The sequence below is a fragment of the Aythya ferina genome (assembly GCF_964211825.1).
Source record: "Aythya ferina genome assembly, contig: HAP1_SCAFFOLD_85, whole genome shotgun sequence".
Lineage (NCBI taxonomy): Eukaryota > Metazoa > Chordata > Aves > Anseriformes > Anatidae > Aythya > Aythya ferina.
The window spans coordinates 1-65,000 of NW_028181430.1; the positions used below are offsets into that span (position 1 = coordinate 1).

General features: G+C 50.2%; 2 protein-coding genes and 2 pseudogenes across 4 annotated transcripts; 2 read left to right on the forward strand and 2 right to left on the reverse strand.

The window, feature by feature from the left end:
• Positions 1 to 11,602: 11,602 nt before the first annotated feature.
• Positions 11,603 to 12,560, reverse strand: LOC311428475 (olfactory receptor 14C36-like; annotated as a pseudogene). Its single transcript has one exon. The product of its transcript is annotated as an olfactory receptor 14C36-like (transcript).
• Positions 12,561 to 24,165: 11,605 nt separating this feature from the next.
• LOC311428471 (olfactory receptor 14A16-like) lies at positions 24,166 to 25,149 on the reverse strand (the record flags this gene model as incomplete). Its single annotated transcript, XM_084539905.1, has 1 exon — positions 24,166 to 25,149. The coding sequence occupies one exon, from the start codon at positions 25,147 to 25,149 to the stop codon at positions 24,166 to 24,168; it is 984 nt and encodes a 327-aa protein (XP_084396031.1).
• Positions 25,150 to 33,003: 7,854 nt separating this feature from the next.
• LOC311428472 (olfactory receptor 14J1-like) lies at positions 33,004 to 33,918 on the forward strand (the record flags this gene model as incomplete). The annotated part of the gene is made up of 1 exon (XM_084539906.1): positions 33,004 to 33,918. One exon carries the CDS (start codon positions 33,004 to 33,006, stop codon positions 33,916 to 33,918), a length of 915 nt encoding a protein of 304 aa, XP_084396032.1.
• Positions 33,919 to 34,756: 838 nt separating this feature from the next.
• LOC311428474 (olfactory receptor 14A16-like) lies at positions 34,757 to 49,568 on the forward strand (annotated as a pseudogene). Its single transcript has 3 exons — positions 34,757 to 34,889; positions 40,546 to 40,669; positions 48,750 to 49,568. The product of its transcript is annotated as an olfactory receptor 14A16-like (transcript).
• Positions 49,569 to 65,000: the final 15,432 nt, after the last annotated feature.

Consider the following 65,000-nt stretch of genomic DNA (forward strand, 5'->3'; position numbering starts at 1 on the left):
GCTTCCCTGGAGCCATGACCATGGCCAGCAGCAGGAAGTGGGTGCTCTCTTTTGGCTTCCACATTGTGCTTCCTTTTTTCTGGGTAAGCCCTGATATCTCATGTACCTTGGTGACAGTCCTGTTGTCTCTACAGTGGCATCCCTATGGCTGCAGGCAGCAGCAGGCACTGTGCAGCCCTGGGTCACAGCTGCCTCCCTGCTAGCACCACAGTAACAAAAGCGGCTGCTGAAGGCAAACCCAGGAGCCTAGAAACCAAGGGGCTGTTCCCTGCTCTGGGGGTTCTTCATGGAGTGAAGGACACAGGCTGAAAGTTCCAGGGTGGTTCCTGAGCAACCAAGGGCAGGACCAAGAGCTTCCATTATGGCAGAACTTGCCTAAGGAGATGACAACTGATCTTAAATTTATCTGCATGGGACTGCACCCCCTGCAGTGGGGCAGATGGCAGATTGCAGCCTGGAGAGGAATCTGGAGCTTCCAGGAGATGTCAGGGGATCTGCAGGGACAGGGTGCTCAGTGGGTAGTGATTAGAACCTCATAAAATGAGTGACCATCCAAAGAAGGGTCTGTTAAAGGAGAAGGGGAATCTGAGGAGTCCATAGGCTAAAGGAAGGCTGTGCAATGCCAGCAGAGGTGTTGAAGACCCAGCAGGCAAAGGCCCATAAGACTGAAGAGTAATTGAGGATAAGCATTTTGAAGTGCTCTGGGTGAGGTCTGGTGCAGCACTTGCCTGCCCTTTGTGCCCTTAGACACACCCCATGGCCCTGCCCAGCACTGCCCTGTGCTGCTGAGCCATCAGGGCAGATGGAAAGGCGCTCAGCAGCAGAGATCCCCATGGACGTAGGTCTGGTGCCCACCCTGAGCAGCATGGGCAGGGGGGGAGACCCCCAGGGATCCCATGGCACCACAGCCCCTGGCTCTCGCAGCAGCACTGCCAGCTTGGGGCCCTGAAGAGAGCACAGGGAGGGAAGCAGCAATGGCCGGCCAGGCCAACACAGACACAGTGCCCTGGATAAGGCTCTCTGGGAGCAGGGATGGCCCTGGGGAAGAGCAGGGCAGCATTGCTGGGCCTGCACTGATGGGGAAAGGGAAAGGGAAAGCTCTTTGTGCAGGCCCCTGCTCGGGGCAGGCTGCTCTGTGGCTGGGCCAGGCCTCTTGTGCTGGCCTGAGGAGCAGGGCTGGCCCTGCGGGGCACAGGCACTGTGTGCTGGGGATCTGCCAGGCAAGAGAGCAGGGCTCCTGCAGCTTCACGGACCTCCATCACCTTGCAGCATACCCAGCCTCCTCCTTGCTCACCTCAACCAGAAACTACACATGCATGAGCTGCCTGCTTCCTCCTCCTCTGAAGGGAGAGGAGGAAACACATCTACAGGGAGAGAAGAAAGGACATAAAAACTCACAGAGAGATAGACACATGAGGAAGGGAAAGGAAAAGAAAAATGAAAGAAAAAGAAATAACAACCCCAAACATAAAGAATATTTAGTAACTCATCAATTCCCACAAGCAGACCGCAGTGCTGTCAGTCTCTGAGAAACTGATACTTTGTCTTAGAAAGATGACCCAAATATTTAGTGCTGAGCACCATGTTCTGTCCCATGTAGACTGTCTAGAGCTCAAGTGCTCAATCTGGTGTGAGCAGGCAGAGGAGAGCTCTGCCTGCTGTGCCACAGGCACCACATCCCCCTCGCTCTGCAGAGCAGCACCGCCAGGTGGGGTTCAGGCTGCGGCTGGGGCTGGGGCTTGGAGGGTGCTTCCCCTGAGTGTCTGCTAGGCCAGTTTCAGGCTTCTGGATGTAAGCATGATCTTCACTGTGCACAAGGAGCTGAGACACTGCCAACAGGCACAGAGCTGGAACATTGCCTGCAAGGTCCCTCCCGCCCTAGCACCTCACAGGACTGGGACAGAACTGGCTCCTGAGTGTCAGAGAGGCTGGGAGCCCAGCAGGTGTGCCATGAGCTGTGAGGATCACAACCAGATCACTTCCACCTGGGCAGGTCCTGGCCCAAAAAGGGGGTGTTTTGTAGGTGTGGCATTATAAGCTCAGTGGTGCATCAGAAACACTAAGTCCAGCAGGAAGCGAATGGCTGTTAAATGGCCTGTGAGGTGACTGCTTTCTGAAGTAGCTGACAGGTCAACCCTTGACTTCTGGTTGGGATCTGTGCCTTTAGGCTCACATCTGCCAGTGTCCATGGTAGGGCAGCAGAAGGCACTTGCTGTGCATGTAGTTTCTGAGATCGGCTCTTTCTAACTACCTGGTAGGCCCCATAGAGGAAGAGGTCTTGGGTAAGAGTTGTCATGTCAGAGGTGTCAGCTTTTGCCTGAAGTCATCCTTTAGGACTGCTTTCAGTTTTCTACACAGAGAGGGCCACTGCCTCCAAGGCGCTTGGGGCAAACTGAACCATGCATGAGGGTTTGGAAAAAGATAGCCTGGGTGCACAGAAGCCATTCCGTATCCAGAAGTTGGAGGCAGGAAACCAAATTTTGGGGTGGTACAAGAGCTGCTGGGCACATTGTGCAGGGTTCACCTACAGCCTTTGTGTTCTTTTCCATCCTGACTTGGGTGCCATGTCAGTCTCAAGAAAGGAGTAGCGAACAGATATGAGACAGATACTCTGAGATCATGAAAGCCATCTGAAAGCTGCCCCTAAGAAAATGACTGATATGGGGAAGCCTGGACAGGAGAGATGCGAGATTTGAGGGAGGGAAGAGGTCAACAGAAATTAATGATTTCTGTGAGGTTAGAACGTTCAGGCAATGTTGATTCTGCTGTAACACTGACTTCAAACAGTCATGTAAAGCCTTTCCCTAATTTTAACGAGTGATATTAATCCCTAAACCTCAATGCTACTCCACACCCTGACAGGAATCCACTACTCTTATGCCTGACCTCAAAGTATCCCTTCAAGCCAAAATGCAGCCCATAGCTCCTTTCCCTTACCTTTACTCTCTTGCTTACACTGATCTGATCAGCTTGTGGGCCAAAAGAAGGAGAAGGGTGGGAATGCTGTGATGAGCTCAGCTCTGCCTCAGCATCTCCTGCCCCAGCAGCAGGAATGTGACTGTGGAAGTGACTGTGAGGTCACTTCTGTCTCTGCACATGACAGGGCAGCAGCAGGAACGTGTCACAGAAAGGGACTGTGAGGTCACTTGTGTCTGGAGGTGGCAGGTCAGCCTCGCCTTCTCCCTGGGAGCTGCACTTTTGGGCTGACATCTGGCAGTGGCCCTGCTAGGCCAGCAGAAGGCACCTGCTTGGCATGCTGACTGTTGGCATTGCTTCCTTGCAACAATGTCCAGGGCTGAGGAAGTGTCAAAATGAAGTTCTTCTAATAGCATCACACTACCCACCACATCCCACAGACCCCAAGACTAGCCCTGAGCCAGACACGGGTGTGCAGGGTCTCCTCTCCCAGTGGCCGTGGTCAGGCCTTGGCCCTTCTGCTTCACTAAAACCAACCAAGACTTTTCTCAGCACAGTGCTTTGCCTGTCTGTAACCATGGCCTCCAATTATCTGCCCTAACAAGGCCCTGGGGAGGCTTTGTTAGTAACAGCCCTCAGTGGGACCATTAATACTCCAAGTCATTTCAAGTTTTCCTTCTGACTTGAGCAAGTAAAGCGTTTACATCACTCTCCTCTCAGTACCTGAGCCAAGTACAGGGGGACAATCACTTCCCTGGACCTGCTGGCCACACTGCTTCTTATGCAAGCCAGGATGCCGTTGGCCTTCTTGGCAACCTGAGCACACTGCTGGCCCATATCAACCAGTACTCTCAGGTCCATCTCTGCCAGGCAGCTCTCCAACCACTCCTTTCCCAGCCTGTAGCTCTGTTTGGGGTTGTTGTGCCCCAGGTAAGGAACCCCACGCAAAGAACCCCAGAAAACAGAAGAGCAGGGAGCAACCTCTTGGCAGCAGCTTTGGAGAGATGTCCAGGCTTCTGGGTTTGCCCAGAGCAAGACCCTCCTGTTACTGTGGTGCTAGCAGGGAGGCAGCTGTGACCCAGGGTTGCACAGTGCCTGCTGCTGCCTGCAGCCACAGGGATGCCACTGAAGAGAAAACAGGTCTGTCACCAAGGTACATGAGATCTGAAAGCTTGTCCAAATAAAAGAGCACAGGAAAAAACACTGGTAGCCAGAAGAGAGCAGCAGTGAAAAGGCCACGTCCTGCTGCTGGCCATGGCCATGGCTCCAGAAAAGCAGCAGTCCCAACCCAAACTCCATGTAGCAGCAGGGCTCTTGGCCCTGGGCCTCTCCTGTGTGCTGGGGCTGCTCCCCCAGCTCCAGAGGGTATGGGAAGAGATGGCAGCTGCTAACAGTGTAGTTCTGATGTGTTGTTTTATTATTATTATTTTTTAATTGTTTTTCTCTACATAACCTGCTTCTTTCAGTAATTAGATGACTGCGTATGATGACTGAGTAGATGACTGTAAATGGAGAAGTAAAAATAAGAAAATCAGGTAGCAGGTTAAGGATAACATAATTTAAATCAGAACAAATAATTTATAGAAAATATTTATAGAGAAATACAGTAACAAAATTTTTCCTCAAATTTCCTGAAATAATCAGGGAACTCACAGACACTGATTGCAAAGAAACACGTACCCAAAGAGTTTCCTTACTGCATCCTTGAACTCCTGGTTCCTCATGGGGTAGATGAGGGGGTTCACTGCTGGAGGCACCACTGAGTACAGAAATGACACCACCAGGTCCAGGGATGGAGAGGAAAAGGAGGGGGGCTTCAGGTACTCAAATATGCCAGTACTGACAAACAGGGAGACCACGGCCAGGTGAGGGAGGCACATGGAAAAGGCTTTGTGCTGGCCCTGCTCAGAGGGCATCCTCAGCACTGCCCTGAGGATCTGCACATAGGATAACATGATGAAAACAAAGCAACAAAAGGCTAAAGAAACACTAAACACAAGTGCCCCAACTTCCCTGAGGTAGGCATGTGAGCAGGAGAGCTTGAGAATTTGGGGGATTTCACAGAAGAACTGGTCCACATCATTGCCTCGACAAAGGGGCAGGGAAAATGTAGTGGCCGTGTGCAGGACAGCATTGAGAAATCCACTGCACCAGGCAGCTGAGATTTGAGGGAGGGAAAAGGAGTTTGGCCAGCAGAAATTAATGATTTCTGTTAGGTTAGAACATTCAGGCATTGTTGATTCTGCTGTAACAGTGACTTAAAATAGTACATGTAAAGCCCTTCCCCTATTTTAACCAGTGATTTTAATCCCCAAACTTAAATGCTACTCCACACCCTGACAAGAATCCACTACTCTTAATCCCGATCTCAAAGTATCTCTTCAAGCCAAAAGTCAGACCATAGCCCCTTTCCCTTACCTTTACTCTCTTGCTACCCTGATCTGATCAGCTTGTGGGCCAAAAGAAGGAGAAGGGTGGGAATGCTCCGATGAGCTCAGCTCTGCCTCAGGATCTCCTGCCCCAGCAGCAGGAATGTGACTGTGGCAGGGACTGTGAGGTCACTTCTGTCTCTGCAGCTGATAGGGCAGCAGCAGGAACGTGTCAGGAAAGGGATTGTGAGCTCACTTGTGTCTGGAGGTGGCAGGTCATCCTTGACATAGATCTGGGATCTGCAATTTTGGGCTGACATCTGGCAGTGGCCCTGCTAGGCCAGCACAAGGCACCTGCTTGGCATGCTGACTGGGGGATCCCCTCTGCCTCCAGACCCAGGAGGACCCAGGCAGAAAGAAGGCCCCCAGATGGGTTGTCCTGTCCCTTCTGCTTGAGTCCATGAGTGGGCAGCAGCAGGCACAAGGCTTGGCTGTGTGTAGCCAAGAAGTTGCAAGGCCAGCAGCAGGCCCCTGGCTTGGAAGCTGCTGCTGAGGTGACTTGTGTCTGGTTGGCTGAGAGGCCGCAAGGAGGCTGCTGGGTTGGGATGCCTACTTCAGGAGTGGTTTCCACCCTGATGGAGCTTTCTGTGGTAGCAGGAAGGAGCAGTAGAGAAAAAAATGCCACAAAGTGTTTCATGGAAGGCTGGTACTGGTTACAAGGAGGGGGAAATGTCCCTCAAAGACTCATGCTGTGGTGCCAGAGGTCACCCTCTGATCAGACCCTGGCTTTGTGTTTCAAGGAACAGCTGGTGAGGTGTGATGAGAAATCGGTGAAAGCAAGGGATGAGAGCAAGATGATGAACAGAGATGGGTGTCTGCAGACTTCAAGAAAATAGGGCAATGTGTGGGACAGCATTGGAAAGCTTGCAGAGAAGGCAGAGGGTGCTGGTAAAAGGGGAGGGCCCCAACAGCCCTGAAGTTTTTGTCTTCTCGGCTAGAGCTTAGGAGGAGATATGTTATTTTCATTGTGATGGGAACTCGTGGATTCCTTTCAACCCTGTGCAGCAGCGCAGAGGTGTAGTACCACTGTTCTTCGCATGGCATCACACTGCCCACCACATCCCACAGACCCCAGGAAGAGCCTTGAGCCAGATGTAGGGGTGCAGGATCTCCCCTCCCAGTGGCTGGGGTCAGGCCTTGGCCCTTCTGCATCACTAAAACCAACCAAGACTTTTCTCAGCACAGTGCTATGCCTGTCTGTAACCATGGCCTCCAGTTATCTGCCCTAACAAGGCCTTGGGGAGGCCTTCTTAGTAACAGCCCTCAGTGGGGCCCATTAATACTCCAAGTCACTTCAGCTTTTCCTTCTGACTTCACTTTCTCTAGCAGTTGCATTATTCTCCTCTCAGTACCTGAGCTTCATAGACTCAGCACCACAATAAACTCCTAACATCTCTTCCATAGTATTCTTCAAGCCTTCATGCCATGTGTAGCTAATTACAGAGCTTGCATGGCGTACTTAAGGAAGAAAATTTCAAAAAGCAGATAATAAAAAATATTTTCAGTTTTTAAAGGCTGAATTTTGCTGCATTTCGGTTTTGAGCATCATTCTCCTCTTGCTATTGATGCAGGGTGATTTCTTTGGAGACCTTCTTCAGGAGGAAATGCAGAGTCTGGAGATCAGACACCTCCACTACCAACAGTAGTCTTTGTCCCTGTAACTACAGCCCAGACCAGCACGTGAAACCCTTTCTAAGATAATTCAGAGAAAAAATGATAAATAACAAAATAAAATTAAAATTAAAGAAAATTAAAGAAAAGAAAATGAAAGGAAAGGGAAGGGAAGGGAAGGGAAGGGAAGGGAAGGGAAGGGAAGGGAAGGGAAGGGAAGGGAAGGGAAGGGAAGGGAAGGGAAGGGAAGGGAAGGGAAGGGAAGGGAAGGGAAGGGAAGGGAAGGGAAGGGAAGGGAAGGGAAGGGAAGGGAAGGGAAGGGAAGGGAAGGGAAGGGAAGGGAAGGGAAGGGAAGGGAAGGGAAGGGAAGGGAAGGGAAGGGAAGGGAAGGGAAGGGAAGGGAAGGGAAGGGAAGGGAAGGGAAGGGAAGGGAAGGGAAGGGAAGGGAAGGGAAGGGAAGGGAAGGGAAGGGAAGGGAAGGGAAGGGAAGGGAAGGGAAGAGAAGAAAAGAAAAGAAAAGAAAAGAAAAGAAAAGAAAAGAAAAGAAAAGAAAAGAAAAGAAAAGAAAAGAAAAGAAAAGAAAAGAAAAGAAGAGAAGAGAAGAGAAGAGAAGAGAAGAGAAGAGAAGAGAAGAGAAGAGAAGAGAAGAGAAGAGAAGAGAAGAGAAGAGAAGAGAAGAGAAGAGAAGAGAAGAGAAGAGAAGAGAAGAGAAGAGAAGAGAAGAGAAGAGAAGAGAAGAGAAGAGAAGAGAAGAGAAGAGAAGAGAAGAGAAGAGAAGAGAAGAGAAGAGAAGAGAAGAGAAGAGAAGAGAAGAGAAGAGAAGAGAAGAGAAGAGAAGAGAAGAGAAGAGAAGAGAAGAGAAGAGAAGAGAAGAGAAGAGAAGAGAAGAGAAGAGAAGAGAAAAGAAAAAAAAAGAAAAGAAAAGAAAAGAAAAGAAAAGAAAAGAAAAGAAAAGAAAAGAAAAGAAAAGAAAAGAAAAGAAAAGAAAGTTGAAATGACCGTTGGAACCTGAGAAATTCTAAACGAATTGTATTAGACTACTGGACATCCATGGTCTCTATTGGGTCTTCTGTGGAAAACTCAGGGAGAAAAGTAAAAAAAAAAATTCTTCAAGTGGCTGTACCTGTACCCATGAGCTCGGCCTCTTTGGGGAAATTTTTCAATTCCAGCCACGGAAACCTAAACTGAGTGATGTGAAAAGACCTGCCCAGTCAATAGAGTAGGGCAAAGTCCTACATCCTGTGCTATAGATGCAGAAGGCAAAAAGAATTGCATTGTGCCTGACACTACTCTGGAACGTGTCACCCAGGTCAGGCAACTTTACCTTAGTGCTGACAAGTCCATCACTAAGCCACGCTCCCAAGCTCTGCATCTACACCTTGGCTCTCCAGTCGATGACCCAGCTCATGGATGGCAATCAGGGAGTCTCGGTTAGCGCGACGCTGCCTCAGGTGCTCCACCATGGTAGCCATTGGCACCTGCTGTTCTTCACCCCTCAGCAAACCCCCAACAGAAGGATTCTGTGGAAGGCCAAGCAAGGTAGACAACAGTTTCATGTCCTTCGTCTCCAAGGCAGCTCTGCCAAAGCCCCACCGGTGGTGCCCTCTTGAAACTCAGAATTCCCTCTCCTGAAGCAGTCTATGCCAAGGATGCACATAGCCTCTGGGCCAGTCCCAAAGGGGTGCTTTTGCCATTCCTTCCCAGTTAGACTCACTTCAGCCTCCAGTACAGTTAATGGGCTGCCCCTGTCACTCCAGAAATACAGGTGGGTTCTACCTCTTTCTAGCTTGATGGCATTAGGGTACACTGTGCACCGTTGTGCAGTAGAGCCTGATACATTTGTGGATCTGATGTGCCAGGCCATTAAATATATACAGTCAAGTAAACCTGTTTCTCCCTTTCCTCCCTGCCTCCCCCTGGCTTGAAGCAGGACCCCTCTAGTCCTGCTCATAGTATTCATTGCTGTGTCTGGTAGACGGCCCAATGGAGACACGTTCTGACATAGCACAGTAATTCCATGGGACAGGGGAATGGAGCCAACAGTCAAGAGACACATTTGGGTGGGGAAGGTGGGGTGGGGCCCAGTAGAGACAAGGAGTCAAGGCAGTGGGGTGGGGGAGGCCAGCAGAAGCAGCCCAAGGGGTGGTGCTGCTTGTGAGGACACGTTTGTGGCAGCAGCCTGAGTGGGCAGCAGCTGTGCGCAGGCGAGGGGAGGCCAGGAAGCGCATGCCAAGAGCGCTCCTGCCAGCAGAGCCAAGGCCGGGGCCGAGGCCGAGGCCAAGGGCAGAGGCAGGCCCAGGGCAGGGGGCTGCAAGGGCCATGCTGAGCTCCCTGCCCCTGCAGCAGCTGCCCTGGCCCTTGGCCTCCTCTCCCCTGCCCCTGCAGCTCTGGGCTCCCTTTGCACAGCCCTGGCTCTGCAGCACCAAGCCCTGCTGGGAGCCCTCCCCTGCATGCTGCCACCGCTCCCTGACGCTGCTGTTGCCCTCTGCCGGGCACTGCCCAGCCCAGCCCAGCCCCTGCCCACCTCTCCCCACCTCCCTGCCCTCTCCCCAGCCAAGCCCAGCAGCCCAGACTGTGCTGTCCCCAGGGCAGTGCCCACCACAGGCTGCTGCAGGGCTCTGGGCACGGCCACCACAGCCCCAGCCCCTTGCTAGGCACCGCAGCTGCTGCCTCAAAGGCAGCTCTGGGCCTCCCCAGCAGTCCCTGCGCTGGGGCCAGACCCGGCTCAAGAGATGGAGGTCTGTGAAGCTGCAGGAGCCCTGCTCTCTTGCCTGGCAGATCCCCAGCACACAGTGCCTGTGCCCCGCAGGGGCAGCCCCGCTCCCCAGGCCAGCACAAGAGGCCTGGCCCAGCCACAGAGCAGCTCCACATTCCTCTCCAGCATGTTATTTGCCATCAGACTAAGCACAACCGGGACAGTTCCAGGCCAGTCAAGGCCAGTTATTGTTTGCTGAGCCATGGCCAGCCAAGAAGGGAACTCCCTGTCCAGCACTACACTGAGCACTCTGAAATTCTGATCCACAGTGAAGGCCAGAAAAGCAAGAGGTCCGTTCATGCAGCAGTTCCTTGGGTATATTCCTTCCACCAGCTTTGGAAGAGCTGTGCAATGAAAGAGATGCCACTGTACAGACAGCAAGATACATGAGATCTGAAGACTTAGTTGAATGTGAAAGCACAAGAGAACAATGAGGAAGCCAAAGGGAGTAGCAGTGACAAGGCCACGTCCTGCTGCTGGCCATGGCCATGGCTCCAGGGAAGCAGCAGCCCCAACCCGAAGGCAGCAGAGAGGCAGAGCCCAGCGGGCGGTGAGCCTCTTGGCCCTGAGCCCCTCCTGCATGCTGGGGCTGCTCCCCCAGAATCAGAGGAGATGGGAAGAGAGGGATACTGAGTCCAATGAATTTATGCTGTCTTCTTTATTGTCTGTACTTACAGAGGAAGCCTAGTTCAATATGATTGATTAGAAGACATAGTCAAAGTAAATAAATTACTTAATAAATTAAAACAATGTCAAAAGTTATGAAAATAATCAAAATGAAAAATGAAATGAAAATCTCTTGTCAGTTACTTAAAATAGAATGGTAGCATTTAAAGGATTATTATTGTTATTACAATATGATAATAATACTAAGTACAAAAAATGATATGATACAAATAACAATAATGTTAACAGCACTGATGCTTAAGAAGCACATATAGAAACAGTTTCCTCACTGCAACCTTGAGCTCCTGGTTCCTCATGCTGTAGATGAGGGGGTTCACTGCTGGAGGTGCCACTGAGTACAAAAGTGACACCACCAAGTCCAGAGATGGGGAAGAGATGGAAGCGGGCTTCAGGTAGGCAAACATGGAAGTGCTGAGAAAGAGGAAGGCCATGGCCAGGTGAGGGAGGCACGTGGAAAAGGCTTTGTGCCAGCCCTGTTCAGAGGGCATCCTCAGCATTGCCCTGAAGATTTGCACATAGGACAGCACAATGAAAACAAAAGAACCAAAGGCTAAAGAAATACTAAAACACAAGTGCCCCAACAAGTGCTCCCCCAGCTCCTGAGGGGATCAGAAGAGGTGGCAGCTCAGACCAATGAATTTCTTCTGGATTCTTTATTGTGTTTACCTACACAGGAAGCCTGGTTCTATAGGTAAATCTTTAACAAGTAGGAGTTTAAAATTAATATTATTTATATCTGAAACAATAGCTAGTGAAAATAACAACACAGGCAAATAAAAAGAAAAAAAAATGTATCTTAAAGTTTTCAAAAAATAGGTGTTTCTGATTATAAGCTTATTGTTATAGTCAACGAAGCTGAAGAATATGTATTCAATCAGTGTCCTCACTGCAACGGTTAGTTCAAGGTTCCTCATGTTTTAGATGAGTGGGTTCACTGCTGGAGGCACTGGCGATGGGAAGAGACTGTGGTAGAGACTAATGAAATAGTCCCAGTTTCTTTATTGTCTTTATTTAAACAAGAATAATGATTGTAAAGTTATTTGAAATTATTGACTTCATAATAATAATAATAAAATAATAATTAGGAGGCTTAGAATAACATTCTAAGAATTAAATCAATGCAACCAATTATAGGAAATAATAATAAAGAAAATTACTTTCAAGAATTTGCACTAAGAGTGTTTGTTTGCAGAAATCCTATTACCATTTTACGCACATTATTAATGCTGAAGGAAGAGGTATAAAATAGTTTCCTCACTGCATGTTTGAGCTCCTGGTTCCTCATGCTGTAAATGAGGGGATTCACTGCTGGAGGCAACACTGAGTATAGAACAGCCATCACCAGGTCCAGGGATGGGGAAGAGATGGAGGGGGGCTTCAGGTAGGCAAATATGGCAGTGCTGACAAACAGGGAGACCACGGCCAGGTGAGGGAGGCACATGGAAAAGGCTTTGTGCCGGCCCTGCTCAGAGGGCATCCTCAGCACTGCACTGAAGATCTGCACATACGAGAAAACAATGAAAACAAAACAACCAATGACTAAAGAAATACTAAACAAAAGTGCCCCGACTTCCCTGAGGTAGGCATCTGAGCAGGAGAGCTTGATGATCTGGGGAATTTGACAAAAGAACTGGTCAACAGAGTTGCCTTGGCAGAGGGGAAGGGAAAATGTGTTGGCCGTGTGCAGGACAGCATTGAGAAAGCCACTGCCCCAGGCAGCTGCTGCCATCTGGGCACAAGCTCTGCTGCCCACGAGGCTCCCGTAGTGCAGGGGCTTGCAGATGGCAACGTAGCGGTCGTAGGCCATGACGGTGAGAAGGGAAAACTCTGAGCCAAAGAAGAAGACAAAAAAGAGAACTTGAGCAACACATCCTTGATAGGAGATAGCCCTGGTGTCCCAGAGGGCCCCAGAGGGCATTGGCCATGGCTTTGGGCAGAGTGGTGGAGATGCAGCCCAGGTCAAGGAGGGCCAGGTTGAGCAGGAAGAAGTACATGGGGGTGTGGAGGTGGTGGTGGCACGCTATAGCACTGAGGATGAGGCCGTTGCCCAGGAGGGCAGCCAGGTAGATGCCCAGGAAGAGCGCGAAGTGCAGGAGCTGCAGCTTGTGCGTGTCTGCGAATGCCAGCAGCAGGAACTCACTCACTGAGCTGATGTTGGGCATTTGTTGACATTGAACACAGTTGTCTGTTGAAGAGGAGAAGGCAGAGCAATGTTAGTTCACACTTCTCTGAGGGAGACTTATTGCAAGTCTTAGAGCACCCTCCAGCCTGAGCATCTCTCTTTTCAGAAGAACCTTTCTGCAGCTCTCTTACTTGAGCTCCAGCTGGTGCTGCCTGAGAGTGCACTGGGAGCAGGGGCTGCTGTAGACTGCAGAGGAGTCCTTGCTGCTGTAGAAAAGAAAGAAATCAGGAACATGGGGGAAGCTCAAGTTCTGTTCACTGGTCAGATCAATGAGCTTTTCAGTGTTATTTCAAACAACTCCTCTGAATGCAGTTACACAGGCCACTGCCCACAAGTCGTGTTCTAATCTACCCTGTGTTTGCTGTCTTTGAGCCGCAGGATCATCAAGCTCTGGAGTTTCCTTGAGAAGAAACTGGAGACAACTGAGAGCAGAGAAGCCCCAGTCCAAGTGCAGATGGACAGAAACCTCACCTGAGGTGAAGTTCTCACACAGACAGAGCTTGGAAGCATCCCTGTCTGAGCTCTACCTCCTCTTCTACCCCCATCTGCCCCACAGCCCATGGGCTGCAGGGGAAGAGGAGGCCAGGGAGGGGCTGCTCCAGGGGAAGGTGTCTGCACTGCAGGGCATGGCCACGAGGTGCCCGAATCCCCCCTGCCACGGCGTTTCTGCCAACAGCTCCTTCTGGCCGCCTGCCCCTCTCTCTGCTGCCTGCAGCTGTCCCTGCAGGGAGCTGCTGCTCTGCGCCCACCTCTTCTTTCCCCCTGCCCGTGCTCACAGACCCCATCTCACTCGGCTGTGCTCAGCGCTGCCCTGCAGCACCCTGCCACCAACAGGGCCCTGCCAAGGGGCACCTCCATGGCTGCAGGAGTTACGGGGCAGCTGACAGAGAGCCCGGCATGGCCAGCCAGGGCAGGGTGTTCTGGGCAGACCAGGGACACCTGGCTTATGGCTATACAAGAAGTTTCTGCCAGAATTCCTCACCTCACATTGCAACCCAGCAGGACTCTCAAAGCCTACTGCATTGCCCACTGCCCTCCCAGAAACAAGACCCAGCACAAGACCCTTCCAGGACCTGCAGTTGCATGGCCCTGCAGCCAGACACTTACCTTGTCAAGGGCTGTGCAGGTTTCTCCTGCAGGCAGCTCTCATCATCATCCCACTGCCAACTGCCTTCAGCCCCTCTCTTATTTTCTTCTCTCTGTGTCTGTGCCTCTGTGTCTCTTTCCTGCTGTGCTGTGCAGAGGAGCTGCTCCTGGGCACAGCTGTCTCTCTGCACCACGGCCCTCTTGCCACGAGCTCTCTCTGTCCCACGAGCCTGGCCCAGCTCAGCAGCACAGCATCAGCCCAAGGCACTGCAATCACCCCTCTGGGGGCTTTGCTGATGAGCCCACGAACCTCAGGCACTCAGAGACAATTGAAGACATCTCTCCAGAAGTCCAAGTCAGAGGCAAGTTTCCTGCAGTGTCCCCCTGAGGGCCAGCACTGACACAGCCTCCCTTGGAGCTTGTTAAAGCAGAACCCTGGAGGCAGTGAGGACAAGGAGACAAAGGCAGAGTGAAGGTGACACTGAGGTGTAGGAAAACTGGATGTGTGTCACCAAGCTCAAGGGCCAGGACTTGACATCCATCCCATCTTATGGAGGATCCTTTCCCTTGACAGGTTGCTCAGGGTTCTTTGTTGGGCAGTAGGAGATGGGGATGTACATGGCCAAGTGCAGGAGAATGGTACGACCCCTGCCTGGTTCATGGGTGGGGGCGAGGAGGCAATGAGGCCCTGGTTCTTTACCGATCAGCTGTCTCCTCTAAGGGCTCAGTGGCAGACAACAGCCGTAGCCGTGAACACAAAGACCTGGGTCCTGCTGGGACTTTGAACCTTGCCATAGCCCTTGCTCCTCTCCAAACCAGGATGGCCTAGAGAATCCCAGACCTGTACCTCTTTACTAGTTAGTTGTAGACACTTGTCCTTGTGGTGTCATACCGGATCTGATATGAGCATGATAACTCAGATCTTTTTGGTGGCCGTGCTCCTCATGAGGCAGCTCTGTAGGAAGCTGGTCTGGTTCCTCGTGAGGAGGCACCTCTGCTTGTATGGCATCCCTCGTGGTGCCCAGGCCCTCCTCGTCCTGTGTACTCAGCAGTGTCCCAGTCTGCTCTGATGTGTGGCGTTACTCTCACTCTCGTTCAGGACTGGGCTCTTCTCCTTGTAAATGTCTAGAGGTTTCTTTAGACAAAATCCTGTAGTTTCTCAAGCTCCCACCACACCGATGCTCTGTTCTGTCAGATGTTCCTGTCCGCAGGCAGACAGTTCAGCCTTCATGTGATTGTGCTGTCTCTGACAAGACAGCAGTATTGAGAGGTACAGGGGACACAGAATCACACAGAATTGTCTAGGTTGGAGGAGACCTCAAGATGATCGAGTCCAACCTCTGATCTAACACTAACAAGTCCTCCACTAAACCAATGTTTGGATAATACAGGAGTAACTGGCTTAATGGAGTTGCAGCACAGTCACAGAAAGGTAGTGGGTGGAAGGCTGCCAGATTCTACTTTTTCTGTTCTTCATTCTCATGCATGCTGTCAGTTTCTCGGGAGTTGTGTCCTAAATGTTATGGGGCTGTGCAGGACAAAGTTAGAAGGGCCAAAGCCCAGCTGGAGCTTAATCAATCCATTCCTGTCAAAGACAATAAACACTGCCTATATAAATACTTTAAATTAAAGAGGATTAAGAATCATCATAAATTATTGGATGTGGGGGGAAACCTGGTGCCAAGAGATGAGGTAAAGGCTGAGGTACTTAATGCCTTCTTTGCCTCAGTCTGTAGCAGCAAGACCAGTTGTTCCCCTGGTCATTTCTTCCTCCTCATGGCCAGAGCCCACCTTTTAGGGTGGTTTGTGTCTTTTTCTTTTTTTTTTTTTTTTCCTCCTGCTCTTTCCTACTACCAAAGCAGGCTCCATCAGGGTAGAAACCACTCCTGAAGTAGGCATCCCAACCCAGCAGGCTCCTTGCGGCCTCTCAGCCAACCAGACTCAAGTCACCTCAGCAGCAGCTTCCAAGCCAGGGGCCTGCTGCTGGCCTTGCAGCTTCTTGGCTACACACAGCCAAGCCTTGTGCCTGCTGCTGCCCACTCATGGACTCAAGCAGAAGGGACAGGACAACCCATATGGGGCCTTCTTTCTGCCTGGGTTCTCCTGGCTCTGGAGGCAGAGGGGATCCCCCAGTCAGCATGCCAAGCAGGTGCCTTCTGCTGGCCTAGCAGGGCCACTGCCAGATGTCAGCCCAAAAGTGCAGCTCCCAGGGAGAAGTCAAGGCTGACCTGCCACCTCCAGACACAAGTGACCTCACAGTCCCTTTCTGCGACACGTTCCTGCTGCTGCCCTATCAAGTGCAGAGACAGAAGTGACCTCACAGTCCCTGCCACAGTCACATTCCTTCTGCTGGACCATGAGATCCTCAGGTGTAGCTGACTGCTTTCTATTTCCCAAGGGACTAAGGCTCAACTTTCTGGGTTAGAGAGTAAACAAATGTTTATTGGGAAGGTTTGGTGTTCTTCTGTGTTTAGGGTATGGGCAGGCTCTGTAGTTTAGGTCATTTTTAGGTCTGTCTAGAAGCCTAGGGTTAAATAGAGTATTTTAATACTATTATTAAGGGTAGGGTTTAGGGTGAGTAAGAGAGTAAAAGTAATAGAAAGGGGGTATGGGGTGAGTTTTGCTTCAAGGAATACCTTGTGTTCAAGCTTTAGAGAAATGGATTCCTGTCACAGTGTTGGAGGAGCATTTAGATTTAAGGATTAAGACTACTGGTTAAAATAGAGTAAGGGCCATACATGACTCTACAAGTCAGTGTTGCTGCACAACCTGCATTTCATGATGCCTCTTACCTCTACGAAATCATTAATTTCTGCTGGCCATGCTCCTCTTGACACCTGAAAATCTCACATCTCTCGTGTCCAGGTTGCTCCTGACCTCCCCATATCTTATTGGGATCAGCTTTCCGATGACATCCATGACATAGGCAGTATATGTCTCACCTCTGTGGGCTACTCTGTTCTTCAGAGAGAAGTGGCATTGTAGTCAGGAGGGAAAAGGGCCTAAAGGAGCATCCTGCCTAGTATGCCCATCAGCTCTGCCTCTCTACAAAATTGCGCATCCTACCTACTAGTTTTGTTTCTAGAATAGCTTCCATGGATCTCGAGTTCTTTTTCCAGGCCCTTATGAATGTTTTATTTTTGGATGTGTAGAGAAGGGATAAGGAAAGCAATGCGCGGATAGACCTGAGCTTAGCAAGGGATGCAAAGAATAACAGGAAGAGATTCTATAGATGCATAGCTCAGAAAAGAAAAGCCAAGGAGAGTGTACCCCCTCTGATGGATGAGAAGGGTGAACTGGTAATGACAGACATGGAGAAGCCTGAGGGCCTCAACAACATCTTTGCCTCAGTCTTCCCTGCCAGTCAGGCTTCCCAAGTTTTTCATTTCCCTGAACCCATAGATGGAGGCTGGGGGGCAAAGAAGATGATCAAGTGGCTGGAGAACCTCTCCTATGAAGAAAGGCTGAGAGCACTGTGGCTGTTCAGCCTGGAGGAAAGAAGGCTCCAGGGTGACCTCATCACAGCCTTTCAGTACTTAAAGGGGGCTTATAAAAAAGATGGAGTGTGATTCTTTGCTCAAGGACATCACAATCCCTGCCCTGCCCCAAGAGGACAAACAGCTGAAGTTAGGGATAGGAGTGGGTTTGAAGATGAGATGTGCTGTGTGTGTGGTGGAGGGTTAGGTGGTCAATTTAACATTTAGGGATTAGAGGTCAGCTTCTACAGCTAATGTAATGGAAGGGCTTTGAGGGAGCAATTCTGCTCAAGATGCCTGCTCAAGGTGTAGGAAAAGGGCAAGCCTTGTGGGTCAGAGTTTTGTTTAGTTCTTGGGTGAGGGCTAGGGCTAACGCTGGCATTCTAATTCATGATTAGGCTTAATCATCCTTCTGCTCAGCCTTGAAGTACAAGATGCTTTCGACATCTGCCTTTTCCACGTCCCGAGGAACCTCTTTGATCAATCTGTCCTTTCCAAGGTCTTTGAGATAAGTCTTATGATGACGTCTGCAGCTCCACCAGCACATCTCTCACCCTTCCCATACTACCTATAAGCAACCCTAGGACTGACAGGGGGATGATGAAGGTATGAGAAAGGGCTTGGTTAAAACCTCTGACTACAGCCTTTATGGGATTTACACAGACAGTGAAAACGGTGTCATAGAAAACAGTGACACTCATGAGGACAGAAGAGCAGGTGGAATAGGCCTTGGGCTTGTCAACAGAGGATGCACGCACATGAAAACTGCAGGAAAGAGAAGAGGAAGATGATCCAAGGGAAGGAAGGAAGGAAAGAAGGAAGGAAGATCCCAAATGTAGATTATGAAAGGAAAGACCATGAGTATCACCATGGCACTGCAGGACAGCTCCAGCAATGGGGTAAAACCACAGAAGGTGTCTATGACACTGGGGCCACAGAACTGTAGCTGGGAGGAGAAAAAATTACTGCACATGAGAGAAATTCCCCTGGTTCAGGTACAGCTGCCTTCTGGAGTCAGACCTTCCACTTCTCGAGCCTTGCAGAGAACAGGGATGGCATAGAGCCCAGGGCTGACCATAGGACATGGCCCCCAGCAGGAAGCACTGCGGTCATGCAGAAGGTGCAGCTGAGAGTGCTGTCCCCCTTTGCTGACAGAGGTTGGAGCACTGTCTCCCCCATGTGGTGTCTTCCCCGTGTGGAGTATGGTGCCTTGTCTCCCCCACCGCACGGCCTTGACTCCTTGTCTCTGCTGGGCCCCACCTTCCACACGCAAATGTGTCCCTTGGCTGTCGGCTCCCTCTCCCCTGCCCTGTGTAGCAAGCAGGAGCGGACAGGTTACCATTAGATGTGGTGGTGCTTCTGTAATTCACGTTGGTGATGGCACAAATGACAGTTCCTTCACCAGTGATGTACATCCTTCTTCATGTTAGGACATAACTCAATGTCCTTCACTCTGCTTTATCACACTGATGAACAGAACATGGTCTCCTTGATTATTCTGAGGCACAATGCAATGCTTTTTGCCTTCTACTACTCCGGCACATTATGTGTGACTTTCTCTTACTCTGCACATTGACCTGATGGATCATTTCACATGTTTTGCTTTCAAAATCTTAGCTGGACCAAGACCATGTCCAAAGTGGAGCAAGCTGATGGGTTCTGCCTCAGCCATTTGAAGCATGCTATACTTGAGTTTTTCAGCCTGAGTTTGCTAAAGATGACCCAGGAAGGTAAACGGATGTTCCAGTGTCTAGTAGGAATAAGGGAGAGTATCTCATGTTTCCAATGGCCATTTCAAATCTAGGTCAATCCAAGGAACCCACTGAAGAAGAGGTTTGTTTTTGAAGGGGTTTCCTGTGCTGGACTGGGCTGCAGTTACAGGGACAAAGACCACTGCTGGCAGTGGAGGTGCCCTGGGAACTCCACCTGGCTCCACCTGATTTTCCCAAAGGGCTCCAGCCTCCTGCAGGTCTTTTCTGACATCTGCCAGTCCAGGGAAGTGCCTCAAACACAACAGGACCACAGGAGGTTTTCCCTGGTCAGAGAGCAACGCTCTGCCTGAGTACTCAGTTATTTCTTTAGTTCTTAACTAATAAAGCAACTGCTCATCAGCTCAAATGATTCAATTCCTTCTGTAAAATGTCTCAAGTGAAGTGTAATTCCAATCAGGAAGAAATTATAATTACCATGATCTATACTCATCTCAGAAGAAGAAATACAGATAATCTCCTTTACTTGCATTCTCATCGCTTTGTCTATCATGGTGTGCTCCCTCATCTTCCAGGGACAACACCCATCTTGATTACACAGACCCTGCTGAACGTCCCATTTCCACCTGCCTGTCTGGACCCACGCACTTCCCATGGTTCTCCTGGTTTGCCCTCCCCTTACTCTTTGACCATTCAGACCTCTCTCACCAACCCAGTTGCTGCTGTGAGATTCAGTGAGTTCGAGCTCGCCCATCTCTCAGCAGTCTGTCTAATGCTTTCCTTAGCAAGAATCTCATAATTTATCATTGAATATGTATGATATAGATTAATATTAACACAATTATTTGAAATTTCCTATTAATCAGTGGAAAATACATCATGTACAGTCATCCTTTTAAGAAGGTAAAATTCACTGGAGGCAACAAAATGAGGAACCTGAGCTTTGTTTTTTTTTTGAAAATTGCAGCATGATTTCCTGTTGTTTGTTTTGAAATAGGAAAACCCCTGCTCTTCCCACCTAAGCAGGGCTTCAAAGGAGAAACCCTAGACCAATACAAACATGAGAAGGATGCTCTAAACTGAAACACAACAAAATTCAGCCTTTAAAATGAAGAAAGATTTTTATTAGATGCTCCTTGAAATCTTCCCCATTAACTACAACATGAAAGCTCTCCAATTAGCTGAACAAGTCTTGAATACTTGAAGAAAGTGGTGGGAGAGATATGGCTCCTTAGGAGTTTCTGTGTTTTAATGAGTTCCATGGTGTATTTTGGTGCTGAGTCGAAGAAACTTGGGTACTGAGAGGAGAATGATGCAACTGAGCGAAAAAGCAAACTCAAAAGGAAAAGCTGAAGTGACTTGGAGTATTAATGGGCTCCACTGAGAGCTGTTACTAACAAAGCCTCCCCAGGTCCTTCTTAGGGCAGGTAACTGGAGGCCATGATTACAGACAGACAAAGCACTGTGATGAGAAAAGTCTTGGTTGGTTTTTGTGAAGCAAAAGGTCTAAAGCCTGACCCCAGTCACTGTGAGGTGAGATCCTGCACCCCCCTGTCTGGCTCAGGACTTTTCCTGGAGGTCTGAGGAATGTGGTGAGCAGTGTGATGCCATGAGAAGGACACTGGTGTGACACTACCCTGCCTCTGCACAGGGTTGCAAGGAAGCAAAGAAGCTGCATTGCAATGACTATATGTCGTCTTTTCATAAGCTCTAGGCAAAGTGACAGGGCTGTTGGGTCCTTCCTTTCTTGCCAGCACTCTGCCTTCTCCTCTACATGTTTTAATATGCTGTCCCACACTTTATCCTATTTCCTGGAAGTCTGCAGACACCCATCTCTGTTCACCACCTTGCTCTCATCCCAGCATTTCCATCATTTCACTGTCTCACTAACCCTCACCAGCTGTTCCTTGAAAAACGAAGCTAAGGTCACATAATATATACTCACCAGCATCTTCCAAGCCAGGGGCCTGCTGCTGGCCTTGCAGCTTCTTGTGGAGACACAGCCAAGCCTTGTGCCTCCTGCTGCTGCCCACTCATGGACTCAAGCAGAAGGGACAGGACAACCCATCTGGGGGCCTTCTTTCTGCCTGGGTCGTCCTGGGTCTGGAGGCAGAGGGGATCCCCCAGTCAGCATGCCAAGCAGGTGCCTTGTGCTGGCCTAGCAGGGCCACTGCCAGATGTCAGTCCAAAAGTGCAGATCCCAGGTCTATGTCAAGACACAGGACTGTCACCTGCCACGTCCAGACACAAGTGACCTCACAGTCCCTTTCCGTGACACGTTCCTGCTGCTGCCCTATCAAGTGCAGAGACAGAAGTGACCTCACAGTCACTGCCATGGTCACATTCCTGCTGTTGGGGCAGAAGATCCTGAGACAGAGCTGAGCTTTCTCTAGCCCACTCGGTATCTCTTTTTACTTTCTGGGTTAGAGATTAAGCAAAGTTTTAGTTGGAGTGTTTGGTGTTCTGCTTTTTCTGTCACGTCTGTGGTTGAGGTATGGAGAAGCTCTGTGGTTTATGGGTGTTTTACATCTGCCAAGGAGTTTAGGGTTAAATAGAGCATTTTAATGTTAGTGGTAAGTGAAGGGATTACAGTTATCAAGAGAGAAAATTGATTCCTTTCAGAGTGTTGTAGTAGCATTGAGGTTTAGGGATTAAAATCACTGTTTCCAGTAAGGTAAGGGACATACATTACTGTTTTAAGTCAGTGTTACTGCAGCATCGGCATTGCATGAATGCTCTTTCCTCTATGAAATCATTAATTTCTGCTGGCCATGTGTGGTGGTTTTACTCAGGTGTGCAGCCGAGCTCCACCACAACTGCTCTCTCACTCCCCCTCTCCTCAAAGAGGAAGGGGGAGAAAATACAACACAGAGAACTCGAGTTTAGAGATGAGAAAGGTTTAATTAAAGGGAAAAGGAATGGGGCGGAAAAACAGAGACAAAAGAAACAATCAGTCTGCGCGGAAGCACAGAGAGAGAAAAAATTATTCTCTACTTCCCATCAGCGAGTGGTGTTCGGCCACGGCCTGGGAAGCAGGGCCTCAAAACGCGTAGTGGTTGTTCAGGAGGAACAGCCCCCTCCTCCACGAGAGCCCCCCTTTTTTATTGCTGAGTGTGACCTCAGGAGTTATGGAATATCGCTTGGTTGGTTTTGGTCAGCTGCCCCGGCAATGTCCCCTCCCCATCACTTGCCCACCCCCACTGCTGGCTCTTGGGGGCTCAGAAGGAGTCCTGATGCTGTGCCAGCACTACGCAGCAATAGACGCAACACTGGAGTGATATCAGTGCAGTTCCAGCTACGAGTGCAGAGCACAGCACTGTGTGGGCTGCTGCAGGGAAAAGGTGACTCCAGCTCAGGCAGACCCAACACACAGATACTCCACTGAAATCAACAGTTGGACATAAATGTCCATTGCACCAGTTCCCACCTTAGGCTGCACGGAGGCACATATTTTTTTATTATTATTGTTATTATTATTATTATTATTGTTGTTGTTGTTGTTATTTTGTTTTGTTTTGTTTTATTTTATTTTATTTTATTTTATTTTATTTTATTTTATTTATTTTATTTCAAGATAAAATATTTTATACAGCTAGATTGGAAATGCTAAATAGAAAAAGAGTTGAGGAGCTGCCTAAGGACATGATTAGATAAACTTGTTAAACATGGTCAAATTTGAACTCCCTGATGGTCAGAGACTAACTGGGTAGGTTAGAGGGATCAGAATGATCAAAGGTTTGCAGTGGGCAAATCTGGAGACCAATGGGAAGTGCATAGGTCCAGACAGAGAGCTGGAAAGGGAAATTCCAACACTGTCAGTTTAATCAGGACCAGTGGAAGATTATGGCCTTAAATGCACATCAGAATCAACAGAGTAGTGCAAGTGCAGGGGAAGAACGGTATTTCTTTTTCTGCAGTGAATATACATCCTGGAAATTCTCATTTTGTGACAACAGAAATTCAACTTAATGTGGGACACTTTGTGGAAAGGATTCACCCAAATCCCTTCAAGTGATGACGATTAGGTGCTCTATTCCTTAAATACTGAAGGAATGCACAGGATTTGGGGCAAAGCTTTGCTGTCTGATCATAAGCAACCAGTTCCACCTCTAGATACTCGGCTGCGTCTGAGGAACTTCCCTGGACTGGCCGCTGTCAGAGAGGACCTGCAGGAGATCAGAGCCCCTTGGGACTACAGATTGAGCCAGGTGGACTTGCCAGGGCACCTCTACTGCCAGTAGTAGTCTCTGTCCCTGTAACAGCAGCCCAGCCCAGCACAACAAACCCCATCAAAGACAAGTCGGGGGCTCTTGAGAAATGGTCATCCATCTGAAATGGTCATTTTGAGCATTGGTCATACATGTACAGCATTGGTATCACACCAGTGTTTTGTCCATTGCTGAGCAATACTGGCACAACATCAGGACTCCGTAAGGCTTGGATTGCTTTGGTTTCCACCAGTCACTGCACAGGAGATGGAGGTCCATGAAGCTTCAGGACCTCATCTAATTCCTGGGAGATCCCCAGCACAGAGTGCCTGTGCCCCACAGGGCCAGCCCCACTCCCCAGGCCAGCACAAGAGGCCTGGCCCAGCCACAGAGCAGCTCCAGATTCCTCTCCAGGATGCCATTTGCCATCAGACCCAGCACCAGTGGGACAGTCCCAGGACAGTCAAAGGCCAGTTACTGTTTGCTGGGCAATGTGGAACCAGGAAGGGAGCTCCCAGTGCAGTCCTCGGTCTTTCACTGGTCACTTTGGAACTCTGATCTGCCGTGAAGCCGAGAAAAGCAAGAGGCCTTCCCCGGGAGCAGCTCCTTGGGTGTATACCTCACACCACGTTTGGAAGACAGACATGGAAGGGAACAAGTGGAGAGTGTGGAAGTGAAATGAGTAGCATGAAAAAGCCACATCCTGCTGCTGGCCATGGCCATGGCTCCAGGGAAGCAGCAGCCCCGACCTGAAGGCAGCAGAGAGGCAGAGCCCAGCGGGCAGTGAGGGGCAGCTCCAAGGGCCACTGGGGCTGCTCCTGCATGTGGCAGATGGGCTCTTGGCCCTGAGCCCCTCTTGCGTGCTGGGGCTGCTCTCCCAGCTCCAGAGGTGGGAAGAGACGGCAGCTGAAAGTAGTTAATTTATGCTGGATTCTTTATTTTTTTTAGTTACATGGCAAAGCCAAGTTCTATAGTTACATGGCAAAGCATTTGGACAAAAAATAAAAAGAAATATTAACAGATAGGAAACATAAAATATCATTAATATATGATAATCACAAATTTCAGAGAATGGTATAAAAGGAAAATAATAAGAAAAGACTGTTCTAACATATTGTCAGAAAAACTTTGAGTCCGGTTAGGACTTTGGGTTCGTTATTTAGATGAAAAAGCATGTATCCAAAGAGTTTCTGCAAGGCATTCTTGAGCTCCTGGTTCCTCATGCTATAGATGAGGGGGTTCATGGCTGCAGGAACCACAGAGTATAGAACTGCAACCACGAGGTCCAGGGATTGGGAGGAGATGGAGGGGGGTTTCAGGTAGGCAAACATGGCAGTACTGACAAACAGAGAGACCACGGTCAGGTGAGGGAGGCACTTGGAAAAGGCTTTGTGCTGGCCCTGCTCAGAGGGCATCCTCAGCACTACCCTGAAGATCTGCACATAGGAGAAAACAATGAAAAGAAAACAACCGAATGCTAGACAGACACTAAGTAAAATAAGCCCAAACTCCCTGAGGAACAACTTTGAACAGGACAGCTGGAGGATTTGAGGAAGTTCACAGAAAAACTGATTAAGCTCATTGCTTTGGCAGAGGGGCAGGGAAAATGTGTTGGCCGTGTGCAGGATAGCAATGAGAAAGCCACTGCCCCAGGCAGCTGCTGCCATCTGGGCACAAGCTCTGCTGCCCAGCAGGCTCCCGTAGTGCAGGGGCTTGCAGATGGCAACGTAGCGGTCGTAGGCCATGATAGTAAGGTTATAATATTCTGCTGATATGAAGAAGAGAAAGAAAAAGACCTGTGCAGCACAGCCTTGATAGGAGATGGCCCTTGTGTCCCAGAGGGCATTGGCCATGGCTTTGGGCAGAGTGGTGGAGATGCAGCCCACGTCGAGGAGGGCGAGGTTGAGGAGGAAGAAGTACATGGGGGTGTGGAGGCGGTGGTGGCAGGCTACGGCGCTGAGGATGAGGCCGTTGCCCAGGAGGGCAGCCAGGTAGATGCCCAGGAAGAGCGCGAAGTGCAGGAGCTGCAGCTCGCGTGTGTCTGCGAATGGCAGCAGGAGGAAATCGCTCACAGAGCTGCTGTTGGGCATTTCCTTCCTTTGGACACTGTTGTCTATTGAAGAGAAGGAAGAAAAATGTTGGAACAGACTTCTCTGAGCACTCTGAGCACACAGATTTCTCTCAGGGAAACCTATTGCATCTCATAGAATTCCCCCCAGCCCGAGTCTCTCTCTGTGCAGGAGAACCTTTCTGCATATCTCCTGCTTGAGCTGTGGCTGGTGTTGGCTGAGAGCGGCACTGGGAGCAGGGGCAGCTGTGAGCTCCAGAGGAGTTGTTCAGGGAGTGCAGCAAGAGGGAAGCACGAACATGAGGGAAAGTCAAGTTCAGTCGACGTGTGGTATCACTGAGCTTTGCAGTCATTTTGCAAAATCTCATCCACCACAGTGTAGAGCAAGGTAGGATTTGCTTTCTTTTCCTTTCTAATCCTTAGGACAACAAACAAGCTTAGGGGTTTCTCTGAGAAGAAAGTAGAGCCAGTTGAGAGCACAGAAGCCGCAGTCCAAGTGAAGCTGGTCAGAATCCTCACCTTTTCTCCTGGTGTCTGATCAGGATCTCAGCCCTTCCCTCTTTTCCCAGGGGTGCAGAGACCTCAATCCAGCTGCCCACTGACAGTCAGCCAGCAGCACGGACATGGCCTTAGCATGGAAGTGTCCTCTCCTTGAGGTAACTGGATAAAAGAAGGATTCCACAAGAGAGCTGCGTCCTGCTGGAGAACAGTCTAGAGCACAGGAGGATGCCCCATAGACTTCAGATGGTTATCTGAAAGTTGGGGTGCATCCCCTGCAGTGTCTGGGGAAGGCTTGATCACTCTGCTCTTGGTTTACCAGGAGCAGCCATGCTATGGAAATCCAAGGGGCTTCTGCCAGACTTCCTCAACTCACACTGCAACCCAGCAGGACTCTCAAAGCCTACTGCATTGCCCACTACCCTCCCCGAAACAACACCCAGCAGGAGACCCTTCCAGGACCTGCAGCTGCATGGCCCTGCAGCCAAACACTCACCTTGTCAAGGGCTGTGCAGGTTTCTCCTGCAGGCAGCTCTCAGCATCCTCCCACTGCCAAGTGCCTCTTAGCCCTCTCTCCTTTTCTTCTCCCTGTGTCTGCCTCTGTGTCTCTTTCCTACTGTGCTGTGCAGAGGAGCTGCTCCTGGCCACAGCTGTGTCTCTGCTTCATGTGACTTTCTGAAATGTGTTTTCTCTGTCCCACGAGCCTGCCCCAGCTCAACAGCACAGCACCAGCCCAAGGCACTGCAATCACCCCTCTGGGGGCTTTGCTGATGAGCCCACAAACCTCAGGCACTCAGAGACAATTGAAGACATCTCTCCAGAAGTCCAAGTCAGAGGCAAGTTTCCTGCAGTGTCCCCCTGAGGGCCAGTACTGACACAGCCTCCCTTGGAGCTCATTAGAGCAGAACACTGGAGGCATTGAGGACAAGGAGACAAAAGCAGTGTGAAGGTGACAGTGATGTGTAGACAAAATGGATGTATGTTTCCAAGCACAAGGGCTAGGCCTTGACACCCATACTGTGGGAAGGGAGATCCTTTCCCTTGACAGGTTGCTCAGGGCTCTTTGTAGTGCAGTAGGAGAGGGGGATGTGCATGGCCAAGTGCAGGAGAATGGTACGACCCCTGTCTGGTTCTTAGGTGAGGGCAAGGAGGCAATGAGGCCCTGGTGCTTTAACGATCAGCTGTCTCCTCCTAGGTCTCAGTGACAGAGACAACAGTCATAGCCATGGACACAAAGTCCTGGTCCTGTTGGGACTTTCAGCCTTGTCAGAGCCCTCTACCCTGCCTCTACATGGCTTTCCTAGGGACTCCGAGACCTTTACATCTTTCCTTTTTGGCTGCAGACCCTTATCTCTGAGGTATCACAGCAGATCTGAGCTGAGCGTGATAACTCAGATCTTCTTGGTGGTCATGCCCCTCGTAAGGCAGCTCTCTAGGAATCTGACCTGGTTCCTGGTGAGCAGGCACCACTGCTCGTACGGCATCCTTTGTTGTGCCCAGGCCCTCCTCCTCCTGGGCACTACTCACTCAGCAGGGTCCCAGTCTGCCCTGATGTGTGGGGTTTCTCTTCCTCTGGTACAGGACTGGGCTCTTCTCCATGTAAAAGTCAAATGTTTTCTGATGTCAAAATCCTGCAGATTCTCAAGGTTCACCCACAGTGATGCTCCATTCTATCAGCTGTTAATGTCAGCAGGCAGATGGTTCAACCTTCACGTGACTGTGCTATCTCTGACCAGACATCAGCACAGCAAGAGTTCCTGGGAAACTGTCGTGGTTCCGCTCGAGTGGGCAGCCGAGCTCCACCACAGCCGCTCTCTCACTCCCCCTCCTCAAAGAGGAATGGGGAGAAAATATGTGAAAAGGGCTCAAGGATTGAGATAAGGACGAGAAAATCACGCAATAATTATTGTAACGGGCAAAACAGACTCGGCATAAGGAGATAGTAAGATTTATTGTCTACAACTAACAAGCGAGAGAAGTGAGAAAACAAAGGAAAAAAAAACCAAAAGCACCTTCCCCCCATCCACCCTTTTCCACCTCCTCCCCCCGAGCGGCGCAGGGGAACGGGGAATGGGGGTTATGGTCAGTCTACAGCACTTCTTCTCTGCCGCTCCTTCTCGGTCACTCTCGTCCCCTGTGCTGTGGGGTCCCACCCACGGGATGCAGTCCTTGATGAACTGATCCGGCGTGGGCTTCCCACAGGCAGCAGCTCTTTCAGAACTGCTCCAGATATGGGTCCGTACCACGGGGTCCATCCCTCAGGAGAAAACTGCTCCAACCTGGCTCCCCTACGGGCAGCAGCTCCTGCCAGGTCACCTGCTCCTGCGTGGGCTCCTCTCCACGGGCTACAGGTCTGGCCCGGAATCTGCTCCGGCAGGGGTCTTCCACAGGCGGCAGCCTCCGTCGGTGCAGGGCCACCTGCTCCACCGTGGTCTCCTCCACGGGCTGCAGCGTGGAACCCTGCTCCACCGTGGTACTCCATGGGCTGCATGGGGACATCCTGCTTCACCATGGTCCTCACCACAGGCCGCAGGGGACTTCTGCTCCGGCGCCTGGAGCACCTCTCCCCCTCCTTCTACACTGACCTTGGTGCAAGGCTGTTCTCTCATTCCCTTGACTCTCCCGGCTGCTGCGTGGCGCAGCGTTTTTTCCCTGTCTTAAATATGCTCTCACAGAGGCGCAAAACAACATCGCTTATTGGCTCGGATCTGGAAAACAATGGGGCCCTTCCCAAACATGGGGCAGCTTCTAGATCTTTCTCACAGAAACCACCCCTATGGCTCCCTGCTACCAAAACCTTGCCACGTAAACCCACTACACCCACACTTCCCTGAAGGCTGCAGACAGACACTTCTCTTCCCCACCTTGCTCTCACTCTGCTGTTCCCATGATTTCACTGCTGCCTCTCCACTCTCACCAGTTGTTCCTTCAAACACAAGGGCATGGGCTCATCCAAACTCCCTCTGGGTGACCTCTTGACCCACTGCACAAGTGCCAGTGCCTCACCTTTAAGTCAAGAATTTCTTCTGACTATCGAATCTAAATCTACCCTCTTGAAGATTAAAGCCATCCCCCTTGTCCTATGATAGAGTCATAGAAATCATAAAAACACAAATTTGGAAAGGACCTACAAGATCATTTAGTCCAACCTTCCTATCACTAATACTACCCACTAAGCTACTGAGCCATATCTCCTAGCACCTTGTCCTGGTTCTTCTTGAACACTGTGATGGTCAGTGAGTCCACCACCTCCCTGAGCAGACCATTCCAGTTCCCGACTACTCTTTGAGAGAAGAAGTTTTTCGTGATACCTAATCTAAACATCCCCAGGCACAACTTGTGGCCATTTCCTCGAGTCCTATCATTAGTTATCTGAGAGAAGAGGCTGATCCCCGCCTTACATCACAACCTCTCTTCAGGAAGTTGTAGAGTGCAATAAAGTCTCCCCTGAGCCTCCCCTTCTGCACACTAAACAATCCCAGTTCCCTCAGCCACTCCTCATAACACCTGTGCTCCAGAACCCTCAACAGTTTGGTTGCCCTTCTCTGGACATGTTCCAGGGCCTCGATATCCTTCTTGTAACAAGGGTCCAAAACTGAACACAGTGCTCGAGGTGTGGCCTCACTAGAGCCGAATACAGGGGGATGATCACCTCCCTGCTCCTGCTGGCTGCACTATTTCTAATACAAGCCAGGATGCCCTTGGCCTATTTGGCCACCTGGGCATACGGCTGGCTCATGTTCAGCCGAGCGTTCATCAACACTCCCAGATCCTTTTCCTTTTCACAGTCTTCTAGCCACTCTGCCTTAAGCCTATAGCGTTGCATGAAGTTATTGTGGCCAAAGTGCGCGACCCTGATCTTCAGGCAGATCAATACTATCTCCCAACTGGGTGTCATCTGTAGACTTACTGATCTAGGTCATCAATAAAGACCTTAAACAAGATAGGTCCTAGTACTGACCCCTGGGGGACACCACTTGTAAGAGGATGCCAGCTGGACTAACCAAAAATCTTGGTTAAAATCTCTGAGGAGAGCCTGTATGGGCTTTGTATGGACAACAGTAGCAGTGTCACAGATAATCATAGAAACATGGGATCACAGAATCATAGAATGGTTTTGGTTCAAAGGGACATTAAAGATCACTTCATTCTTCTTAACAGAGCTAAACAAACCCTAGACCACAAAACTTGACAATACCCTAACCACAGATGTCACACCTTAAACAGAATACCAAACACTCGGTAACACAAAAAACTAATTATTCCTTAATCTTTAATTCAGATAGGTGAGCCGTAGTCCCTAATACCATACATGCACAAATAACATTGAAAGTCCCTGTACCTGTGCATTAACCTTCTCAGCTTCAACACCCCTCCTAAACCTTACCTTAAGACGCTTGGCACCTTGGGGCAAGGCAGGAACTGAGGTTGCTGTGTAGTCAAATGGCATTCAAAGCTGAATGTGAGGGGCCATGGATCTGATCAGTTTGTGGGACACAAGGAGGAAATAACTGGGAATGCTTTGATGAGCTCAGCTCTGCCTCAGCATCTCCAGCCACAACAGGAGGAATGTGACTGTGGCAGTGAATGTGAGGTCACTTCTGTCTCTGCACTTGATAGGGCAGCACCAGGAACGTGTCACGCAAAGGGACTGTGAGGTCACTTGTGTCTGGAGGTGGCAGGTCAGCCTTGGCTTCTCCCTCGGATCTGCACTTTTGGGCTCACACCTGCCAGTGGCCCTGCTAGGCCAGCAGAAGGCAGCTGCTTGGCATGCTGACTGGGGGATCCCCTCTGCCTCCAGACCCAGGAGGACCCAGGCAGAAAGAAGGCCCCAACATGGGTTGTCCTGTCCCTTCTGCTTGAGTCCATGAGTGGGCAGCAGCAGGCAGAAGGCTTGGCTATGTCTAGCCAAGAAGCTGCAAGGCCAGCAGCAGGCCCCTGGCTTGGAAGCTGCTGCTGAGGTGACTTGTGTCTGGTTGGCTGAGAGGCCACAAGGAGCCTGCTGGGTTGGGATGCCTACTTCGGGATTGGTTTCCACCCTGATGGAGTTTACTTTGGTAGTAGGAAAGAGAAGGGGAGGAGAAAAACCCACGAAGCGTGCCCTGGAATGTTGGCACTGTCCATGAGGAGGAAGAAATGTCCAGAGCAACAACTGGTCTTGCTGGTAGAGTCAGAGGTAAAGAATGAATTAAGTACCTCAGCCTTTACCTTATCTCGAGATCCTTACCAGATTTCCCCCACATCCAATAAAGGATGATGATTCTCCTTAATCCTCCTTTTTTAAAGTATTTCTTTCAGCAGTGTTTGTCTTTGAGAGTTATATACAGATTGAGCTCCACCTTGTCTTTGGCCCTTCCAATTTTCACCTGCAGAGCCCCAAACATTTTGGACACTGCTTCAGACAAACTGGCGGCATGCATGAGAAGGAAGCACAGAAGAGGTGGAACCTGGCAGCCTTCCATCCCCTACCTTCTGTGACTCTGTGCTGCAATTCCATTCAATTGGTTACTCCTGTATTATCCAAACTTTCCTGCAGCTCCTGATGCTGCTGTCTTCTCAGAGATAGCACAATGACACAAAGGTTGAACTGTCTGCTTGCAGCCATGAATGGCTGACAGAATGGAGCATCAGTGTGGGGGAATCTTTAGAAACTGAAGGATTTTGCCTTGAGAAACCTCTTGACATTTACAAGAAGAAGAGCCCAGTCATGCAGCAGAGGAAGAGGAACCCCACACATGGGGGCAGACTGGGACCCTGCTGAGTGAGCATTGCGCAGGTTGAGGAGGGTCTTAGGCACCACGAGGGATGCCATACGAGCAGTGGTGCCTGCTCACCAGGAACCAGGCCAGCTTCCTACAGAGCTGCCTTATGAGATATTTGTGTTCATGGCTATGTCTGTTGTCTCTGCCACTGAACCTTATAAGGAGACTGCTAATCATCAAAGCAACGGAGCCTAATTAACTCCTCGCCAACCCATGTAGCAGGCAGGGGTCGTACCATTCTCCTCACTTGACCATGCACATCCCCATCTCCTACTGCCCAACAAAGAGCCCTGAGAAACCTGTCAAGGGAAAGGATCTCATTTCCTATGGGCCAAGGGACAAGGCCTGACCCTTGTGCTTGGTGAAACGCATCCATGTTTCCTACACATCAGTGTCACCTTCACATTGCCTTTGTCTCCTTGTCCTCACTGCCTCCAGGGTTCTGCTCTAACGAGCTCCAAGGGAGGCTGTGTCAGTGCTGATCCTCAGGGCCACACTGCAGGAAACTTGCCTCTGACTTGGACTTCTGGAGAGCTGTCTTCAATTGTCTCTGAGTGCCTGAGGTTCGTGGGCTCATCAGCAAAGCCCCCAGAGGGGTGATTGCAGTGCCTTGGGCTGGTGCTGTGCTGCTGAGCTGGGCCAGGCTCATGGGACAGAGAGAGCTCGTGGCAAGAGGGCCGTGGTGCAGAGAGACAGCTGTGGCCAGGAGCAGCTCCTCTGCACAGCGCAGCAGGGCTGGGGGCACTGCCTGCAGAGACAGAGTGCTTAAAGGCAGGCAGAAGTGGCAGGATGCACAGAACTCACTGGGGGAGAACACTTCCCAGCCCTGCACCCGGTAAGTCTCTGGCTGGAGGGCAATGCAGCTGCAGGCCCTGGAGGAAGGAGAAGCCGGGGGTGCAGGAAGGGCTGCCCAGGGCTGTGGTGCAGAGCAGGGTCCCTGCACTCAGCCGGACTGGGAGCCCAGGGGCTTGGGCAAAGGAAGGGCAGTGCAGGGGCTGCCTGAAAAGAGAAGGCACTTTCTGCACTCTCTGCCTGCCTCTTCCTGCTCTGATTGTGGGGCAGGCTCTATGTTAATGGGGTAGCTGGATTTGCACTGGTGACTGAGCTTCCTATTGCATTGAACTGAGACACAAACAGTTTAGTGATGAACATGAGAATATCCCTTCTTTTCTCTCTGCTTACAGACTGCACAAGGGCTTTTCTGAGCTGCTCTTTAGGACCTGCAGACAAGGGGATGTGTTTTTTCAACACAGCCTCTGTGTGCATCCATCCCCCAGCTGAGTGCTACAAGCAGCCAACAGCTGGGCACCAGGGGATGGACAGAGCAGCCCTCCTGGATGTGCCCTCTGGCTGAGCTTTGCCCCCACAGCAATGACATTTGTCAGTGCAGTGGAGCATGTGTCCCACTGGGGGCTGATGGGCAGAAGTGGCTGCTGTGTACAGGATACTCAGCAAACACAAAGCAGGGCTCCACACAGGGAGATAGACAAAGGTGCTCTTGGAAACAGGGAATGTAAGGCTTTCACTGGGAATTGAATTTTAGTCAGAGACTTTACTCATAAGACTCTATGTATGTATATTTGTTTCTCATTTTGCAGTCTCCATGTCCAAAGCAAATGTCCAACAGCAGCTCTGTGAGCAAGTTCCTGCTGCTGGCATTCGCAGACACGCGCGAGCTGCAGCTCCTGCACTTCGCGCTCTTCCTGGGCATCTACCTGGCTGCCCTCCTGGGCAATGGCCTCATCCTCACTGCCGTAGCCTGTGACCACCGCCTCCACACCCCCATGTACTTCTTCCTCCTCAACCTCGCCCTCCTCGACGTGGGCTGCATCTCCACCACTCTACCCAAAGCCATGGCCAATGCCCTCTGGGACACCAGGGCCATCTCCTATCAAGGATGTGCTGCTCAGGTCTTCTTTTTCTTCTTCTTGGTTGGAGCAGAGTATTTCCTTCTCACCGTCATGGCCTACGACCGCTACATTGCCATCTGCAAGCCCCTGCACTACGGGAGCCTCGTGGGCAGCAGAGCTTGTGCCCAGATGGCAGCAGCTGCCTGGGGCAGTGGCTTTCTCAATGCCATCCTGCACACGGCCACTACGTTTTCTCTACCCCTTTGCCATGGCAATGCTGTGAACCAGTTCTTCTGTGAAGTCCCCCAGATCCTCAAGCTCTCCTGCTCAGGTGTCTACCTCAGGGAAGTTGGGGCACTTGTACTAAGTATTTCTATATTATTTAGTTGTTCTATTTTCATTGTTATTTCTTATATTCAGATCTTCAGGGCAGTGCTGAGGATTCCCTCTGAGCAGGGCCGGCACAAAGCCTTTTCCACATGCCTCCCTCACCTGGCCGTGGTCTCCCTTATGGTCAGCACTGCCATGTTTGCCTACCTGAAGCCCCCCTACTTCACTTCCCCATCCCTGGATGTGGAGGTGTCATTTCTTTACTCGGTGGTGCCTCCAGCAGTGAACCCCCTCATCTACAGCATGAGGAACCAGGAACTAAGGGATTCAGTGAGGACTCTACTTGAATAGACACATCTTCAGCATATTCACCTATAATAATATGGCTATAATTAGAAATTCCATCTTTTCCAGAAAAATATTATTTCTGTTATTAAACGCCTGTAATATTATTTTATCTAACTATTTTGCCTTTGATTAAATAATGTTATTCTTAGTCTCATACTTGTCAATTATTTACCTATAGAAACCGGCTTCCTGTGTACATACAGCTACTGAAGTTACCTTGTGAATTTCATAGGTCTCAGCTTCTCTTTCTTCCCTTCTGTGGAGCTGGGGGAGCAGCCCCAGCACACAGGAGGGGCTCAGGACCAAGCCCAGCTGCCACATGCAGAAGCATCCCCAGCAGCCCTCAGGGCTGCCCCTCACTGCCCGCTGGGCTCTGCCTCTCTGCTGCCTTCAGGTCGGGGCTGCTGCTTCCCTGGAGCCATGGCCATGGCCAGCAGCTGGACGTGGCCTTTTCCCTGCTGCTCTCTTTTGGCTTCCACATTGTGCTTCTTTTTTTCTGGGTAAGCCCTGATATCTCCTGTACCTTGGTGACAGTCCTGTTGTCTCTGCAGTGGCATCCCTGTGGCTGCAGGCAGCAGCAGGCACTGTGCAGCCCTGGGTCACAGCTGGCCTCCCTGCTAGCACCACAGTACCAAGAGGGTCTTCCTCAGGGCAAACCCAGAAGCCTGGACACATCTTCCAAATGTGCTATCAGGAACACAGCCAAGGGGTTGCTCCCTGCTCTTCTGTTTCCTGTGGATCTTCATGGAGTGAAGGACACAGGATGAAAGTCCCAGGGTGGTTGCTGCGGAAACAAGGGCAGGACTAAGCACTCCCGTTGGGGCAGCACTTGCCTAAGGAGATGACAGCTGGTCTTGGACTCATCTGCATGGGACTACACCCTGCAGTGGGGCTGACAGCCGATGCCAGCCTGGAGAGGAATCTGGAGCTTCCAGGAGACGTCAAGGGATCTCCAGGGACAGGGTGCTCAGTGGGTAGTGATTAGAACCTCATAAAATGACTGTGCAAGGTCGTTTCAGGTAACAAACAAGGTGAATCTGAGGAGTGCATGGGCTGCTCAGACTGCTCAGGCTGGGTCAGCTGTCACTGCAGGTTCTCCTCCCAGCCTCTTGCCCTCATGCAGCCAACTGTCTCCTGGGGCAGAGTGAGAAGCCGAGAAGGCCTTGATGCTGTGCAACCATGGGTGACCAACACTGTTCTGGTCACATACCAAAAACACAGCACCACACGGCCTGATCTGCAGAGAGAAACACCGTCCCAGCGATGAGTCAGCATCCCCACAATGGACAAGAAGCTCTGGAAGGAGTTGGGAAGGTGCTAATAAGCACCAGGACAATTGAGGACGCCCAAAGGCCCTTCTGAAGGGTCACTGAGTGCCACCTGAGGGGCAGTGCTGGGCAGTGGGGAGGGCCACAACAAAGATTTGGGTAAAGGTTGTGAGGAACAAAGAAATTCAGGGCTTTAGCAGCTGTCTGTGTGCTCAGGTGGCCAAGAAGGCCAACGGCATCCTGGCTTGCATAAGAAACAGTGTGACCAGCAGGGCTAGGGAGGTGATCGTCCCCCTGTACTCAGCTCTGCTGAGGCTGCACCTTGAGTACTGTGTTCAGTTTTGGGCCCCTCGCTACAAGGACATTGAGGTGCTCGAGCGACTCTAGAGAAGGGCGACGAAGCTGGTGAGGGGCCTGGAGAAGAAGTCCTACGAGGAGCGGCTGAGGGAGCTGGGCTTGTTCAGCCTGGAGAAGAGGAGGCTCAGGGGCGACCTTATCGCTCTCTATGGGTACCTCAAGGGAGGCTGTAGCGAGGTGGGGGTTGGCCTGTTCTCCCACGTGCCTGGTGACAGGACGAGGGGGAATGGGCTAAAGTTGTGCCAGGGGAGTTTTAGGTTGGATGTTAGAAAGAACTTCATTACTGAGAGAGTTGTTAGACACTGGAACAGGCTGCCCAGGGAAGTGGTGGAGTCACCATCCCTGGAGGATTTTAAAAGATTTTTAGATGTAGAGCTTAGTGATATGGTTTAGTGGGGACTGTTAGTGTTAGGTCAGAGGTTGGACTCGATGATCTTGAGGTCTCTTCCAACCTAGAAATTCTGTGATTCTGTGTGAGTAGGAGGATGAGTTCACTCCTGGGACTGGGGCAGGGCTGAAGGGCCCTGCATGAAGCTGGAATGAATGAGAAGTGTCCACCTTGCATGTGTGCCTCAGCCTGGGAGCAGGGGCCTGCCCACAGTGCGGGATACCTGGGCTGTGCTCAGCTATGCCCCAGGAGATGACCTTGCTCTCTTCCTCCCCACCACTCCCCACACGGGGCAGGCCCTCAGGAAACACCCCTGAGCCTGGAGATGCACCAACCTGCTGCAGTGAGGTGCCACTACTGCAGGGGCAGAGGGGAGGGTTGGAGAGACACATGGGGCCTGTGGGCAAGAGTGGTGTGGTCTGGGGAAGTGAGTGCCTGGGAAAAGTTACCCTGGAGCCATAGGAGCCATTCTGGAAAGAAAACTTGTAGGGAGGAACCACACTTTTGTGGCACTGCAGAGCTGCTGGGCATATTATGCAGGGTGCTCTGATGGAGTTTTGTGTCCTTTCCATCGTGTCTTAAGTGCCACTTTTCTCAGAAATAGAGTAGCCAAAAGACCAGTGACAGATAGTCTAAGATCATGAAAGGCATCATAAGCATGCCCCTAAAAAGATAACTGATATGGAGAAATCAGGAGAAGCCTGGCCAGGAGAAATGTGAGACTGAGAGGAGGGAATAGGGGCTTGACCAGCTGAAATTAAGGATTTTGTAGAGGTAAGAGGGTTCAGGTTATGCTGATGCAGATGTAACCATGACTTAAAATAGACATACAAGGCAATTCGTCCAGCTTCAACCTGTAAACTTATTTCCTAAACCTAAATGCTACTCAGCACCCTGACAGGAATCCACTACTCTAATGACTGACCTCAGCGTACCCTTTGAAGACAAAACTCAGCCCATAGCTGCTTCCCCTAGCTCTTACTCTCTTAATCACTCTGATCTCTGCCCTTAATAGTAGCATCAAAATGGTCTATTTAACACTAGAAAAGTGCTTAAGAGACCTAAACCAAACCCTAACTCCAAATGAATGTGAGGGGCCATGGATCTGATCAGCTTGTGGGCCACAAGGAGGAGATGGGTGGGAATGCTCTGAGGAGCTCAGCTCTGCCTCAGGATCTCCTGCCCCAGTAGGAGCAATGTGACTGTGGCAGGGACTGTGAGGCCACTTCTGTCTCTGCAGCTGATAGCACAGCAGCAGGAACGTGTCATGGAAAGGGACTGTGAGGTCACTTGTGTCTGGAGGTGGCAGGTCAGCCTTGACTTCTTCCTGGGAGCTGCACTTTTGGGCTGACATCTGGCAGTGGCCCTGCTAGGCCAGCAGAAGGCACCTGCTTGGCATGCTGACTGGGGGATCCCCTCTGCCTCCAGACCCAGGACGACCCAGGCAGAAGGAAGACCCCAACATGGGTTGTCCTGTCCCTTCTGCTTGAGTCCATGAGTGGGCAGCAGCAGGCACAAGGCTTGGCTGTGTCTAGCCAAGAAGCTGCAAGGCCAGCAGCAGGCCCCTGGCTTGGAAGGTGCTGCTGAGGTGACTTGTGTGTGGTTGGCTGAGAGGCCGCAAGGAGCCTGCTGGGTTGGGATGCCTACTTCAGGAGTGGTTTCCACTCTGATGGAGCTTTCTTTGGTGGTAGGAAAGAGAAGGAGAGGAGAAACAACCACGAAGCGTGCCCTGGAAAGTTGGCACTGGCCATGAGGAGGAAAAAATGTCCAGGGAAACAACTGGTCTTGCTGGTAGAGTCAGAGGAATTAAAGTAAGGAATTAAGTAAAGAAGGAATTAAGTACCTCAGCCTTTACCTTATCTCGAGATCATTACAAGATTTCCCCCACATCCAATAAAGGATGATGATTCTCCTTAATCCTCCTTTTTTAAAGTATTTCTTTCAGCAGTGTTTATTGTCTTTGGCAGTCATAGCTGGATTGAGCTCCAGCTGGGTTTTGGCCCTTCCAATTTTCACTTGCAGAGCCCCAAACATTTAGGACACTGCTCCAGACAAATTGACAACATGCATGAGAAGAAATTGCAGTAAATGTGGGACCCAGCAGCCTTCCATCCCCTACCCTTCTGTGGCTCTGTGCTGCAACTCCATTCAACTGATTATACTTGTGTTATCCAAACTTTCCTGCAACTCTTGATGCTGCTGTCTTCTCAGAGATAGCACAATCACAGCAAGGTTGAACTGTCTGCCTGCAGACATGAAGAGCTGACAGAATGGAGCATCAGTGTGGGCGAACCTTGAGAAACTGCAGGATTTTGCCTACAGAAACCTCTTGACATTTAGAAGGAGAAGAACCCAGTACTGCACCAGAGGAAGAGTAACCCACACATCAGGGTAGCCTGGGACCCTGTTGAGAGAGCAGTGCGCAGGAGGAGGAGGGCCTGGGAACCACGAGGGATGCCATACGAGCAGTGGTGCCTGCTCACCAGGAACCAGGCCAGCTTCCTACAGAGCTGCCTTACGAGGAGCACGGCCACCAAGAAAATCTGAGTTATCAGACTCAGCTCTGATCTGGTGTGACACCACATGGACACGGGTCTGCAGCCAGCAGTGAAAGGTGTGCAGGACTGGGAGTCCTTTAAATGGTCAGGTGTAGACAGGATAGAGGGCTGTGGCAAGGCTTAAAGTCCCAAAATGAACCCAGGTCTTTGTGTCCATGGCTATTGCTACTGTCTCTGCCACTGAGGCCCATGAGCAGACAGCTGATCGTTGAAACACCAGGGCCTCATTGCCTCCTCATCCCCTCCCATAAACCAGGCAGGGGTCGTACCATTCTCCTGCACTTGGCCATGCACATCCCCATCTCCTACTGCCCCACAAAGAGCCCTGAGCAAGGTGTGAATGGAAAGGATCTCCCTTCCCAGAGGACAGGGGTCAAGGCCTGGCCCTTGTGATTGGTGACACACATCCAGTTTTCCTACACATCAGTGTCACCTTCACATTGCCTTTGTCTCCTTGTCCTCACTGCCTCCAGGGTTCTGCTCTAACGAGCTCCAAGGGAGGCTGTGTCAGTGCTGGCCCTCAGGGGGACACTGCAGGAAACTTGCCTCTGACTTGGACTTCTGGAGAGCTGTCTTCAATTGTCTCTGAGTGCCTGAGGTTCGTGGGCTCATCAGCAAAGCCCCCAGAGGGGTGATTGCAGTGCCTTGGGCTGGTGCTGTGCTGCTGAGCTGGGCCGGGCTCATGGGACTGAGAGAGCTTGTGGCAAGAGGGCCGTGGTGCAGAGAGACAGCTGTGGCCAGGAGCAGCTCCTCTGCACAGCGCAGCCGGGCTGGGGGCTCTGACCACAGGCACCCAGGCAGGAAGGGATTCCAGGCAGCCTGGAGGGTGCAGGTAGAGGAGAGCTCAGTGCAGGAGAAACCTTCACAGCTCTGTCCACAGTAAGTCTCTTCCTGCCAGACAGTGCAGGGCAGGTTCCTGGAAGAGGCACCTGGATGCGGGGTGTCTCTGCCTGGCCAGGAGCTGCCAGGATGTCTCGTGTGGCTTGTGCAGTGTGAAGGAGAAGGTGCTGCAGGGCAGCTGCAGGGCTGCCCAGGGCTGTGGTGCAGAGCAGGGTCCCTCCCTGCTGTGCCCCAGGGGCTGTGTGCCGGGGCAGGGCCTCTGCTGCCTGCCAGGCTCAGCCATCAGCCTGCCCAGGGAGCCCAGGGGCTTGGGCAGAGCAAGGGCAGGACAGGGGATGCCTGCAAAGAGAAGGCACTTTCTGCACTCTCTGCCTGTGTCTTCCTGCTTTGATTGTGGGGCAGGCTCTGTGTTAACAGAGTGGTTGGATTTGCACAGGTGACTTAGCTTCCTATTGCCTTGAACCGAGACATAGGTTAGTGATGAACCTGAGAATATCCCTTCCCTTCTCTGCTTACAGACTGCACCAGGACTTTTCTGAGCTGTTCTTTAGGACCTGAAGACAGGGAGATGTCCCCAGAGCTGTCCCCATCCCCAGGAGGTTTCTGCAGGGCAGAGCTGGGCACACAGCAGGTGGGATGGGGGCTGTGAGCATGGACGGGAGGAGACGTAGGGACAGAGAAAGAGCTTCTGGCAGAACAGCTGCAGGCAGCAGGGACATGGGCAGGCAGTGAGAGGGAGCTGCTCCCTCCCTGCCATCCCCTGCAGCGCAGGCGCCTTCCTTGCAGCAGCCCCTGGTCTCCTCTCTTCCCCTCACAGCTTCTGTCACGGCATGTATAACCTGAGGGGCTGAGAATATAGGGTGTCTGAACCCTAAATCTCTGTGTCACTAGACACATTTGCTGCAGACCCCCTCTACCTTCCTCTGTGGAAGAAGGCACAGAATTGGAGAATCATAAAATATCCTGAGTTGGAAGGGACCCACAGGGATCATCAAGTCCAACTCCTGGCTCCACACAGGTCTTGCCCCCAGGCTCCTACCATATTACCAGGAGCATATTCCAAACTCTTCTTACACTCCAGAGCTCTTGTCCCTCTGCTGTCTGTGCAGGGCAGATGGCACAGGGCTATGAGAACAGGTGGTACCTCACCGACACCGCAGCCTCTGCACTGGGTTGGGTCCGCCCTGCCTGCCCATGCCTGCTTCTCTCCCTTGCCCAGGGTGCCAGCTGGTGGTGCCTGATTCTGACAGGGAGTGCTGTGCACGAAGGGTGAAGCAGGAGGAGATGCTCCCTGTTTTCTCCAGCCAGACACTCATGATCCACCTGCTGGTTTTGTCTCCTGGGTATTGAACAGGGAAGATGCACACAGAGTCACACAGCCAAACACCCCTCACTCAGCAGAGGGAGCCACTGCCCAGGAACCTTCCCTCTTGGAACCTCGAATGGAGCAGAGTAGGCTCATTGGGAGCTGCTGGGCAGAGGAGGCTGCAGTGTACAGGACACTCAGCAAGCAGAAAGCAGGGCTCCAGACAGGGAGAGACACAAAGATCCTCTTAGAAAGAGGGAATGTAAGACTTTAATTGGGGATTAACTGATTTTTGCTCACAGTCATTACTCATAACACACCGTCTCACTCTCTATATATGTTTTGTTTCTCATTTCGCAGTCTCCTTGACCAAACTAAGCAAATGCCCAACATCAGCTGTGTGAGCGAGTTCCTCCTGCTGCCATTCGCAGACACGCACGAGCTGCAGCTCCTGCACTTCACGCTCTTCCTGGGCATCTACCTGGCTGCCCTCCTGGGCAACGGCCTCATCCTCAGCGCCGTAGCCTGCCACCACCGCCTCCACACCCCCATGTACTTCTTCCTCCTCAACCTCGCCCTCCTCGACCTGGGCTGCATCTCCACCACTCTGCCCAAAGCAATGGCCAATGTCCTCTGGGACACCAGGGCCATCTCCTATCAAGGATGTGCTGCACAGGTTTTTCTGTTTGTTTTCTTGATTGGGTCAGAATTTTATATTCTCACCATCATGGCCTACGACCGCTACGTTGCCATCTGCAAGCCCCTGCACTACGGGAGCCTCCTGGGCAGCAGAGCTTGTGCCCAGATGGCAGCAGCTGCCTGGGGCAGTGGCTTTCTCCATGCTGTCTTGCACACGGCCACTACATTTTCCTTGACCCTCTGCCAAGGCAATGTTGTGGACCAGTTCTTCTGTGAAGTCCCCCACATCCTCAAGCTCTCCTGCTCAGACTCAGACTATTTCAGGGAAGTTGGGCTCATTGCCTTTAGCTTCTTTTTAGGTGTTGGTTGTTTTGTTTTCATTGTGCTGTCCTATGTGCAGATCTTCAGGACTGTGTTGATGATGCCCTCTGAGCAGGGCAAGCACAAAGCCTTTTCCACGTGCCTCCCTCACCTGGCCGTGGTCTCCCTGTCTATCAGCACTGCCACATTTGCCCACCTGAAGCCCCCCTCCATCTACTCCACACACGTGGACGTGGTGATGACAGTTCTTTACTCGGTGATACCTCCAGCAGTGAACCCACTAATCTACAGCATGAGGAACCAGGAACTCAAGCATGCACTGAAGAAGCTATTCCAGTTGTCTTCCAGAAGCAGTTAGCTACAGCTCTTCTGTTACAATGGGAAAAAGTCACAAAAAAAAAATATGCCATAGAATCATAGAATATCCTGAGTTGGAAGGGACTCATAAGGATCTTCAAGTCCAGCTCCTGGCACCACACAGGTCTACCCAAAAATTCAAAGCATATGACTAAGGGCACAGTCCAAATGCTTATTAAACTCTGACAGGCTTGGTGTAGTGACTACATCCCTGGGGAGCCTGTTCCAGTGTGCGACCACCCTATAAGTGAAGAACTTCTTCCTGATGTCCACCCTAAATTTCCCCTGCCTCAGCTTGATGTCATTCCCTTGGGTTCCATCACTGTTGATTACGGAGAATAGATCAGCTCCTGCCTCTCTGCTCCTCCTCATGAGGAAGTTGTAGACTGCAATGAGGTCCCCCCTCAGCCTCCTCTTCTCCAGGCTGAACAGGCCCAGTGCCCTCAGCCGCTCCTCATACGTCTTCCCCTCTAGGCCCTTCACCATCTTCATCACCCTCCCCTGGACACTCTCCAACAGTTTAATGTCCTTCTTGTACTGTGGTGCCCAGAACTACACACAGTACTCAAGGTGAGGTCACACCAGGGCAGAGTAGAGCAGTACAATCTCCTCCCTCGACCAACTAGCAATGCCGTGCTTGATGCACCCCAGGATATGATTGGTCCTCCTGGCTGCCAGGGCACACTGCTGGCTCATATTCAACTTGCTTTCAACCACAACCCGTAGATCCCTCTCTGTAGGGATGTTCTCCAACATCTCATTGCCCAGTCTGTATGTATAGCCAGGGTTGCCCCATCCCAGGTGCAGGACCCAGCACTTGTCTTTGTTAAACTTCATGTGGTTGGTGATTGCCCAGCTCTCCAATCAGTCCAGGTCTCTCTGCAAGGCCTTTCTACAATCAGCAGAATCTGCAATTTCTCCAAGTCTGGTGTCGTCGGCAAATTTGCTCAGAACACCTTCTAGTCCTACTTCCAAATCATTTATAAAGACATTGAAGAGGACTAGCACTAAAATGGAGTCTTGGGGGACCCCACTGGTGACCATCCACCAGCCTGATGTGGCCCCGTTTACCACAACTCTTTGAGCCCTACCCTTCAGCCAATTGCTCACCCGTTCCATGATGTTTCTGTTAAGTTGTATGCTGGACATTTTGTCCAGTAGGGTCCTTTGAGAAACTGTGTCAAAAGCCTTACTGAAATCCAAAAAGATCACATCAGCTGGTTTCCCTTGATCGACTAGATGGGTGATCTTCTCATAAAAGGAAATCAAATTTGTCAAACAGGACCTACCCCTCATGAACCCATGTTGGCTGGGACCAGTGACTGCTTTGTCTCCCAGGTGCGCTTCAATAACTCCTAGGATAATCTCCATAATTTTACAAGGAACTGATGTGAGACTGACAGGCCTGTAGTTGACAGGGTCTTCTTTCTTGCCCTTCTTGAAAATTGGGACAACGTTTGCCAGCTTCCAATCTACTGGGACCTCTCCAGATTCCCAAGACCATTGAAAAATTATTGAGAGAGGTCATGCGATGACATCAGCCAGCTCTTTAAGCACCCTGGGATGGATCCCATCTGGATCCATGGACTTGTATGGATCCGGGTGGAGCAGGAAATTCTGCACACGCTCAAGGTCTGTTGGGAGTTTGTCATTCACATTGGCATGGTTCTCCAGCTCAGGGCACCCAGGGTCCCAAAGCCCATCATCAGCATTGAAGGCAGAGGTGAAGAAAGCATTAAACGTCTCTGCTTTGCCTATGTCCTCGTCTGTGAGGAGACCTTGCCCGTCAAGTAAAGGACCTATGTTTTCTTTGGTTCTCCTTTTTTTTGTTCACATATCTAAAAAAACATCTTGAATTGTCTCCCACAGATGTGGCCAGCTTCAACTCTAGTTGGGCTTTGGCCACACAAATTTTTTCCCTACGAACGCGAACAGTGTCCCTGGATTCCTTCCACATTGACTGACCCCGCTTCCAGCAGCCATACAATTTCTTGTTATGCCTAAGCTCCAGAAGATCCCTGGTCAGCCAGGCTGGTCTTCTGCACTGCCTGCTTGGCCTCCAATATTTTGGAATTCCCTGATCATGTGCTTTTAGGAGGCAGTGCTTAAAGGCTGTCCAACACTGATGGATGCCAAAACCTTCAAAAGCATCTTCCCAGGGTCCTTGCTGACTAGTTCCCTGAGCAGCCTGAAGTCTGCTTTCCCCATATCCAGGGCTGAAGTTTTGGTGGCAGTTTTCCTTCTGTCACCAAAAAAGTTTAAACTCAACTGCTTCATGGTCTCTATGACTAAGACGGCCACCAATTACCACGTCTTCCACAAGACCCTCTCTGTTTTCCAGCAACAGATCAAGGAAGGCACCTTTCCTGGTTGGCTCTCTTAGCACCTGCACCAAGAAGTTATCATCTAGGTGCTTTAAGAACCTTCTGGACCTGCTCGTGTTGGCTGTGTGATATACCCAATTAACTTCTGATAAGTTGAATTCCCCCATAAGGACAAGGGTAGTTGATCTCAAGGTATGTCTTAGTTCCTCAAAGAATAACTCATTGGTGTCATCATCCTGTTTGGGTGGTCTGTAATAGACTCCCACGATGACATCCCCTTCATTTGTTCATCCCTTAATCCTTACTCAGAGGCTCTCAACTTTGCCATCCCCAACTTGAAGCTCCCTACAGTCCAGCCCCTCCTTCACATACATCACCACCACCCCCACCTCCTCACCTGCCCTGCCTGTCCCTCCTGAAGAGCCTGGAACCATCTATTGCAGCACACCAGCCATAGGACTCATTCCACCAGGTTTTGCTTATGCCAATGATGTCGTAGCTGTGGGACTGGGCCAAGACTTCTAACTCATCCATTTTATTCCTCATACTGCATGCATCTGTGTAGAAGCACTTCAAATGCACTTCATTGCATGCAGCACCTTGTGGAGCTGACCGAAAGGCCTCACTGGCACACAGTCCCTCTGATTCTAGTGCACCATCACCAGCTCATCACCAGCATGCCTGGTTTTATCCCTTTCCCCCTTCGACTCTAGTTTAAAGCCCTATCTATCAGCCCTGGCAACTCCTGAGCCAAAATCCTTACCCCTCTCTGAGAGAGGCGCATCCCATCTGGTGCCAGTGGAACCGGTGTCACATAGACCTTCCTGTGATCGAAAAAAACAAAGTTCTGTCGGTTGCACCAGTCCCGAAGCCATGTATTAATGTGATGAGTCTGTTTGTCAGCATTGATCCCCCCTTATCGGAAGGACAGAGGCAAACACAACCTGTGCCCCTGATCCTTTAAGTAGTCTCCCCAAAGCCCCAAAGTCCCTTTTGATTGCTCTCAGGCTTCTCTTTGCTACCTTTTCATTTCCAGCCTGAAAGACCAGTAACAGGTAGTAGCCGGTGGGCTGTACCATGCACTTAACTTTCTTAGCAATGTCTCTTCTCCATAAGAAGTCTGTGGGTTGGGCCCAGTTGTCATGTTGGGCCCTCTGTCCCTTTCAGAAGGGAGTCCCCCATGATGATAACCCTATAAGCCTTAAGAAAAAGGGATGGAAAAATCTACCGCCATTCTAGAGGCACAGATACAAGAAGTGAAAGGAAAAATATTGACAAAAAGGTGTTCTGAGAATATTGTTTCTCCAGTTTCCAGCAGATAGTCCTCCAGACACACTAATGAATACTATGAGCAGGACTAGAGAGATCCTGCCTCAAGCCACGGGGAGAAAACAGACAATTGTGTGCTATTCGACTTTAAGGATTTAATGGCCTGGTACATCAGGCCCACAGCAGAATCAGGCTCTAGTGGACAGCGGTGCACAGTGTACTGTGATGTCATCAAGGGCCAGAAGCCATTTGTATTTCTGGAGTGACAGGGGGATCCCAGCAGTTAACAGTACTGGAGGCTGAAGTGAGTCTAACAGGGAAAGAGTGGCAAAAGCATCCCATTGAGACTATCCTGGAGCCTTTGTGCATCCTTGGCATAGACTACTTCAAAGAGGGTACTTGCAAGATCCAAATTTCACTGGTGGGTTTTTGGCATAGCTGCCTGGGAGATGGAAGACATTAACCAGTTGTGTCTACCTTGCCCACTCTTTCACAGGACCCTTCTGCTCTGGAGGTGCTGATGGCCAATGAGCAGCAGGTGCCAATCACTACCAGCCGTGCACCTGAGGCAGTATTACACTAACAGAGAATCCCTGATTCCCCTGCATGAGCTAGTTAATCAACTGGAGAGCCAAGGACTGATCAATAAGACTCTCTCACCCTTTAATAGTCCCATATGGACAGTGCAAAATTCTAATGCTGAGTCAAAGATAACAATGGACTTCTGTGGCCTGAATCAAGTCCCACCACCACTGGGTGCTGCTGTGCCGGGTATGCTAGAACTTCATTCAGTATGAACTGGAGTCAAAGGCAGTCAAGTGCTATGCCACAATTAATATTCCTAATGCATTTTTGTTCATCCCTTTCACAGCAGTACACAAGCCACACTTTGCTTTCACATGGAGGGGTGTCCTGCCCACCTGTAATCAACTGCACCAGGGCTGGAAACACAGCCCTACCATTTGCCATGGGCTGACCCAGAGTGCTCAAGAACACAGGGAAGCTCCTGAACAACTCCAGCATGCTGGTGTCATAATCACATGGGGCACCACAGCAGAAGAATTTGAGAAAGGGAAGCAAATGTTCCGAATCCTTCTGAAAGCTTGTATTGCATTTCAACCCATTGTCTTTTTAGGGGTGGTTGTGAGATAACAGCCATGTGGTGCCGACCTGCCTGCCAGGTTAAAGCACATCATATTTGACAACCACAGTTTAAAAGCACTAATCACCCTTTCAAAAGTCATTTCCCCTGTGTTCAGAGAAGGGCAGTTGGTGATGTGTTCAGTGTGCTTCAAACACCACACCTCAGCAGAGACCCTGCTGCCTTCGGGAGATGTCAGCCCTGAGGCCTTGGGGACACCTCAAGGGAGCCCAAGGGCACAGAGCAAGAAATGACATGGTCGGGTGCTGTGCTGCTGAGCTGGGCCGGGCTCCTGGGCACAAGGGGAGCTCCTGGCAAGCGCTGCAGAGAGACAGCTGTACCCAGGAGCAGCTCCTCTGCACAGCGCAGCAGGTCTGGGGGCTCTGACCGCAGCTGGCACGCAGAGAGGAGAGAAGGAGAGAGGGCTTGGAGGCACTGAGGAGCGCAACAACAGAGGGCAGCGTGTGGCAGGACACATCTGCAGGCTCTTGACACCGTGAGGCTCTGGCAGCAGGGCACTGCAGGTGGGGTTGCCAGAGGGGTCTTCTGCAGCTGGCAAATCTGATGGCTGATAGCATCTGCCTGGGTCATTGTCTCTATTTCTACAGAAAGGAGTAGAAAACGCTTTAGGGAATGGGAAATATGACTGGATATTTCAGGAGGAAGACCAAGGCAGGGGCTACCTGAAAGGCAAGACTTTTTTTGTAGCCTGTGCTTGCAGATTCCTGCAGTGGAGGGGAGGCAGGTTTCATGGTAATGGATTGTAGGTATTGTAGTGGAGACTGAGACTCCAAGAGAATTGCAGTGTGAGATCAGTTTGTCAGCAATTAAGTTTATAAAGTTCCTACGCACACCTCAGAACAGAAACTGCACCAACATCATTTTGTGGTCCTCTCAGCTTTTGATCCTAGCTGATCTTTACGAGCTGCAAGCCCCCTGATGCCCAGTGCTGGGAGACATCTCTGTTTTTGGGAGGTCTCTGCAAGCTTGAAGTGAGCACAGATCATTTGCAATGAGGATGAGCTGCCTCATCTGCAGGCAGAGCTGCAGCACAGGAGGGTCTGCTGAGTGTCCGTCTGTCCCTCCCTGGCCTTGCCTCCCCTGGCAGCAGCACGCTGGCATTCCTCCTGGCTCCTCCACCTGGCCGTGCTGCTGCTGGTCTTGTTTGCAGGCTGGCTGGGGATGGGGGTTTCACATGCCCATGGCATGAGTCCTCGGTGTGCCTGGGGGAAAGGGAGTAGGGGGACAGGGTGAGGGGTGTGGAGATGTGCACTTTGAGCCTGGATTCCTCTGCTCTCAGCAGGGTCTTTGCTCTTTTCAATCAAACATGTGAGTAGAACTTTCCTGCAACACTTACAGGGCAGCTGAGACCATACTTGATAGACAGACTGGCTGTCCTCCCTAAAGAACACTGTGCACTAAAGTGACAGTCCCTTTTTCTCTGATAATGATCTACAAGGATTCCCTTTGAGTCCAGTAAAAATAGCCAGGATCGGTGGCTTGGAAACATTCCTCAGGAGTGGTGGGACAGCTGAAACAAAAAACTCAAAAAACAAAAATTTAAAATAAAATTTAAAAAAGCCTCCATAACTCTGCCTTGCAGTTTGGCGAACTGGGAGCAACACTGCGGAAAACTTCTTTGAGATCAGGAGGGAAGAGAAACTGACATTTCCCCATGTTCCTCTTCACCTCTTGCTGTAGGACAGGACTGGCTCCTGCATTACCCACAGTAGAGCCCCCTGTTCCAAGAGACAGCCTCAAGCAGAATGAATCAGGATGCATGAAAGGGATCTGCCAAATGTCTGCCAGAAAGTACACAATATAGGCAATGACTTTAAATGAGAAACTGAATTTGTTTCCCTCTGATACATTTCTTGTACATTATTACTCTCATCCTCTTCTTTGCTCAGGACCACATCCCGAAAAAAGCAGATGTCCAACAGAAGCACCATCACTGAGTTCCTCCTGCTGGCATTCGCAGACACACGCGAGCTGCAGCTCCTGCACTTCGCGCTCTTCCTGGGCATCTACCTGGCTGCCCTCCTGGGCAACGGCCTCATCCTCAGCGTCGTAGCCTGCCACCACCGCCTCCACACCCCCATGTACTTCTTCCTCCTCAACCTCGCCCTCCTCGACGTGGGCTGCATCTCCACCACTCTGCCCAAAGCCATGGCCAATGCCCTCTGGGACAACAGGGCCATCTCTTATCAAGGATGTGCTACAAAGGTCTTTTTCTTTCTCTTCTTTATAGCAGCAGAATATTCCCTTCTCACCATCATGGCCTATGACCGCTACGTTGCCATCTGCAAGCCCCTGCACTACGGGAACCTCCTGGGCAGCAGAACTTGTGCCCAGATGGCAGCAGCTGCCTGGGGCAGTGGCTTTCTCAATGCTGTCCTGCACACGGCCACTACATTTTCAGTGCCCCTCTACCAAGGCAATGCTGTGGACCAGTTCTTCTGTGAAGTCCCCCACATTCTCAAGCTTTCCTGCTCAGATTCCTATCTCAGAGAATTTGGGGCAGTTCTGTTTAGCATTTTTTTATCATTTGTTTGTTCATTGTGTTGTCCTATGTTCAGATCTTCAGGGCAGTGCTGAGGATGCCCTCTTCTCAGGGCCGGCACAAAGCCTTTTCCACGTGCCTCCCTCACCTGCTTGTGGTCTCCCTCTTTGTCAGCACTGGCATATTTTCCTACCTGAAGCCCCCCTCCATTTTCTCACCATCCCTGGACCTGGTGGTGGCATTTCTGTGCTCGGTGGTGCCTCCAGCCCTGAACCCCATCATCTACAGCATGAGGAACCAGGATCTCAAGGATGCAGTGAGGAAACTGTTTCCATACATGCTTCTTAAGCACCCACGGTGTGTTCAGAAGATGTATTCTTAATACTATGCAAATATTTTGATTCATATTATATCATATCATTTTTATTGTTACTAGAGTTATCATGACATTATCATTCATAATAATACTAAAATAAATAAAAGGGTATTTGGAAAAATGACACAACATTTTAAATTATTTTTCTCTGTAAAAAAATTAACAATATTTCATTTTGTTTTTAATAATCTCATTCTTAGCATTCTGTATGTTACATCTTGTGTTAGGTTTGACCACATCGTCTAATGTATATATAGAAGCAGGCTTCCTTGGGAGTTAAAGACAAGAAAGAACTCAGCAGAAATTCATTGGTCTCAGTATCCTTCTCTTCCCATCTCCTCTGGAGCTGGGGGAGCAGCCCCAGCATCCAGAAGGGGCTCAGGGCCAAGAGCCCAGCTGCCACAGGTAGGAGCAGTGTATTTGGATTAGACCTTGTGGATCTAGGTGACAGTCCTGTCATCTCTATAGCAGGGCCAGCACAAAGCCTTTTCCACGTGCCTCCCTCACCTGGCTGTGGTCTCCCTGATGGTCAGAACTGGCATGTTTGCCTATCTGAAGCCCCCCTCCATTTCCTCGCCATCCCTGGACCTGGTTGTGTCATTTCTGTACTCAGTGGTACCTCCAGCACTGAACCCCCTCATCTACAGCATGAGGAACAAGGACCTAAATTATGGAGTGAGGTATCTGCTCCTATACATGCTTCTTAAACATCAATAATGAGTTTATAATATATACTCATAATTATGTGAAATTAATGTGATTCATGTCATTTAATTTTTATCATTATTTCACTACTGTTATTCTTAGCATCCTGCCTGTTAATTAATTTATTTACTTTGACCAAATCATCAAATATACACATAGGACTAGTTTTCCAGTGGAAATAAAGACAACAAAGAAGCCATCAGAAATTCACTGATCTCATTATCCCTGTCTTCCCATCTTCTCTGGAGCTGGGGGAGCAGCCCCAGCACTCAGGAGGGGCTCAGGACCAAGAGCCCAGTGGCCACATGCAGGAACAGCCCTGGTGGCCCTTGGGGCTGTCCCTCACTGCCTGCTGGGCTCTGCCTCTCTGCTGCCTTCGGGTCGGGGCTGCTGCTTCCCTGGAGCCATGGCCATGGCCAGCAGCAGGATGTGGTCTTTTTAGGAGTGGAACCTGAGCATGAAATAAATGGTATGGAATAAGGGGTGGATCGATATCATGGTTTCAGTTAGGACAGAGGTATTTTTCTTTCTAGTAGCTGGTAGGGTGTTATGTTTTGGCTTAGGATGAGAAGAGTGCTGATAAGACGCTGATGTTTAATTGTTGCAGAGCAGTGCTTACACCAAGCCAAGGATGTCTCAGCTTCTCACTCTGTCCTGCCAGCGGGCAGGCTGGGGGTGCATCAGGAGCTGGGAGGGGACAGAGCCAGGACACCTGACACAAACTGTCCAAAGGGGTATTCCATACCTTCTGATGTCATGCTAAACAATAGATAACGGTGGCTATCCAGGGGGAGGAGGGCTGGACTGCTCGGGGTTAGGCTGGGCATCGGTCAGCGGGTGGTGAGCAATTGCATTGTGAGTCACTTGTTTGTACACATTAGTAGTAGTAGTACTATTGTCATCATTATAGTTATTATTGTAATTGTTATTATTATTTTCCTGTCTTAATAAACTGTCTTTATCTCAACTCACAGGCTTCACTTTCCCATTTCTCTCCCCCATCCCAGAGAGGGAGGGTGGAGGATGAGTGAATGATTGTGTGGTGTTTAGCTGCGGTTGGATTAAACCACAACACCTGGACATGAGAGTTTTGATCTTTGGGGGTGGTAAGAGGAGCATGGGCAGCAGAAAATACTGATTTCGTAGAGGGAAGAGGCATCATGTAATGTAGATCGTGCGGTAACACTAACCTGTACAGTCATATATGGCCCTAACACTATTTTAACCAGTAGTTTTAATCCCTAAATCTAAATGCTCCTCCAACACTCTGACAGGAATCCACTTCTGTAACGCTTGAACACAAAGTATCCCTTGAAGCAAAGCTCAACCTATAGCCCCTTTCCCTTACCTTTACTCTCTTGCTCACCCTAATCCCTTCCCTTAACATTAGTATTAAAATGCTCTATTTAAGCCTCGGCTTATAGGCAGACATAAAAATGAACTAAACCACAGAGCCTGCCCATCCTCTAAACACAGAAGAACACCAAACCTTCCCATTAAACCTGTGTTTACTCTCTAACCCAGAAAGGTGAGCCCCAGTCCAGTGGGATCTAGAAAGTAGTCAGCTCTGCCTCAAGATCTCCTGCCCCAGCAGCAGGAATGTCACTGTGAAGTCACTGCTATTTCTGCACTTGATAGGGCAGCAGCAGGAACCTGTCACAGAAAGGGACTGTGAGGTCACTTGTGTCTGGAGGTGGTAGGTCAGCCTTGCCTTCTCCCTGGGATCTGCACGTTTGGGCTGACATGTGGCAGTGGCCCTGCTAGGCCAGGGGAAGGCACCTGCTTGGCATGCTGACTGGGGGATCCCCTCTGCCTCCAGACCCAGGAGGACCCAGGCAGAAAGAAGACCCCAAGATGGGTGTGGTGGTTTTACCGTGCTGGGCAGCTAAACCCCACAACCGCTCTCTCACTCCCCCTCCTTTAGATGAGGAGGGGGAGAAGTAAAGCAAAGAACAACTCACGGGTTGAGATAAGGATAATTTAATTAAAGGGAAATAATTATAATAATTAAATAAAGACTACCATGAACTAAACAATTTAACTAAGGGGAAATAAAAGGGAAAGGGGAAAAAGGGAGGAAAACAAACAAACAAAATAAATGAAAGTTATATGGAAGTGCAGAGGAAAGAAATTACTCTCTACTTCCCACAAATGAGCCATGATTGACCACGTCCTTGAAGCAAGGCCTCAACGCACGCAGCCGGTGTTCGAGAGGAGGACCGACATCTTCTCAACGAGAGCCCACCCCTCCCCTCTTCTTCCTGTTTCCACCTTTTATTGCTGAGTGGGACACCACATGGTATGGAATATCCCTTTGATTGGTTTAGGTCAGCTGCCCTAGTGATGTTTCTCTCCTCACTTTTTTGCCCACCCCCTAGGAGGGTTAGAGAAAGGCCCAATGCTGTACCACTGCTGCTCAGCAGTAGACACAACACTGGTGTGATAACACTGCTGTTCCAGCTACAAGTACAGAGTACGGCACTGTATGGGCTGCTGCTGGGAAAGTTAACATTCCAGCCAGACCCAGTACAACCTCCACCCCTTATTCCATAACATTTGTGTCCCACTCAGATCCCCATACTTTAGCATACAAGCATTCTCATCATTATCCCTTGTCCTTTAACAGGACAAGGATTTAACAGGACAGGATTAATAGGCAGGTGTATCTTTTCATTCCATAAGTCTTTCTTGGAAAATGTTCATAAGAACTGTTGATGATTAGGTCTTCATCTGCCAAAGTGGCCACTCAAGGCAGGCGGAGTTGGATGTCTGGACACCAGCACCAGCTTAGCTCAAGTCCTTGTTGCACTGCCTGGCTCCTTGCAAAGTTGACCTGTCGTTGATCCTACAGCATCTTCCTACAACATATAACTTAGATTATAGATTAGTTTTCTCTCAATGTCAAATCTCCTTGAGGCACACACTTGATATCCCCATCCTTTTGCATGACCCACCAGGTATACCCTGGTCCTTGGGCGAAGACAATCCCACGAGTGGGTTTGCCTTTTCCCGAGGCAGGAGCAACCCACACTGCCTTCCCCATCCACCTTCCTATATGCACTACGGGAACCTTAGCTCCTTTCACAGTGTGTAGGGGTTTTGTTTCGGCAGGACCAGCACGGCTGTCAGACCCCCTATTGTTAACTAGCCAAGTGGCTTCTGGTAGATTTGTGTCCCATTGTTTCCACGTCCCAGCACCTAATGCTCGTAACATAGTCTTTAACAGTCCATTGTACCTCTCAACCTTCCCAGAGGCTTGTGGGTGGTAAGGGATGTGGTACACCCACTCAATACCATGCCTCTTTGCCCAGGAGGTAACAAGATTGTTTCGGAAATGACTCCCATTGTCAGACTCAATTCTCTCTGGTGTACCATGACGCCACAATACTTGTCTTTCCAGGCCCAAGATAGTGTTTCGGGCTGTGGCATGGTTTACAGGGTATGTTTCCAGCCACCCAGTAGTTGCTTCTACCATGGTGAGTATGTACCGTTTGCCTTGGCGAGTTTTTGGAAGTGGTCCGATATAGTCAATTTGCCAGGCCTCACCATATTGAAACCCTAACCATCTCCCCCTGTTCCAGGGAGATTTTACCTTCATGGCTTTCTTGATTGCAGCACAGGTCTCACACTCAGGAAGAAGAGTTAAGGAAGAAGTTTTCAAAAAGCATCAAATATAATTTTTTTTTCTTTTTCATTTTAAATCCTGAATTTTGCTGCATTTCAGTTTTGAGAATCATTCACCTATTGCTATTGATCCAGGGTGACTTCTTTGGAGACCTTCATCGGGAGGAAGAGCAGAGTTTGCTGGTCTGACACCTCCACTGCCAGCAGTGGTCTTTGTCCCCGTATCTGCAGCAGGGCTCAGCACATGAAAAATGTTCAAAGATAATTCAAGGAAAAATAAAATAAAATAAAATAAAATAAAATAAAATAAAATAAAATAAAATAAAATAAAATAAAATAAAATAAAATAAAATAAAATAAAATAAAATAAAATAAAATAATATTGAAATGAATTTTGGAATCTGAGAAATTCAGCCTGAATCTCAGTACACACCTGGACATCGATTGTCTCTCTTGAGTCTTCTGTGGAAAACTCAGGGTGAAAAATAAAGAAAATATATCTTTATTGGCTGTAGCTGTACCCATGAGCTTGGCCTCATTGGGGAAATTGTCCCTTTCCAGCCACGGAAACGTACATTGAGTAAAGTGAAAAGATCTGCCCAGTCAATAGAGCAGGGCAAAGTCCTACTTCTTGTGCTATAGATGCAGAAGGCAAAAAGAATTGCATTGTGCCTGACACTACTCTGGGATGTGTCACCCAGGTCAGGCAACTTTACCTTAGTGCTGACAAGTCCATCCCTAAAGCACGCTACCAAGCTCTGCATCTATACCTTGGCTCTCCAGTTGATGACCCAGCTCATGGATGGCAATCAGGGAGTCTCGGTTAGCGTGACGCTGCCTCAGGTGCGCCACCATGGTAGCCATTGGCACCTGCTGTTCTTCACCCCTCAGCAAACCCCCAACAGAAGGATTCTGTGGAAGGCCAAGCAAGGTAGACAACTGTTTCATGTCCTTTGTTTCCAAGGCAGCTCTGCCAAAGTCCCACCGGTGGTGCCCTCTTGGAACTCTGAATTCCCTCTCCTAAAGCAGTCTATGCCGAGGATGCACATAGCCTCTGGGCCAGTCCCAATGGGATAGTTTTGCCATTCCTTCCCAGTTAGACTCACTTCAGCCTCCAGTACAGTTAACTGTTGGGATCCCCCTGTCACTCCAGAAATACAGGTGGGTTCTACCTCTTTCTAGCTCGATGGCATTAGGGTACTCTGTGCACCGGTGAGTACTGATGTATCAGTAGAGCCTGATACATTTGTGGGTCTGATGTACCAGGCCATTAACTATACCCAGTCCAGTAAACCCGATTGTTCCTTTCTTCCCCGCCACCCGATGGCTGGAAGCAGAACCCCTCTAGTCCTGCTTATAGTATTCTTTACGGTGTCTGGTAGACGAACCACTGGAAACACGTCCCACCACAGCACAGTCATCCCACAGTACAGGGGACAGGGTAATGCCAGACAAGGGATGCATTACAGTGCAGGAGTTGTGGCAAAACTCAGGCTGAAATACTCAAGAAGAGGACAGTTCAAATGGCTGAAGCAGAACCCATCTGCGTATCCTAGTTTGGGAATCATCCCCTTCCATCAGGGATATGAAAGTAAAAAATGTGAAATGCCCCATCAGGTCAATGTGGAAAAAATATTCAGAGGTTTTGTGCTGGAGTGGCAGAAGGGAAAAAGTATTGCATTGTGCCTCAGACTAATCAAGGAGACCTAATGCAGTTCATCGCTGAGATAAAGCAAACACTCTAAGAATTGTGAGGGATGTTCAGTTGTGGCCTAACATGAAGAAGAAAGTTGATCACTGGTGAAGGAACAGTCTTTTCCTGCCATCACCAATCTGGTTACACAAGCATCAGAAGAACGTGTCTGCAGTATTTCCAAACCAGCTGGACACTGGGTGCTCATGGTGCAGAGGATCTTTTGGGGATGAACTCATTCATGATGTAACCCTGAGGACAATGTGGAGCAAGGACTACATATGTCAGCAATACCTCAACCCACCACAGTATTTCCTCCCCCTATCTCCCTGTCCTGCCCTTCTTTCCTTCAGGATTAGAGTCAGAAGGGAGCTCTGGAGGTTTCCAGTGCCAGGATATGCTCTGAGCAGGGAGAATTTTAACATCAGATCAGGCTGCTTCCTCAGTGCTTCTTCCACCTCACTTTTGAAAGCCATACTCCTAGGGGTGTTAGCTGGAAGGCCAGTTCTCATTCAGTGGTTGCTACAAGACAGCAGTGTGGAAGAGAAGTGAGACCAGCACCAAAACGCCCATGTCCTGCTGCTGTCAGTGTTCATGGGTCCGAGAAAGTGGCAACCCTGACTCAAAGGCTGCAGGCAAGGAGTGCCTGCCAGGGCAGAAAAGGGCAGCCCCAAACAACACCAGGGTTTTCCAACATGTTGCAGCAGGGATCTTCATCCCACAACCACTGCTGTACCTGAGAAGAGTGGATGAGAAATGAGATCCACAGAAACTGACTACCTGCTGGTTCCTTTATTTAGTTAGTTACAAAGAGCTTAGCAGCACCTCTACATGAAGTCTTTGGCTTAGAAGAAAAGGTAGAAGGACACAGAAGAAGAAAAATATATTAAATTTATAAAATAAAAATATAAAGAAATATTTAGCATATGGAAATAATATTGAAAAGAATGAACAGTTTTTGAAATATGTGAACAAAGGTGTTTCTGCTTTGTCCAGGTATACTTCAGGGAGTCACATGCAGAAGATCAGTTCCTCATTGAAATACTGAATATTACAATAACATCCTCAGTGCCTCCTTGAGCTCCTTATTCCTCATGCTGTAGATGAGGGGGTTCAGTGCTGGAGGTACCACTGAGTACAGAAATGCCAACACCAGGTCCAGAGATGGGGAAGAGATGGAGGGGGGCTTCAGGTAGGCAAACATGCCAATGCTGACCATCAGGACGACCATGACCAGGTGAGGGAGGCACGTGGAAAAGGCTTTGTGCCGGCCCTGAGAAAAGGGTATCCTCAGCACTGCCCTGAAGATCTGCACATAGGACAACACAATGAAAGCAAAACAACCACAGCCTAAAGAAAAACTAAACACAAGTGTCCCAACTTCCCTGAGGTAGGCATCTGAGCAGGAGAGCTTGAGGATCTGGGGGATTTCACAGAAGAACTGGTTCACAACATTGCCTTGGCAGAAGGGCAGGGAAAATGTGTTGGCCGTGTGCAGGACAGCATTGAGAAAGCCACTGCCCCAGGCAGCTGCTGCCATCTGGGCTCAAGCTCTGCTGCCCAGGAGGCTCCCATAGTGCAAGGGCTTGCAGATAGCAACGTAGCGGTCGTAGGCCATGACGGTGAGAAGAAAAAACTCTGCTCCAACCAAGGAGGGAAACAGGAGTACCTGTGCAGCACATCCTTGAAGCAGGAACATGGGGGAAACTCTAGTTCAGTTCACTGATCAGGTCAATGGAATTTGCAGTGTTGTTTCAAACAATGCATCTCAATGCAGAACAGAGCTTCAGATGCCACTGCTGAACACTGCCGTTCTCAGCTGCCCTGTGTAACCCATCTGTGACCTTCAGGACCATCCCACACAGGTGTTTCCCTGAGAAGAAACTGAAGACAGTTGAGAGCAGAGAAGTCCCAGTCCCAGTGCAGCTGGACAGAAGCCTCACTTTGTCTGTGGGTTGTGAGCAAGTTCTCAGCTCTTCCCTCCTAGCCAGAGGTGCCGAGGCTTCACTCCAGCCGCCCTGCATCCTTCTGGAGAGCAGCATGCAGCCCAGGAGGATGCCCCACAGACAGAGCTGGATATTCGCAATCTGGGGTGTCCCAATATCCAATCTGCATCCCCTGCAGTGTCTGATAGAGGCTTGGCCATCACAATCTTGGCTTACTAAGGGTAGCTAGGTTATGACACTCCAAAGGGCTTCTGCCGGATTTCCTCACCTCGCACTGCAACCCAACAGGACGCTCAAAGCCTACTGCATTGCCCACTGCCCTCCCAGAAACAAGACCCAGCACGAGACCCTTCCAGGACCTGCAGCTGCATGGCCCTGCAGCCAGACACTCACCTTGTCAAGGGCTGTGCAGGTTTCTCCTGCAGGCAGCTCTCAGCATCCTTCCCCTGCCAACTGCCTCCAAGCCCTCTCTCCTTCTCTGCTCTCCCCATGCCAGATGCAGTCAGAGCCCCCAGCCCTGCTGCGTTGTGCAGAGGAGCTGCTCCTGGGCACAGCTGTCTCTGTGCTTCGTGGGACTATCTCAAATGTGTTTTCTTTGTCCCACGAGCCTGGCCCAGCTCAGCAGCAAAGCACCAGCCCAAGGCACTGCAATCACCCCTCTGGGGGCTTTGCTGATGAGCCCAAGAAACTCAGGCACTCAGAGAAGACATCTCTCCAGAAGTCCAAGTCAGAGGCAAGTTTCCTGCAGTGTCCCCCTGAGGGCCAGTACTGACACAGCCTCCCTTGGAGCTTGTTAGAGCAGAACCCTGGAGGCAGTGAGGACAAGGAGACAAAGGCAATGTGAAGGTGACACTGATGTGTAGGAAAAGTGGATGTGTGTCACCAAGCACAAGGGCCTGGCCTTGAGTCCCAACTCAAGGAAGGGAGATCTTTCCATTGACAGGTTGCTCAAGGCTCTTCATGGAGCAGTAGGAGTTGGGGATGTGCATGGCCAAGTGCAGGAGAATTGTACGACCCCTGTCTACTTCATGGTGGGGTTGAGGAGGCAATGAGACCCTGGTGCATTAAGAATAAGCTGTCTCCTCATAGGCCTCAGTGACAGTGACAACAGCCATCGCCATGGACACAAAGACCTCAATCCTGTTGGGACTTTGAGTCTTGCCATTCTCATTGCTCCTCTCCACATGAGGATGTCCTAGTGACTCCCAGACCTGCACCTCTTTACTGGCTAGTTGTTGGCACTTGTTCGTGCGGTGTCTCAGGGTATCTGAGCTGAGCGTGATAACTCAGATCTTCTTGGTGGCCATGCTCCTTGTAAGGCAGCTCTGTAGGAAGCTGACCTGGTTCCTGGTGAGCAGGCACCACTGCTCGTATGGCATCCCTCATGGTGCCCAAGCCCTCCTCCACCTCGCCACTGCACACTCAGCAGGGTCCCAGTCTGCCCTAATGCATGGGGTTACTCTTCCTCTGGTGCAGGACTGGGTCCTTCTCCTTGTAAACATCAGGAAGTTACTTTAGGCAAAATCCTGCAGTTTCTCAACATTCCCCCACACTGATGCTCCTTTCTGTCAGCTGTTCATATCTGCAGGCAGATGCTTCAACCTTTGTGTGACTGTGCTATCTCTGACAAGATAATAGCACTACGAGCATTATGAACGTTTGGATAATACAGGAGTAACCAGTTGAATGGAACTGTGTCACAGAGTCACAGAAAAACAGTGGGTGGAAGGCTGCCAGATTCTACTTTTTCTGTTCTTCATTCTCATGCATGCTGTCAGTTTGTCTGGAGCTGGGTCCTGAATGTTATGGGGCTGTGCAGGTCAAAGTTGAAAGGCCAAAGCCCAGCTGGAGCTCCATCTGTCTATTACCGTCAAAGACAATAAAGACTGCTTATAGAAATACTTTAAATAAAAGAGGATTAAGGAGAATCATCATCCTTCATTGGACATGAGGGAAATCTGGTAATGATCTAGAGATAAGGTAAAGTCTGAGGTACTTAATGCCTTCTTTGCCTCAGACTCTAGCAGCAAGACCAGTTGTTCCCCTGGATATTTCTTCTTCCTTGTGGCCAGTGCCAACCATCCATGGTGCACTTTGTGGAAGTTTTTTCTTTCCTGCTCTTTCCTACTACCAAAGTAAACTCCATCAGGGAGGAAACCACTCGTGAAGTATGCATCCCAACCCAGCAGGATCCTTGCGGCCTCTCAGCCAACCAGACAAAAGTCACCTCAGCAGCAGCTTCCAAGCCAGGGGCCTGCTGCTGGCCTTGCAGCTTCTTGGCTAGACACAGCCAAGGCTTGTGCCTCCTGCTGCCCAGTCATGGACTCAAGCAGAAGGGACAGGACAACCCATATGGGGGTCTTCTTTCTGCCTGGGTCCTCCTGGGTCTGGAGACAGAGGGGATCCCCCAGTCAGCATGCCAAGCAGGTGCCTTCTGCTGGCCTAGCAGGGCCACTGCCAGATGTCACCCCAAAAGTGCAGCTCCCAGGGAGAAGTCAAGGCTGACCTGCCACCTCCAGACACAAGTGACCTCACAGTCCCTTTCTGTGACACGTTCCTGCTGCTGCCCTGTCATGTGCAGAGACAGAAGTGACCTCACAGTCCCTGCCCCAGTCACATTCCTCCTGCTGGGGCAAGAGATCCTGAGGTAGGGTTCATAGGATTCCCACCCATCTCCTCCTTGTGGCCCACAAGCTGATCAGACCCATGGCCCCTCACATTCATCGTTGAATGCCAAGCGACTGCACAGCAGCCTCACAGTTCTTCTCCTGCAACAAGGGGCCAAGCACCTGAAGTTAAGGTTGTGGAGAGGGGCTGAAGGTGATGAGGTTAATGCACAGGAACAGGGGTTTTGGCTGTTAGGTGTTCATGTATGGCATTAGGGAACAAGGCTCACCTTTCTGAGTTAGAGTTTAGGCAAAATTTTAGTGGAAGACTTTTGTGTGCTGCCTGGGGTGTCAAGCCTGTGGTTAAATTATTGGTAAGCTTTGTGATTTAGGATTTTGTTCTGGTCTGCCTAGAAGTCCAGGGTTAAAAAGAGGCTTTTAATGCTCGTGTTAAGGTCAGGGATCAGGGTGAGCAATAGAGGAAAGTTAAGAGAAAGAGGCTATGGGCTGAGTTTTGCCTTCAAGTGTATGTTTCAGTTCAGACATTGGAGTAGTGGATTCCTGTCAAGGTGTGGAGCAGCACTTAGATTTGCGACTTAAGGTTACTGATTGAAAGTGGGGAAGGGCCGCATATGACTGTTTTAGGTCACGGTTACAGCAGCATCAGCATAACCTGAACCAATTTACCTCTACAAAATCCTTAATTTCTGCTGGCCAAGCCCTTATTCCCTCCCCCAAATCTCACATCTCCCCGTCCAGCCTTCTCCTGACCTCCCCATATCAGACATCTCATTGGGATCAGCTTTCTGATGGATTTCATGATCTCAGAGTATCCATCACACCTCTATTGACTGCTCTATTTCTGAGAAAAGCACCACTTAAGACATGATGGAAAAGGACACAAAAGTCCATCAGAGCACCCTGCACAATGTGCCCAGCAGCTCTGCAGTGCCACAAAAGTGCGGTTCCTGCCTACAAGTTTTCTTTCCAGAATGGCTCCTATGGATCCAGGGTAACTTTTCCCAGGCACTCACTTCCCCAGGCCACACTACTCTTGCCCACAGGCCCCACATGTCTCTCCAACCCTCCCCTCTGCCCCTGCAGTAGTGGCACCTCAGCGCAGCAGGTTGGTGCATCTCCAGGCTCAGGGGTGTTTCCTGAGGGCCTGCCCCATGTGGGGAGTGGTGGGGAAGAAGAGAGCAAGGTCATTTACTGGGGCATGGCTGAGCACAGCCCAGCCATCCCGCACTGCGGGCAGGCCCCTGCTCCCAGAGCAGGGCTCCCTCTGCAGAGCAGCCCCTGAGGTGCTGTGTTTCGGATATGTTACCAGAGCAGTGCTGGTAATCCACAGCGCTGGTCACTGTTTTTGAGCAATGTTTGCAGAGCATCAGGTCCTTCTATGGCTCACAATTTGTGAGTTTTACTTGCTTTTGCAATTCTGCCTCCAATTCTTCATGAAGAAGAGAAAGCAGGTGGCTGATGATAGGTGTTTATCTGCTGGATGCGTTGAGCAAGGAGGAGGCTGGCTGTGGTGCCAGGAGATGGAGTTCTGTGAAGCTGCAGGAGCCCTGCTCTCTTGCCTGGGAGATCCCCAGCACAGGGTGCGTGTGCCCCGCAGGGCCAGCCCCGCTCCCCAGGCCAGCACAAGAGGCCTGGCCCAGCCACAGAGCAGCCTGCCCCGAGCAGGGGCCTGCACAAAGAGCTTTCCCTTTGCCCTTTCCCCATCAGTGCAGGCCCAGCAATGCTGCCCTGCTCTTCCCCAGGGCCATCCCTGCTCCCAGAGAGCCTTGCCCAGGGCACTCTGTCCGTGCTGGCCAGGTCAGCCATTGCTGCTTCCCTCCCTGTGCTCCCCACAAGGCCCCAAGCTGGCGGTGCTGCTGTGAGAGCCAGGGGCTGTGGTGCCCTGAGATACCCGCGGGTCTTCCCCATGTCCGTGCTGCTCAGGGTGGGCACCAGACCTATGTCCATGGGGATCTCTGCTGCTGAGTCCCTTTCCATCTGCCCTGATGGCTCAGCAGCACAGGGCAGTGCTGGGCAGGGCCATGGGGTGTGTCTGAGGGCACAATGGGCAGTCGAGTGCTGCACCAGACCTGTCCCAGGAGCCTATAAGAGGGTCTCCACTGTACCTTTGCAGTCTTATGGGCCTTCACCTGCTGGCTCTTCACTGCCTCCCTTGTCATTGCAGAGACCTGTTTAGAACAAAGACTCCTCAGATTCACTTTTCCCTCTAAAAAATACACCTAAAGATTCTTCTTCGGATGGTCACTCATTTTACGAGGTCCTAAAAACTACCCACTGAGCACATTGTCCCTGCAGATCCCCTGCCATCTCCCGACAGCTCCAGATTCCTCTGCAGGCCTTCATCGGCCATCAGCCCCACTACAGGAGGTGCAGTCCCATCGAGATCAATCCACTTGTCTACTTAGGCAAGTGCCACCATAAAGAGAGCTCTTGGTGCAGCCCTTGATCCCTCACAGAACACCCTGGGACTTTTTAAGGCTGAGCTCCACGAAGATGCCCAGAAAACAGAAGAGCAGGGAGCAACCCCTTCTCTGTGTTCCTGGCAGCAGCTTTGGAAGAGGCGTCTAGGCTTGTGGGTTTGCCCTGAGCAAGACCCTCTTGTTACTGTTGTGCTAGCAGGGAGGCCAGCTGTGACCCAGGGCTGCACTGTACTTGCTGATTCCTGCAGCCACAGGGATGCCACTGTAGAGACAACAGGACTGTCACCAAGGTACATGAGATCTGAGGGCTTACACAAATAAAAGAGAAAAGGAAAAAAAAATGTGGAGACCAAAAGACAGCAGCAGTGAAAAGGCCATGTTCTGCTGCTGGCCATGGCCCTGGCTTCAGGGAAGCAGCAGCCCTGACCCAACCTCCATGTGACACCAGGGCTCCTGATCCAGAGCCCCTCCTGCATGTTGGGGCTGCTCCCCCAGCTCCAGAGGAGATGGGAAGAGAAGGTAGCTGATAACAATATGGTTCTGATGTTTGTTTTTGGTTTAGTTTTTCTTTTTCTGTGTCTTTCTCTACATGGTAAGCCTGCTTCTTTAGGTAATTAGAAGATTGGGTATTTTAAATGAAAAAAAAAAATCAGGTAGCAGGTTAAGGATAAACTTATTTAAATTAAAAGAAATAATATGAAGAAAATATTTTAGAGAAATGGAATAATTATATTTTCTTTGCAGTTCCTGAAATAATCAGGGAACTCAGAGTCAACTTTGATTCCAAAAAAGCAGGTTTCCAAAGAGTTTCCTTACTGCATCCTTGAGCTCCCGGTTCCTCTTGCTGTAGATGAGGGCATTCACTACTGGAGGTACCACTGAGTATAGAACTGCCACAACGACATCCATGGATGGGAAGGAGATGGACGGGGGCTTCAGGAAGGAAAACAGGACATCGTTGATAAACAGACCACAGCCTACAGGGTTAGGGTTAGGGATAGGGTTAAGGTAAGGGTTAGGGTTAGGGTTAGGGTTAGGGTTAGGGTTAGGGTTAGGGTTAGGGTTAGGGTTAGGGGTAGAGGGTTAGGGTTAGGGTTAGGGTTAGGTTAGCGTTAGGGTTAGGGTTAGGGTTAGGGTTAGGGTTAGGGTTAGGGGTTAGGGTTAGGGTTAGGGTTAGGGTTAGGGTTAGGGTTAGGGATAGGGTTAAGGTAAGGGTTAGGGTTAGGGTTAGGGTTAGGGTTAGGGTTAGGGTTAGGGTTAGGGTTAGGGGTAGAGGGTTAGGGTTAGGGTTAGGGTTAGGTTAGCGTTAGGGTTAGGGTTAGGGTTAGGGTTAGGGTTAGGGTTAGGGTTAGGGGTTAGGGTTAGGGTTAGGGTTAGGGTTAGGGTTAGGGTTAGGGTTAGGGTTAGGGTTAGAGGGTTAGGGTTAGGGTTAGGGTTAAAGTTAGGGTTAGGGTTAGGGTTAGGGTTAGGGTTAGGGTTAGGGTTAGGGTTAGGTTAGCGTTAGGGTTAGGGTTAGGGTTAGGGTTAGGGTTAGGGTTAGGGTTAGGGTTAGGGTTAGGGTTACGGGTTAGGGTTAGTGTTAGGGTTAGGTTTAGGGTTAGGGTTAGGGTTAGGGTAAGATCAGTTAGGGTTAGAATTAGGGTTAGGGTTAGGGTTAGGGATAGGGTTAGGGATAGGGTTATGGACGTTATGGTTAGGGTTAGGTTTAGGGTTAGGGTTAGGGTTAGGGTTAGGGTTACGGCTAGGGTTAGGCTTAGTATTAGTTTTAGAGTCACAGTTAGGGTTAGATCCATTAGGGTTTAGGGTTAGGGTTAGGGTTATATCCGTTAGGGTTAGGGTTAGGGTTAGGGTTAGGGTTAGGGTTAGGGATAGGGTTAGGGTTAGGGTTAGGGTCGTTATGGTTAGGGTTAGGGTTAGGGTTAGGGTAAGGGTTAGAGTTAGGTTTACGGTTAGTGTTAAATTAGGTTTAGGGTTAGGGTAAGGGTTAAGCTTCTGTTAGGATTAGGGTAGGGTTAGAGTACGGGTTAGGGTTAGATATAGGGTTAGGGTTAGGTTTAGGGGTAGGGTTAGGGTGAGGGTTAGGGTTACGGTTAGGGTTACGGTTAAGGTTAGGTTTAGGGTTAGGGGTTAGGGTTAGGGTTAGGGTTAGGTTTAGGTGTTAGGGTTAGGGTTAGGGTTAGTGTTAGGGTTAGGTTTATGGTTAGGTTTAGGGTTAGGGTTAGGCTTAGGGTTAGGGATAGGGTTAGGTTTAGGGTTAGGGTTAGGGTTAGGGTTAGATTTAGGGTTAGGGTTAGGGTTAGGGTTAGAGTTAAGTTTAGGGTTAGGGTTAGGGTTAGGGTTACTGTTCTCTTAGGGTTAGGGTTAGGGTTAGGGTTAGGGTTAGGGGTAGGGTTAGGTTTAGGGTTAGCGTTAGGGTTAGGGTT